Source organism: Dipteris shenzhenensis, chromosome 14 (assembly GCF_047967505.1).
Source record: "Dipteris shenzhenensis isolate YYH24624 ecotype China chromosome 14, Dip_SZ_1.0, whole genome shotgun sequence".
Lineage (NCBI taxonomy): Eukaryota > Viridiplantae > Streptophyta > Polypodiopsida > Gleicheniales > Dipteridaceae > Dipteris > Dipteris shenzhenensis.
The window spans coordinates 29,719,885-29,791,973 of NC_141609.1; the positions used below are offsets into that span (position 1 = coordinate 29,719,885).

Sequence of the window (72,089 nt, forward strand, 5' to 3'; positions counted from 1 at the left end):
GGTTCTTTGACCATACAAGCACCTTCAAGACCTTCAGGATCGCATTGAAAATTTGGGTACAAGCTTTTGTGGGCTTAATTAAGTACAATTCAACCACTTTGGTCTGCATTCTTTCAAATTCGTTGAAGTGCTCTATCTTGGCCTTTTGGCACTATACACCCTCTTTTTTTTTCTTAGACTGATTGCTTTTGGATTGTGATGGAGGGTCGATCTTGGGGTATTTAGTGGCCATGAGTGCCTGTAGGATTGCCAAGTCATTGTCAAATACTTGGACTTCCAAGGATGCATTATCAGCTTCTGTTTCCAGATCCCACTCTATGTCAGCACCATAGCCTTCTATCATGGACTCTTCAAGGTCACTGTCCCATTCGACGCTTGTCATGAAGATTGGCATTTCCACTACTTTGATTCATCGTCCCAAATTGGTGTTTCTAGTTGTATCGCTTGGGCATCCACATCTGGCAACATTAGATGTGTTGTTTTACAATTATCTATTATAGCCAACGTCTGTATCCAATTGTTGATGTCACTTAGTGTATCCCCTTCTATGGGCTTTAGCTCATTGGTAGGTAGAGGGGTTGTGGCTGTAGTGGAAGAAGTGTCTTCAACATTTCTAGGAATAGTGGGTTTGATTTCCCCTGTTCCCAGATTTAGAAAAGAATTGAAAGCATTGCTAATGGAATATAGAGATTGCATGGCTTGGTCCTATGAAGAAATGAAAGGGATTTCCCCAAAAGTTACAGTACATACCATACCAATAAGGGAAGAATCCAAACCAAAGGTATGTGGACCTTACAGGACAAATCCCAAGTATGGCACCCATGTCTATGGAGAACTATAAAAGTTACTAGAGGCTGGTTTCATTTATGAGATCGAGCATACTGATTGGGTGTCACCAATTGTGATTGTTCCTAAGAAAAACAAGAAGCTTAGAATATGTGTGAATATCAAGAACGTCAATGCAGCAACAATTAGAGATCATTATCCCCTACCATTAACTGAGACAGTTTTAGAAAGTATAACAGGATTCGAAGTGTATATCTTCTTAATAGGATGGGTTCATCGGGTACAACGAAGTACAAATTGCACCTCAAGATCAGGCAAAGACAACATTTGACACAGAATGGGACATTTTTGCATACAATGGCATGCCATTTGGCTTATGCAATGCCCCATCTACTTGTCAAAGGGTAATGTACACCGCCTTCAAGGAATTTCTCAACAAGTTCCTACAAGTCTTCCTCAATGACTTGTGCATACACTCAATAAAAAAGGATCACTTGAAATGCCTTAAAGAAGTGCTTTAAAAATGCAAGGACTATGGCATCTCTTTGAATCCTCTAAAATGCCAATTCTTGGTCACACATGGAGTAGTCTTGGGACACATAGTCCCTCAACATGGGATTGCAACTGACATGGACAAAATAAAGATCATCATGGAACTTCCCTCCCCGCTAAATGCCAAGGGAAGTTGTGATGTATGCCAACGAACTTCTAAACCACAACACAAAGACTTTAATCCCCTAACAATAGTCATTGCACAAAAACCCTTTGAAAAATAGGGGATTGATCTTGTGGGTCCCATCCATCCAGTAGCAAAAGGAACATAGACACGCTACATCATTATGGCCACTGATTACTTTACTAAATGGGCTGAAGCTAAAGCCATTAGAAAGGTAGATGCCAAAAGCACAGCATGGTTCTTGCACAAGAATGTAATTACTCAATTTGGATGTCCCATTGAAATTGTGTCAGATAGAGGCACACATTTTGTCAATGAGGTCATTCAAGAACTCTTGTCTGGCCTTATGGTGATTCATAGAAAGAGCACACCTTACTACCCCCAAGGGAATGGACAAGCCAAATCCACCAACAAAATTCTATGTATTGTCCTCACCAAGGACCTATGCTACACTTGTGGACACCTATGCTACAACAAGCAATGACACGACTGTAGGTGACCAACACCTTAGAACCTGCACTTGGGTAAAGCAGATATAGTCGTGTCATTGCTCATTGTAGCATAGGTGTTCACAAGTGTAGCATAGGTCGTCGGGTCATGTTCCAGTGAGAGGTGTAGGCTAAAGCATGGAAAGATCTCATGCACATGTGAATGAGAAAGAGGGCTTGACTATAACGATTGATGGAGGCTCTCGCATCCATGGGAGTTCAAGGGTTTAGAAGGGGATTTCAGGTTTAGAAGGCAGGACAGAGTTGAGAGAACTAACTAGGAGTTCTAGGGTTCAGAGGGGGTTCCAGGGTTTAGGAGGAGTCCAAGGTTGAGGAGTGGAGAGCTAGTCTCCTTCGCAAGTTTGAGGGGTAAGGGTTGAGGAGGAGGGAGGAGGAGGAGGAGGGAGGAGGAGGAGGAGGGAGGAAGAGGAGGAAGGAGGAGGAGGAGGAGGAGAAGGAGGAGGAGGAGGAGGAGGAGGAGGAGGAGGAGGAGGCAGAGGAGATGGAGGAGAAGGATAAAGGAGGGAGGAGAAGGAGGAGGAGAAGGGAGGAGGAGGAGGAGGAGGGAGGAAGGAGGAGGAAGGAGAAGGAGATGGGAGGAGGAGGAGGAAGGAGGAGGAGGAGGGGGGAGGAGGAGGAGGAGGGAGGAGGAGATGGAGGAGAAGGAGGGAGGAAGAGTGAGGAGAAGGATGGGGGAGGAGGAGGAGGAGGAGGAGGAGGGAGGAGGAGATGGAGGAGAAGGATGAGGGAGGAGGAGGAGGGAGGAAGAGTGAGGAAGGAGGAGGAGGAGGGAGTATAAGGGTAGAGAGTGCAAGGGTAAGGGCATGCTAGAACACGACAATGTAAGAGAGCATGGACGCAATGGAGATCAATCTAATGAACACAATAGTGAGCTTGAACACTTAACCCCAAATAGTGGGAGCTTCATTCCATTCAAAGATATTTATACATGTTAGTCTCTACAAATCCATAGGTACCTCCATGGTGGGACCTCTTTTGTAGGAGACCTTTTGGACAAGAATCCCTCCACTTTTGGGGGGGACCTTTCGCATCTCTACACAAAGTGGGGGGACCTTTTGGCAAGAATCCCTCCACTTTTGGGGGGGACCTTTCGGGTCTCTACACAAAGTGGAGGGATTTTTTGGGTCTCTACACAAAGTGGAGGGACCTCTAAAAGTGTAGGTTTTTAGTCTTTCTCTCTCTAGATCTTAATTTTGCAAGTATGATTGGATCTTTTCTAGAGAGGATTTTGGCTATCCTCATCCTTTAAGATTTATCATACCATCTTTCAGGCTCAACATATTACACGTAGAGCTTTGCCGCTACTCTACATACACAATGCTCTCATTGTTGTTGTCCTAGACTGCACTTCTGGCCCTTGTTGCCATAGGGTTAATAGATATTAAGTGTCAACCTTGCTTACAAGCTCTTTGAATTGCTTTAGTAGACTTTTACAAGGCTTTTATATGTCATTGGCATTCTCATACTCATCAAGTGGCAATTTTTGGGCCTATGTATTTGTTTTAAAGGCCTTTCTCTCCAGTGTTATAGGACCTGCCCAGTCTAGGAAGTGAAGAAGAAAGTGGTGATGTTGGTAAAGATATAATTAAAAAAAGAGCATTATGATTTCTTTGCCAGAATGCAATCCATTGTCTTCAATGGCCTTATGGTTTTCTCTTTCTATATAGAAGCACTCTCCCATCATTTCTTTGTTGTGGAAAAGTTAGGCCATGAAGATTTTGGGAAAGAAGTAGACTATAAGGGTTTTAATGCTTACCCTCATAAATAGAGGGAGATAACCCCTCACCTCATAAATAGAGGAACTTCCTAATTAATCACTCTCCTCTTTACCCCTCCTCTTTACCCTTCCTCTTGCCTTTTTAACTTTTCCCCTCCCCTTGCCTTTCCCTCTTTACCCCTTCCCTTGCCTTTCGAGGATTACCAAAAAGTGAGCAAGGAAAAGTGAGCGAACCAAAAAAAGCGAGCAAGAAAAAGTGAGCAAGCCAAAAAAAACAATCAAAACAAAACAATAATAGATTGAAAAATCCTTATTTTAGCAACTGTCTAAGTTCTTCAAAAGTCCATGAGAGAGTTGGACCTATGTCATTGCCAAGGCATCATAGTAAAGATGCACCCTATCTTCACTCACTTTTATACCAACTGCATCTGTAGCTAACAAGTTGGTGACATAAATGCACAATAGTCACCCTAGCATATCACGAGTGGAGCTCGATATCTCAACACTGCCCCTCGAGCTCAATCCCAATTCCTGCACACCAAGTAGGTCTTTGAACTTGCGCAGCTTCTCTGCACCCAATGCCTACGTGAATATGTCAGCTACCTGATCCTCTGTGCTGACATAAATTAGATCAATAAAACCTACTAGAACCTTCTCCCACACATAGTGATAATGCACCTCAATGTGCTTTGTTCTAGCATGATAGACTGGGTTATTTGCCAAGTGTATACTACTCATGTTGTCATAATAAATGACAACTAGCCCATCTATAGACTGATGCATATTATAAAGTAGCTTACGCAACCAAGCTACCTCACATGCAGCCATTGCTGCACCCTTGTACTCATCCTCTATGCTCGACAAGGCAACTGTAGGCTGTTTTTTGCTACTCCAAGTGACTGTAGCACTCCCAAAAGAGAACACATATCCACTAGTAGATCATCTATCAAAAATAGTACCAACCCAATCAGCATCAGTGCATCCATGCAGCTGTATCTGAACCCTAGTCTCATAAAATAGTCCATACTGCAATGTGGACTTCACATACCTTAGTATGCATCTAGCCACATCCAAATGCAGTTTCCTTGGAGCCTGCATAAACTGACTTACCAACCCAACAGCATAGCTCAAATTTGGCCTGGTAATAGTCATTAAATCAAACTTCCTACTGTGCATCTGTACATAGTAGGGTCTTCCAGAAGCTCACCTCCATCTGTGCTCAACTTCATATTCTGCTCCAAAGGAACTGAAATAGGCTTACAGCATGTCATCCCATATTTGGACAGCATGTCCAATCCATATTGCCTCTGCAAGAGCCATATCCCACTTGTGGATCTAATCACCTCAATGCCCAAGAAGTAACGCAGCTGTCCCAAATCCTTCATCTCAAACTTCTACTTCAATAGCATTTTCACAGGAAAGATATCTTCATCACTATCACCTGTGATGATCAAATCATCAACATAAATGACAAGCAGCATAATGCCTATCTTTGTTTTTCTCACATAAAGTGAGAAATCTGCCTTGGAAATCTAAGAGCCAATAGTGACAAGATACTGTCCTATCTTGTCAAACCATGCTCTGCTTGCTTCAAGCCATACAAGGCTTCTTCAACCTGCAAACATAGCATGAACATAACCTAGTGGCTGCTCCATATAGACCTCTTCTTGCAAATCATCATGCAAGAAAGCATTCTTTACATCCATCTGATGTAAAGACATCCCTTTGATGTAGCCATAGCAATGACTGCTCTTATGGTTGCCATCCTTGCAACCGAACTGAATGTTTCTTCATAATCAATGCCATATGTCTGTGCATACCCCTTGACAACTAATCTTGCCTTGTATCTACTCACAGAACCATCTGCATTGTGCTTCACCTTATAAACCGACTTGCAGCCAATTGCATTCTTGTCTTTAGGCAAAGGCACCAATTCCCATGTAGCATTTGCTTCCAAGGCATCCATGGCTTTCTCCATTTTTCTTTTCCCATGGCTTGCTCAAAAGAAGTGGGTTCTGGTTCATGTATCTCTTTGACCATATAAGCATAGTGAATGGCTATAAATCCATCATATTTCAACCTATCCACAAGATACCTAGCTCTGGTAGACCGAGGGTAGACCTATGCAAAATAGGCTCACTACAAGGTGCTCTCAAAACATCCCTTTGTGGACACTTTGTGTAGTTTCATTGTGAGAGAATTCTAAAATGGGACTTGGGAGATCCCAAAACTCCCAAACATAAACTAGAGTACTAAAACAATCAATTTCTTTCCACATCTTATGGTTTTAATGGAGAAAAGTAGTGCATTTAAGTAGCTTACACGCAAAAATTGGTGTTTAGAAAAAGTTCAAGTCCCACAATTCATGCCTGATAGATGTCACATCTATTCATAATCTTTACAATAGGAAAGAATTGTAGGAATGATCCTTCTTGTCAAAATCAGTGACAACATTTAAATTTTAATTAAAACTTATAGTTTGCAAATAGTTCCTTCCCTGCATCAATATCACAAGTTGTTTGTAAAGTAATGTTTGCATATGCAACATCATTGTTAAACTCACAAGAATAACATGGTTCTAGGGTGGGTGAGTACACATAGCATACGTTTTCATAGTCCATGCAATCTCTATAACTATATATGTAGTCTCCCACATTACCATCATGTACATCACCAACAATGTACACTTGATTCTCTTCACCATCAACTCGTGGATCCTTAAGAATAGAGTATTTTAGTGCTTAGGGTGATTTAATGAGCATAGAGTCTTCCAATCATAATATTTATACTTTGATCCTCCATAGAGTAGAATAGTTTTTCCAATTTTGATGGGTTTGAGAGCAAATAAGCCAAGGCCAGCTCCAATAATTGTTGAGTCAGCAATTATGACAGGAATCAGCTCTAGTAATGGTTGAATCAGCAATCAAGAGGGAATTCCCCTCACATAGAATTTCTCATGAACTTGGAGTGGTAAGGTAGACGGTTTGAACTCATCGTGATCAATAGTATATTTGCATAGCACATAGACTTCTCCTTTTTCTATCTTCCAATCTAGTAAGAATCACAAATGCAAGAATGAAATCAAAAGTATAGAGACTAACACAATACAATATATTATTTCATTAAAATGATACATTATACATCACACTTGAATATATTCCATGAATCATTTTTGTGAATAAAAGCTTTCAAGTTGTCCTATATATCGCTCTGCTACAGCATGGTTTGTCATATCCCAATTGTTATGCAATGTGCATGGCCTCCATGTCTTTTAAATTAGACACACGAGTAATTCCTCTCAACTTAGATGCTACTAATGTACTTAAGTAAATTGGTGGATTTTGAGAAATACCTAAAAACTTTGTTTGCGTATTGGATGGGGCTTAGGGATTGTACGTCACACCCTTTTCATCCTCAACACCTCTGAGGTTGGAGTTGGTTAAAGAACTATCTTGCTCTCCCTCATTGTTGTTTGTATTCCATTCATAATTACATCCATGCAATGGGGATACAAAGGGTGTCCAAATTCCATTGGTGATTGACCATATCTCTCAAAGTTTATCACTTCACGCACATTCATTGCTACCCATTTCATCCTCAACACCTCTGATGTTGGAGTTGGTTGAAAAAGTATCTTGCTCTCCCTCATTTTTGTTTGTATTCCATTTTATAATTGCATTCATGCAATGGGATACAAAGGGTGTCCAAATTCCACCAGTGATTGGCCATATCTCTCAAAGTTTATCACTTCACCTGCAGCTACCTCTAGACCAAGAAGGGTAGTAGCTCATCAATCAAAACCGAATCCTTATGATTGCAATTGAATGTTGTTGGGAAAATACAGTTCCCTATAGGGTTTGACACACCCTTTGTATGGACTATCATCTATGAGGATGGTTCTGTTGTGTATATTAGCCCATCATTACCAAACAAGTTTTAAAGGCTTCTACTCTTATCTTATTTGGTATGTATACTTTGTCTCCTGGATATACATAGCATTGTTCCTAGCTCCACACCATATAAAAAGGTAATTTCTTCCCTACATGACGTTGTAGACTCTCAATGATTGCCATCACATTCTTGCGCATAGTTGTTGACCAAATGCCCACGTGAAAGTTCTAAAAAAAAGTGTCAAGAAACTGCATACAGCCCAGCCAAAGTACCAACCATTGTTTGCCCATGCGTATACTTTCACAATTTGTTGACTTTGAGAAGCAACATTGTACAAGAAGTCCATTGATGAGATCCAATCCAACAAACAATCTGGTCAAGTTTCTGATCGGTGATATATTGGGTATATCGACTTCTTCAATTTGATCTGTTACACACCCACATGTAGACATTCTTTAGTATCAATATCGATGACTCATAGAATTGGGCATGTTTAATATTTTTTCATTGCAATGTCAAATCACATGACAAAGTCAAAAAACAAAAATCATGTACACTAGACATAACATCATTGTTTGTGATTTTTGTTTTACTTAACTATGACATGGATAACAACTGGGGAGATGTGTTCTAACCCTCCTTCCTAATATGTAACATATATCATTCTAACAAAATGTTATGTTGGATGGTGGTAGGTTTGTATCTCTCCTTCTATTAATACAATAAATTTCACAAACCTTGAAAGTTGACAAGTATACTAGGGTATCTATATCATCAGTATTATTTCAATTGATATATAGATTTTTGTTCAATTAAAGTTCAACAATGTAGAGAATTGGTTTGCATATATGTTGTAAACACACAAACAAAGCTTACAGACTTCATAAAGGTATCCTCTACTAGTCATAAGATAAATTATTTTTTTGAAAAAATCACAAATAAACCATCATAAGATAAGTGATTTTTTTGAAAAAATCATAAATAAAACATCAAACTAAAATAAATGCACATGTATGTAGAATTATGGTTGGCATGCGGATTTCATGTCTTTGGGATGTGATACACCTTTATCAGTCCCTTTCCCAGTTGCCCAAGCACTCTTACTCATCATATCAGACCTAGAGTTTCATAAGAAAGTCCAAGAGCTTGACTTAAATATTTTCAAAAATGACTCTGAATGTCCTCTACTACTGCTAGCTCACCTTGCAGTAGAAGATTGGTGCAAAGTATGGCACTTGAATCGCATTGACAAAAAGCTTCTCTCATAAAGCTGATGTAGATTCAAAATCAACTTGAAGATTTGATAATCCAAGAGGAGAAACAACAATAACATTTTATGATTACAACTCCCCAATTAATGAAAAGGTTTTTCAAAATCCATGGCATAAAGTACATGTCTTCTACATATTCAATGAAAGAGAGACTATTTGGAGACACATCTCCTTGCCCAATGGGCACACATAGCTTAATAGCTATTCGATCTCTTGTGATAAAAATAATTTAGATATTTATGTGTTTGAAATTTGTTTGTGGGAGTTTTAGGATGTCCTTATTGAGTTCCTTAGATCTCTTGTGAGATAAATTTTTTTGTGAGAGTTTGAGGATCTCCTTGTTGAGTTCCTTAGATCTCTTGTGAGAAATATGTTTGTTTTTGTGTCTATGAAATTTGTTTGTGGGAGTTTTAAGATCTCCTTGTTGAGTTTCTTAGATCTCATGTGAATAGATTTTTGTACGTGGGAATTCTAGGATCTCTTTGGTGAGTTCCTTAGATCTCTTGTGATAAATGGGCTTGTTTTTGTGTCTATGAAATTTGTTTATGGGAGTTTTAAGGTCTCCTTGGGATCTCTTTGGTAAGGTCCTTAGATAGAGTCAAACAAACTGTGGCAGATTGTAATAAAATGTGTACCGATCATCTTGATAGAGTCAAACAAACTGTGGCAGATTGCTTGAAAAAAAAGATATTGGACTTTATTCCTATATATGGGTGCATTCTTGCATTTGATGGATGGACTAGCAAGCACGCTAGACCCTTGATAAATGTAATGTGCATTACTCCCAAGGGAACTATGTTTTTGGAGAGTATTGATACGTCTCTAAAAGAAAAAACTTTGGCATATATACCAAAGAGCAATCTGCAAAGTTGGTGGTAGTGAGAATGTTACTGCAGTAGTAACAGATAATGCATCAAATTACAAGACCGCAGGTGAGATGGTCATGGTAAAGTATCGCACTCTGACATGGGTGCCATGTGGCGCTCATACTCTCAGCTTATTGTTGAAGGATATTGGACAATTGCCATTTGTGCAACCAGTACTACAAGATGCTAACGTCGTAGTGAGTTTTATAAAGAGTCATCAATACTTGCATGCAGTATTTAGAGAGCACTCTGTGAAGCAACTCAGGCAATTTTGTCAAACTAGAGTCGCCACTTCTTTTCTAGTTCTTTCTAGATTGTTGGAAGTGTGTCAAGCTTTAGTCGAGACTGTTGCTGATACACGATGGGAGAATTGGCTAGAAAAAAAGATGCAGTACGCAATACCAGGATCTAAATGTGTACATCTTGTACAATCATCTCTATTTTGGAAAAATGTTGAAAGAATAAAAGAAGGTGTAGAACCATTTGTAATAATATTAAGAAAATTTGATGTTGATGCCTTTGTTATGGGCAAAGTGTATCGGAAGATGTCAGAAGCAATACGACAAGTTAAAGAATTTGTGGCGCTTTGCTCCTAGGGAGAAGCAACAAGTGGTATATTTGGCCGATAAGAGATGGAGGCAAATGCACACCCCTTTGCATGGAGGTGCATTTGCAGTACATCCACAATATCAAATGCATACTCAATCACAGAATCCTGAAGTCATAAGTAGCTTTCGAGAGGTTTGTAAAAAGTTACTTCGTGGAGATCAAGGAAAACTAGCCTACCAGCAATGAGTGAGATATACGAATCGTGAATGCTCTTTTGGAGATCCTTGGAATCTGATGCTATTAAGATGATCATTGCACCTAGTTGGTGGAAGAAATATGGTGGAGAGACATTGGAGTTACAGCATGTTGCAACTCATGTGCTCTCTGTTGTTGCATCATCGGGTGCATGTGAGCGAAATCGGAGTGCATACAATTTTATTAATTCTAAGAGACGCAATTGCTTAAAGCCATCAAGAGCTGTAGATTTGGTATTTTGCTTCGGAAATCTATGATTGTTGAAAGGATTTAATATTGCAGCTAGGGTAGCAAGCAAAGCCGTTGTAATGAGAATTGCTGGACAACAATTAACTACAGAATTACTTGATGTGCATTCAATGAAGAGGAAGACGAGCTTGAGCTACTCAGTAACAACAGCGAAGTCGAAGAGATAGATGATATTGTACCTATGTTGAATGCAATATAGAGTGATATAAGAATATGATAGGTGATAGAAGCGGTGGATGAAGCTCTAATTATATCGGATATAATGTTGTATGCGAGGGGATGGATGGGAGAATATGTCAAGCGATGGGAGAGCGCATATGCTCGTATCCATCTCGTCTCCTTTTGTATTGAAATCTGGAACCTTGTGGGCTACAAGCGATGTTGTGTTGTAATTATTGAGATTGTGGATGATTTTGGTATACATAATAGTTAGAGACACCATTTGACTTGCAAATACTTTCAAGGCAACATCGAAGGGAACATCAGAAAGTTGGAAAGAATAATCGAATATGCGCAATCAAAGTTTATATTTTCAATTCTCAAGGGTTGATCTAGCTATTATGTGCACTAATTGACGTCAATATATTTTAATATTTCTGTATTAACTTTACAAGTCCACCTAATCCATTGAAAACCATGTAAATTACTTATACCACTTAGTTCACTTAAATCACTTCGTCCACTTAAATCACTTAAATCACTTAGTCCACTTAAATCACTTATACCACTTAATTCACTTAGATCACTTAAATCCATAGAAAATTACTTAAATCAATTATACCACTTACTTCACTTAGATCACTTTAATCACTTAAGTCACTTAAATCACCTAGTCCACTTAGATCACTTATACCACTTAAATCACTTAATCCACTTAAATCACTTAGTCCACTTAATTCACTTAGATCACTTAAATCACTTAGTCCACTTAAATCACTAAGTCACTTAAATCATCTAGTCTACTTAGATCACTTATACCACTTAAATCACTTAGTCCACTTAACTCACTTATATCACTTGAATCATCATTGCAGAAGAAGAGTGTTATAAAGTTATATATGAAGTTTACAATGTACATAATTATGCAGTAGGATCCACATCTACCATTCCCTGAGTGCTTGGGGTCTTGTACCCTATGAATCTATATTAGTGGGGTCCTCAAAATCAAAAATATCGGTATCCTCAGCTGCATCCAAATCTCCAAAGGACTATCTGTAGCGTGCAAGCTCAAACTGCAACGTCTGTACATGTGCTTGTAGGTCCTCGATCTCTTTGGCTTGTGATGCAACGTGATCTTGTAACTCCTCAGTAGTAACACCTTGTTGACGGAGAGGTATGGCAGATGTGGCCAAGTCAACAAGATCACTGTGTGCCTGGGGAGTTAGCACACGAAGTCTCTGAGACACGGGCTCTCTGTTCTTTGTCCTTGCTTGCTTGCACTCTGCAGAACATCCCTTTCCTATTCCTAACAAGTGATGCTTGTCATTCCAATCCACGCGTCGATGCAAGATGTCATAGACATACACCTGTTGGATGAAATACATGGGTATTTGATGGTTATTGGGGATGCTTCCTTCCACCTCTATGAATTGTTGGAGAAGGATGTAAGCTAGGGTTTTGTGCCACAAGTCTGACAAATTGGGCTGTGCATATTTATTCATAGCACTTCCTGAACGAAGAAACAAGGTGTTTCTTATGAACTCTGATGGGCATAGTCTCTATACTTGCCGAAGAGAGACCGGGTCGCCTTACATGGTATCGTCATCCACTAGACCAGCAGCAAAAATGCCTAGTCCCTCTCTGCCCAGCATTTCTCTTTACGCTTGTAAGATAGCTTGAGCCTCGGCGTGATTTAGCTGGTCTGCTAAATCAGCCTCTTAAGGCACAAAAGCACCTTGTGGGCCCTCTTGGACTGGAGGTTGCTCTGGTTGGGGAGGATCTTATGAGAGAATGCTCTCTAAGTTCTCTCCCTCCATGCTCATACTTAGCTTAAAAAATGACAACAAGATAAAATTAATTTGTAACCACAAATAATATTAAATAATTAAATAATATTAAATCTATACAAACAATATTTAAATATCTATTATCGCATCATTTATCATATTTTAAAATTGGACCATCATTTTTATCACAACATTCAGTTATACAAATAATATTTAAACTGTAATTATTGCATCATTTATCATATTTGACAATTGGATCATCATTTTTATTGCATCATTTACTTATACAAACAATATTTAAACATTACTTATCGCATCATTTATCATGTCACTGTAAATATACAAACTGTTTGAACAATGGAGTGGATCCAATCTTAGATGATATTTAAAACAAAAAATGTTACAAGTTCCATCATCGGTTAATGTTACATCCTGGCGTCCAAGAAAGACTCAGTCATTAGCTGGTCTAAGTCCTTGGTTTGGAATGAGCTATCTACCACATCTTGGAGCAATGTCAAAAATCCCAAAAATCTAGTGGCAGGCAAGCAAGCAGGTGGCTCAAGAATACAGCTGGATGTATTCGTACGAATACCAAAAATAACAATTGTTTTAAATTTATACTACGTTTATTCGTATGAATATGTTTATTTGTACGAATAAAGGTTTATTCGTATGAATAACCTATTTGTATGAATAAATTAGGAAAAATCATTGGATTCGTTTTAATTCAAGAAAATCGCGATTTTTTGCATTTTTTTAAATCGAAAAAAAAATTCAAGCAAATTAATGCAACTTAGCCATAAACCCCCTCCCTACCCTCACTCACCTTGCCTCCCCTACCTTGCCTCCCTCCCTTCTTTTTCCCCTCTCCCCTGTCTAGTTTTGTCCTTTTTTTGTTTACAAGGCTTATAAAATTCATTGTGTATCAGGTTGCATGCATGAGTTTTGTATCATCTTGCATCCATGCATTTTGCATATTTTGTTTCATGTTGCATGCATGCATTATATATCATGCATGCTTTGTATGTCATGCATGCGTGCATGTTCTATTGCAATTCATTTGTAAGTTATAACTTCAAACTTAAATCATTCGTGGGTAATTCATATGAATATGCAATCATGTGTTAAAGGTAGTTTGTCTAGTGAATGCAAATTGTATATGCACATAGGATACGTTAGCTAAGAATGATGCAAAATGTCCCATTGATAAACATCTATACACCACAAGTTGGACTAACACATGGATCTTGTGATGGCTTGCCATATGTCAACATTGCATGCAATTTGCAAACTTCTGCATGCACAATTTTCCTGTGAGATGGAGTTTAGTCAAGTTTATGCTAGCTTTAAGGCAAGTGTGCTATGTTAACAAAGGAATAACACAAGCTAGATAACTATGTGCTTCCAGAGAAATTTCTAGAGCAAATAAATAACAATTTTGGTAGAGAGATGGAAGCCAAAATAGAGAGCATTGAAGAGAAAGGTTGTAAAGAACATGAGGAGGTTGTCAGAAGTATATGCCCTAAATCCTTGAGTTTCTCAACATCATGAAATGGGATTATAACGCATTGCTTTGGATTGAATCCCTCACTAGAAATATCTACACATGGTTTGGGAATCATGTATTGCAAGACCATCATTTACCAATGATGCCAGTGCCTCATAGATGGAGCGATGGGATACAATATGGCTTTGCATGCAGTAGAGTCCTATGATCTAACAAGAAGACCATCATGATTGAGAGTTGGGAGAAGAAGGTAGCATTAATCTTTGGGATAGAAAAAGAGCAAGCTAAGTACTGGAGGAAAGAGGCACTGTCATCTTGAAAAGGAAGGTGCAAGGAGGTAACATACAAGAGCTAAAGCAGTGAGCCCATTATAGAGAAAGAGATCAGGTTTGGTGGAAAGGTTGGATTTCAAACCTATGAGACTATTTATCAGGTCTATCTAATAGGCTATCCTAGCCTATTATAACACATATGATTTGTTGGCAGGTAATACAAGGGCACTTCTAGGACTCATAGATGAGAAGCATGAAACAAAAGCACCTCTAGGACTCATAGATGAGAATCATGAAGATAGGTGTCCATGCAAATCCCCACATTAGTGGACTTGATTATTCACATGGTTTATTGCATAAGGGTATTCATGCAAGCATGCAAGGTTGACCTGCATCGGTGTATCGACTTGAGTAGTGATTTCATGGCAAGGGCTCCCAAGTGCCCAAAGGTATTCATGCATGTAAGAACACATATCTCTCCATATGAATGACATTTTGTCATGGTAATGATGTAGTGGTCTTCTCCAATATTTTGTCATGGTAATGATGCAGTGGTCTTCTCCAATATATTCTAAGTTCAATGTTAATTTGCCAACTTGGATGCTAGAATGGCATGCCCATGCATGATTGTGTGAATAAGCTATGCATGATTGTATGGTTTTGCCACCACTCCCCAATAAAAATAGGTGGCCGAGTTTACAACCTTCCATCTCCATTTTTGCCCGTATTCTATTATCTAATGAGCCTTAGATATCTCCCCATAGTTTTGGATATCAGCTCCTAGGGTCAAGTTTGAATTGTATCATGGTAGAAAAATATTACCAAGTGTATGGATACCCTTCATATTCTCATGAAGTGGTGATGAAATTTACTTGCCAAATTCCCCTATCTATTATCATAAAAAATGTTTCATCATGATCATAGTATGTCATCCATGGAACAAGTATAGTTCTTGGTATAAATATAGCGTCTCAAATAATTTCATCATATTCATGGAGCACATTGTATTAGTGTCTTTGGAACAGTTTCAAGATCATATCCACATAAAGATCATATAGCTCAATCTGGAACATTTGTAGCATACATGATTGTGGAAGACTTTTCCTACCGAGCACATGCCATAATCATCTTTGTATTTAAATCATTGTACGACTCAAAGGTATAAATATTTCACATCAGGTGTACCTTCTTTGGAACATATATAGCACATGTGAGTATGCATGTACCAATCATCACACAATGTTAACACAAACTTGTGCGTGTGTGTGTGTTTTAGACTCGACATGACCCCTTTCCATAGTGAAATGAAAACAATGTAGCTCAAAAGAGACAGCAATTGTCATTAATGAAAAATATTGAATGCTAATGTTTTGTCAAAAGGTCAAAAAATTGTAGAATGCACAATTGTTCAAAAGGTTGCGCTTTGATAAGTCGTGGCAAGCATCCCTTTTATTGAAGAGGGGAGTCTACATAGCTACCACCATCCAACAAGCAAAATAGTGAGAACTAGTTCAACTTTGGTTGGGAAGACAGGTGTCATCAACACCCCTCCCTTGTTATTGGAGTCACAATAAAAATCGATGCTTAGGCCAAAAACTTATCAAGCTAAAGTAATGAAGATAATGAACCTTTGTAGAAAGAAGGGTTTGGTTTAATATAGAGTAATGTTAGCACGATCAATCTAAGTTTAAGAAGTAAAAATAATGCACCAGTGAAAAAAAGGGGCGCTAATAAATAAGTGATGGGGGGAAAAAAGGTTTTAATTAAGAAGGAGAGAGAGAGAGAAAGAGGGGGGGTTAATGGAAGAGGTCTTATGAAGGACCATAGATTTAAAAAGCCAAAGAAATTAAAGAGAAATAGGGTGCCATAGATTGAAGTAGAGAAGAACAAGGTAAGGAGATTTTAATTGTACTGTGAGGGGAGATAATGCAAAATAGGGAGGGAAAAACAAAGAAGGGGGAGTTGTGTGGGAGATAACATATACAAAGAGACAGGGGGGGGGGGGATTAGTGTATAAAGGGAAGGGGGAAGATAAGAAAAGGAAAAGAATAGGAAAAAAGGGGGGGGAAGCAAATAAACAATTGGACATCATCTGTGAGACAATTGGACTGCACCCGTGAGTTAAAGGAGCTTCGAAGGCCATGTGAATCCGTAGCCATGTAGCAGGACCGGGCTATAGCGTAGTAGTCGAGGCCATGTGAAGGGAAAACGAGAAGTAGGACAGGCCAGTAGCACAGTAGTCAAGGCCAGGGGTTTGGAGATAGGAGTACTAGAGGTCAAAGCAGGGGAGCAATGGCGCAATTGATGCACAGTCTTTTGGGGAAGAAGCAGCGCGGACAACATGGAAGGGGATTGTAGGTCTTGGTGCAAGATTGTAGGTGCAGAAAGCTGACACAAGCGAGCTAAAGACCCTTATGCAAGGTGCAACAAGGGGCAGTGAGCGGCAAAGAGTAGTAGTGGATGAGCAAGCTAGGAAGCGGGGGGGTTGGCAGTGACTAGGAGGGAATGGTTAGAGGTGAGGTACTTAATAGGCAAGGAAGTCATGCAGTCAGGGAAGGGAGAGGTGGAGGATGTAAGGAGTAGGGAGGATTGCAGAGACTAGGAAGCGAGGTAGTCACGGGGGGGGGGGGGGGGGGGGGGGTTGGTTTAGGAGTAGTTTGGGGAGGCTAACATAGTTGTGTTAGGGAGACAGGTTAGGCTAGGAGGTTTGTTTAAAAAGGAGGAAAAAATCAAAGGGAATGGTTAGGCATAAAAAATTTAATAATTGCAAAAAAAAGAGGAAAAGGTAGGGGCAAGAGTTTAATGAGGGAGAAACTAAGAAAAGATTGAGGGTAAAAACAAAGAAATAAGGAAAAATTAAAGAGAATAACAAGAAGGATGAAAAAATAGAGATTAAGGAAAATTTAAGGAAAACAAGGAAAAATAAAGAAAAGAAGGAAAATTTTAAGGAAAGTTAAGGAAAAAGAGAACAAATAAGGAAGGAATAAGGAAATAAAGGAAAAATAAGAGACAGTTAAGGAAAACAATAAATAATTAGGAAAAATAAGGAAAAATAAAGGGGGATAAAGGAAAAAAGGTAATAGGAGAGATGATAAGAAAAAATTGAAAAAGGGGGATATATTAGGAAAATAATGGGGAAAATAAATTAGAAAAATATATTTGAATTTTAAGCAAAAATTAGAGGGAAATAAAGGAGAAACTAGGGAAAAATTAGAGAGGGGGTGGGGGGAAGGAAGGGAAAAGGAAGGTGGAGGGGGGGGGGGGGGGGGGGGGGAGAATTAAACATGGAAATAAATAGTGGGAAGGGATAAAAAGTAAATTGAATGTAAAGTGGGAAAGGGATAGTAAGTGTGTGTGTGTGTGTGTGTGTGTGTACCCAACTTAACCCCATTAGGATACAACACACCAGGTGAGACACTAGGTCATCACCTAGTGTGATGACCTACTGTCTACCCAAAAAGGAATAGAAGTGTTGTTTAAGTAGTGGAAATGATGTAATAGAGTATGGTGAGTTTGAAATTCGACAAGCGAAGGCAATTGTTTAAGAAGAGGTTTGCGGTAGGTAGAAAGTTAAGCAATACTAGGGTGGGAGAGGGAGGTGGGCTAATTTGGGACAGAAGATTTTATTGGGGCTACTATGGGAATTGTTTAGGCGAAGAGCAAGATGAAAAAGGTAAGTGTGGAAGAGAGAATTGCTAAGCGAGCAAAAAATTGAGTCAGGAGGCAAGAACGCCTTAATGACTTAAATGCACTATGTGCAACCATCCAAAGTTACACGGGAAACATTATGTGTCTGTTTTGGACTCGACATGACCCCTTTCCATAGTGAAATGAAAACAATGTAGCTCAAAAGAGAGAGCAATTGTCATTAATGAAAAATATTGAACACTAATGTTTTATCAAAAGGTCAAACAATTGTAGAATGCACAATTGTTCAAAAGGTTGCGCTTTGATAAGTCATGGCAAGTCCCTTGTTATTGGAGTCACAATAAAAATCGATGCTTAGACCAAACACTTATCAAGCTAAAGTAGCAAAGATAATGAACCTTTGTAGAAAGAAGGGATTTGTTTAATACAAAGTAATGTTAGCACGATCAATCTAAGTTTAAGAAGTAAAAATAATGCACCTTTGTAGTGAAAAAAAGGGGGGCTAATAAAATTTGAAATAAGTGATGGGGGGGAAAAGGTTTTAATTAAGAAAGAGAGAGAGAGAGAGAGAGAGAGAGAGAGAGAGAGAGAAGGGGGGGGGGGTAATGCAAGGGGTCTTATGAAGGACCATAGATTTAAAAAGCCAAAGAAATTAAAGAGAAATAAGGTGCCATAGATTAAAGTAGAGAAGAACAAGGTAAGGAGATTTTAATAGGGAAATATTAGAGAGGGGGTGGGGGGAAGGAAGGGAAAAGGAAGGCGGGGGGGATTAAAAAAGGAAATAAATAGGGGGAAGGGATAAAAAATAAATTGAATGTAAAGTGGGAAAGGGATAGTAAGTGTGTGTGTGTGGAGAGAGAGAGAGAGAGAGAGAGAGAGAGAGAGAGAGAGAGAGAGAGAGAGAGACGTAAAGGGGAGCCAAAAATGTCAAAGATGCTCAACCCATTGAGAAGCATTGCAGATGGCAGATCATTAATAGTCGTCCCCCAAAGATTTGAACTTGTACACAAGACAATACATTGATGTATATGGAAAACATACCCATCATAGTTTTGTGCCTTTATACTTCATGAAGATGTTATATCTACATTTGTGAAAGGCTCCTAGTAGACTCCTCATATATTGACAAATGCATGAAGCCTTGGACAAATGTTGCAGTAACACAAGGTTTTCTCTTAGATGGTGGGAGCACAAGAGATAATTAAAGAGCAAGTGGAGAAGCTTCATGATGAAAATGAAGCTTGTTTGGGGGAGATCTAGCACTTGCAAAATGTAATGATATCTATTCTATTCTTACTGGTGACTAATCCCAAACCTGAGAGGATGGAGGGTCGCGGGAGGTCTGGCATCAAAAGGAGGTTCGCGGGATGTTCAACACCATGTGGCGAGAGAGGAGGAGGTTTAGGGGAGGGGGAGGGAGCTTCTGGGAGAGAGGAGCCTAGAGCAGCACTGCAGGGGGGAGAGGAGCAGAGTGTGCAGACTATGAAGGTGAAGATGGGCGGCCACATGGGACCACATCAGCGATGACAACGTGGAGGATTGCAGTGCACTGGCAGATTAGGGCAAACTTAACGACATGGTGCATGTGCATACTATACAATAGAGCCAGCGCAGATATTCACCGGGTGTTTGAATTTGCTAGTGTGGCATGCACAAACCCAATGATGTGGCAATAGGAGTAGTACTGCTCGGTGCTCAGACATTGCAGGTGTGTCATTGGGATGTTTCAATCACATTTCATGTTTGGCAATGCATATTAAATATTATTTTGCTGCTTGAGTTGAAGAGTGGTCGTGAGCAGTAATTTCCAATAACTCATTTAGTGGGTGAGATAAAATAGAATATTGACACTAGTTGAAAGAACATGTATAGCTGGGATGAAGAGTCTGCAGACTAATTTTGGATAAGGTTCTTTGTAACAGCTATCGTTTGTCATGATTTAATTTACCCTCTATCTCTGGAACCTTGACAAAACTCTAATACGAAAGACATAAGTCTGCAATTGCCAAACCATATGCTTATACAATGAGCAACACCTACTATGTACAATTTGTAGTCAAACTGTACACTCTGTACTTGGTCATGATGACTTTGGCAATTGACCTAGATAGATACACGCCTACTTAATGTTCCTGCAGTAATCTGCAATAGTTTGTTAGAAAGTGGTACCAGCCAGTATCATGAGAGTGGATCTGCTCTACCCTTTCATTTGTGTCACCAAATTTCCTGTACTTACATACTATTGGAGGGTACAAGCAGGAGTCAGTTCATAAATTAAAGTGTGCTGAGTGTCCTGTAATGTAAACTTTCTATCTTGTGATTGCAGGGAATTTATATGGAAGCTTCAGTGGATAGGCACTTGAGATTATACCACTTCACCATCATATTTGGAGCATCTTCTCTTCTTCTAACGCAGCTGCCATCCTTCCACTCCCTTCGCCATTTCAACCTTTTGTCAATGTTGCTGTGCCTTGGGTTCAGCCTTTGTGCTATCATTGGATCTGTCATATCAGGTGTTGCACAGAACATTCTGATGTTCTTATTTCAACTTAAGAAGCACTTAAGTCTCCTATTGTATTTATTCGCCCTCTTTGTATTTAAGATTTCTTGCTAGCATGACATTCAAGAGCGCTCAAGACCAGAGGCACTATAGGGTTATTGGAAAGCTTATATCTCTATAACTCGAGTTCAAAATTAACATTGCCCCCTCTCTAGATTTATGCAATGAAAGTGTCCTCCACATCGGCTCATGTAAACTATTCCTAGAATGGCTGTCTTGTGTGGATGTGGCATAAGAACTTCAAATTTGTAGGATATGGGCCTAATATAGCTTGTGTATTGCCTCATGTTGCTGAGTATTCTCTTTTGGGTTTGTCATCTTGTTTTGACAGCTATGTAGATTTACAATCCACTAAAAGTATACATTTGCTAAATAAACCCCTTTTGCATAGATTAAAGCTCAAATATAGTTATTATCTGAATGTATGAAAAATCTTAGTATGTAGTAAGTGCACTCCTTGAGTTTTAAAGTGATGTCTAGCATATGACCAAAGGAGGACAGAAGGGGCCGGAGAGGAGAAAGAAAGAAAGAAAGAAAGAAATTTTATCAGAGTCTTCGGAAGACCGATGGGTCTATGAGACTGAAGGAAAACTTGATACAAATCACAGTAAGGATGGAGCTACTGAAACGAGCATCATCACTCATGCTGAATCCTAAGTCTGATCATACATAATCAAATCAAATACATCTAGATGTAACAATGAAAAGAAAGGGACTGGAGCGGAGCAGAATCTTGCGTATGTCATGTCGCCCTAGCTGGTGCATAGCCGGTGATGGGATGCTGGTGCCCATCAAGGGGTGCTGTACGTCTCGGTCTCTTGGATGAGACTCGACGCAAGACCAGAGCCACCATGACTCCCATGGGACGTATCCCGGGTCTAAACAATGACGGGAGATCCCCCAGAGTGATCTGTGTGTCCCCTCGATGTCTCGTGTATCGTGCTACGGTTGTCGGGTCGGGGTCTCTGTCACGTCTATGGCTAGAGACTAGACGATCAATGCCACTCGATGGAAAGAACTCTGTGATCCTGCTCTGAGAGGTGTCTGATGATGTGGCCAAGCCCCGTCGCCTAGGTAAGTACTCTCTATGTCGGACCCCCTCGTGAATGAAGGCTGCGAGGCATCTCTGATCTGGGTAGGCGAGGAATTTGGAAAGGAGCCCGGAGCTATCTTTGAAGAGGCAGTGGTAGCGACCTCGGATCTCGTAGTATATTGGGCACCTGAAAATAAAATGCTCCTCCGACTCGACCTCTTGACAGTCGCACAATATGCATAAGTGATGCTCCCTAGGAATCCCCTCTGCTCTGCTGCTCCCTATGCGGAGGCGGTGTGATGATACCTGAAACTGTCCAATGGAGATCCGTAGTGAGTGAGGCATATGAAGCTCAGTGTACCCCGGTGGTGTGATGAATCCCTCCTCCGAAATACGGAGACAGTAATCTCTGTAGAAACTCAGCTTCATTGGAAGCTCCCTCGGCTCCAACTAGGTCCTAAAGGTGTGTAGCTGCAGCAGATCCTCACGAATGACCTGGTTTGATCGGGATGGTGGGTGGGAGTACCGAAGGGGCATCTAAACTCTACTGAAAAGGAGGTATCCTATCGATGTGGAACCCTAGTCTCACAAACCATCTGTGAGTTTGTGCATACCCATATGATCTAACCTGGTGTAGATATATAATGGTCTGAAAGGTTGCATCTAGCCGGAGTGGAAAAGCACCAAACTCGGCCTGAATGATGTGATGTGGTACAGACGGTTTCCCCAGGATCATCCGTGAGAGCATGAGGATCTGCAGGCGCTCCACCCGTGTCCACTCTATCTCTGACATGTCAGGCCCCCAACAAGGGCTGCCATACATACCGGCTGGTCGGACCGAGGAGTCGAAGAGAAGAGCCTTGGTCCGAGGGTCCTGGAAGTGGGAGTGGAAGCATTGTCTCTCTAGCCGAGCTAGTGAGGTATATCCCATCGCTAGTCTCATGTTGAAGATCGGGCCGGAGAAGATGACCCCCAAGTAAGTGTATGAGGATACGATCTCAACTAGTCCCACCGAAAGTAAAAGTAAATTGCTTTTGTTGCATGTTTGCTCGAGAGGTGTTAAAGATCATGACCTTGGTCTTGCCAAGGTTGACCTCCAAATCATGGGATAAACGAAAAGCCTGTAGTGCATCCAGGTGTCGCTGGAGCCCCTCGGGTGTGGACGACAAGAGTGCCACATCATGTGCATAAAGAAGAATCCTGATGATGATCCCGGCAAGTGAGCAACCGGTCCCTCCGAACGCCCACATGAAAGTCTCAAGCTCATTGATATAGAGGCCAAACAGGGTCGGTGATAAGGGACAACCCTGTTTGACTCCTATGGTACTCAAGATCTCATCTGTCCAACCTGCGCCTGTCCGAACTCGGCCCGAGACTCTCTCATACAGTGCCATGACTGCCCAGATGATCTCCTGATCAAATCCCAGTGTCTATAGGCGTGTGATGAGATGAGCTCGAGGTACTTTGTCAAAGGCTTTGCAGAAATCCACAAAGCAGCAATATACCCTCTCGTTCCGTGATTTGGCCTCCTTAATGACACTCTGAGTGTGAGTGTGTGATCCATAGTCCCATGGTCTCGCCTGAAACCGGCCTGACCTTCTGCTCTGAGCCCTCTCATCTCTGCGAACAGGCTGACCGACGCATCCAATACAGCTGCATAGATCTTGGACATCACATGTCCAATCATGATAGTCTTGTAGTTACTCGGGTCCATGGGATCCCTTGCCTTGTGGATGGGGGTGATGGTGTTGAGTGTCTAGGTGCGGGGGAAGCCACGGCAAACAGCATCATTGAATAGCTTTGCTAGGATTGGGGTTGACGTGTCGATCCCATATGCGATAAGCTCAGTGCATAGCCCCTCGTGATCCTTAGCTCGGCCATTGTGTATATTCAATGTCGCGTCCTTGACTCCCCCTCTGGTGAACAATGAGCAAGTGGTGGGGTGACGTGTGTGTATGAGATCTGGAGTGGGCTGGTGTGGGACATCATAAAGATGGTGTGCATACGTGTGCTAGACTCTCGTGTCGGTGAGGGGTGATGGAGATCTACGCTCAAGGAATCTCCGCCAAAAATCCTTTTGTTGCTGTACAAGATGTGCAACAGCTCCTCCTCATTTCGACGAAGAAATGCCTGCTTCTTCCGATGTACGAGATGTCGGTATTTGCGTACCGTGTTTGGTGTGTTCAGGAGGTGACATTTGGTTTCAAGTCGGAGCTGTCCGTGATAAGCCTTGCACCTCGCAACTCATGAATTAGAGTTGTATGCTGTTGTCCATGCTTTGAAAACATGGAGACATTATTTATATGGATCAGAGTTTTATGTGGATGTTGATCATGATACTCTGAAACATTTTAGTAAACAACCTGACTTGAGAGACCGCCAAGCTAGGTAGGCAGAACTCATGCAGGAGTTTAATTTGACGATTCGGTACCAAAGAGGGAAGGATAATAAAGTTGCTAATGCGTTGTCACGCATTATGCATAACATGAGTTTCACGGTGTTAGAGAGTGCTCTAATGGACGGATTAGAGAAACTCAAAAGGTGGACGAGTTTGTCCAGAGCCTATGGCCTAAGGCTCATGTGTTAAAACCTGGGGAAAAGGATGACCTGGCATCCAAAAAAGGCCAAACTTATGCAAGATATGTGCCATGATAGCCCATGTGCGGGACATCCAGGAGTCGAGAAGACATATGATCTCGTGAAGCGAGACTTCTTTTGGCCAAAGATGAAAAAGCATATTCATGAATATGTGACGTTGTTTTTCGTGTCAGGTAAGTAAGGCAGAGCAGGTGAAGCCACCCGGACTTTTACAGCCCTTGGAGATACCACTAAGTAAGTGGGAGAGCATTTCCATGGACTTTATTGTAGGTCTGCCTACGACATAAGGTGGATATGATTCTATCCTTGTGGTGCATAGTTTCCACGCGTTTCGGAAACGGGGGTGCGGAGCACGGCGGGAAACGACGTTTCGGAGTTTCGGCCTCCGGGAGGAAATGGGAAAACGGAGTTTCGGTTTTAGGGTTTAATACATACATATATAATTAATAAAAACATTACAAAAGCTTGAAAAATAGTAAATACATCTTTGCTCAAGTTCAATATAAATCTATGATTTATCACATCAATCATTCAAATTTCAATGTTAAAGACTCAAATGATAGATCAAAATTCAGAAATGACAATTGTAGGCTCAAGGCTCAAGCCTCAAAAGAGTCAATACAAAACAAGATCCATCATCCATAATCCATATGTAATAGACTACAGTAAATACAAAACATGAATATCTATGTGGCTGACAGCAGCTGCTCAATGTTGGAGCCTGGCATGACAAAATCCTAGACCTAAGTGCTCCAAAAATCACTCATCAAGATCATCCATGGAGGAGTCACGTGTCTCCTCCAACTCATGAGAGTCAGCCTCAGATGAAGAAAGGGTAGGATCGTGGTCCTCTGCCTCTACTGAAGTGGAAACGATGGATCCCCCCCTCTGCCTTTGAGAGCGGGTGGTGCAGCGGGTGTTGTGGCTCGGCACTGTCAGCTCCTCATAAAGCAAGGTGTACATATCACGCTCATTCCGAGGGATCTCTGGGATGAACCTTCTCGCTCCTGATGTCGATCTCATCCACATTCACCTGCGAAGGCTCCGGATGTCGGGCATTCCTCTCAAGGAGCTGGAGGTTGCAATGACAAAACACCAACCGCTCTAGCTGAGCGGTACTCAGCCTATTCCTCTTCTTTGTATGGAAGAGGGCCCAAGTGCTCCAATTCCTCTCACATGGATCCAAACTGCAATCTTGTGAGAGCACTCGAATGGCGATGCGTTTCTGTTATTGAAATGCACATACAATTAGAAATTAGAAGTTAGAACTAAGTGGAAAGTTGAAACAAGAAAGATGCACATTGTACTATGTAGACTGTAGTTAAGGGTAGTGAATTACCAGCGTGGGAGCACAATTTCCATACTTCTCCCACCATGAGACAGGCTGTAGCTGAGTCTCTCGACCAAAGCTTCCCGTCTGGTTGCGAAAGGCCAAGAGATCATCCTCTATACATTTCAGCATGTGCACATTACCACCTGTCAAGTTCCTGATGTATGTCATGAAGCCTTCGTCTAGCTCCTCGTTCTCGTATTGCTCCTCATCTCGCCACAAAGGATGCAATACATGTGCTACTGCATGAATCAGCCTGTGAAACCAATCCCGTCGCCGATTCCACACAGCCTTGATTTCATCAACCCTTTAGAGATCAAACCATAAGATAAAAATGGACAAAAAACAAGAGTCAAGAGTCGACAAGCAATCTTGTCCATGTACTCGTATAAAAGGCCTATAGTACTGCCCTCCATGTCTGTAATGCGTAACAGTGTGTAGATGGGGTTGAGAATTTGGACCAACCCCTCAACCTCTACCCACCACTCCTCTCTCATGACATCACGCACAAAAGCTCTTGCCTTGGGGCTCTCTCTCTCATCCCACTCTAGCCATTCATTTGAGTAGACAGTGCGTACCAACTCTCTGCGGACTCGCAGGAGTCTCTCAAGCACAATGAACATGTATGCAAATCTGGTGGCTGCAGGCTGCAATAGCTCAAGAGTGTTGTAGGCCCGATACATGCTCAAGACTTTTGGCCTCTTCTTCACAAACCTCACCATGCTTCGTCCTGTGCGAAAGATGGCTTCAACCCATTGTATTTGACCTATGTCCTCAATCAATAAGTCGAGGCTATGTGATGCACAAGGGGTCCACACAATGGCTGGAAATTCATCCTCTAGCATAGAGCCCATAGACTTACAATTACTTCCATTATCTGTCACCACCTGCACAACATTCCGAGGCCCAATTTGCTCTATAGCCTCCCTTATATGTGTCCAAATAAATGCACCTGTAACTGTGAGACCTGGGAGGGAGGCATCAATGGCTTTCAAAAACATAGTGCCTTTGCAGCATGACACCAAAACATTGTATACATTTCTCCTGTGTACATCTGACCACCCATCACACAATACAGTGCAGCCATACTTTTTCCATGTTTCCTTCAAGGGCTCTAGCTGCACTTCTATGCATGAATTTTCCTGCTTTAGCTCCCGTGTCCGCAGAGCCTCAAATGTAGGGCCATCCCACTCGCATCCAATGCGGCTGATGGCCCTCATGGTCTTCCTCCATTGATTTGTCTTGGCCACATGAAAAGGAATGGCACACCGTATGAACATCCGGGTGAGCTCCCTAGCTGCCTCTGCAATTGCTTGCTTTTGAAATCCTGCTTGGATGCTAGCCCTTTGTACAGTATCTATTGTAGGGGTGTCTTGTGAATGTGATACATCACCTGGCAAAGGAGTCCTCCTTGCGTGCACACCCGACACTGAGGTAGAGGAGAAATCTGATCCTGTGTCTCTGCCTCTGGCCCTCTTTGCTACTGCTGCTTGACTTGATACAGCTTTCTTTTGACCACCCATTGCTGTAGATACTTCCTCTTCGGGAACGGCCAAATGCTTACGCCTCCACCTTTCAAGGCTTTCGCGAACATCTAGAGGAATAGAGGGGCATGTCCCTACATCTTTGTTGGAACTTGAGCAAGATGGTCCTTCACACGGGTGACACTCCCCGTTTTGACCAACCCACAGTACTTACATCTCCATTTCCTGGAGCCACCAGATCCTGCATAACCCCCCACTTGCTCCACATGCTGCCAAAAAGGATCTGGAGTCCGAGCCATGTTACCTGTGCGGTTCGAGGTCGGGAGACTCGAAGAGATTCGAGAAGTGGAGGCTGTTTTTTTGGTCCTGCAGGCTGCAGCCCCTTCTTGCTTCAGCTTGGTAGAGCTACGAGGGGCCAGGGCAAAGGTGGAGGCCGGCGAGGTAGAGGGCTGAGGTGGAGGTAGATGGGTAGAAAAAGGAAAGTAGAGCAGCTCCAAACGGATGAAGACACTGGCGAAACACAGCGGGCAGAAACAGGTCGCGGTCGGGTTTTTAGAAACCCTTGGAAAAAACATAAAACGGAAACGCCGTTTCCGGGGATGGAAACATTTTCGAAACGTTTTGGCGTTTCGCCCTGGCCGAAGCGGCGTTTCTGGAAACTATGTTGTGGTGGTTGATCCTCTTACCAAGATGGCTCACTTCATTCCAACTAGAGAATCTGTTAGTGCCCCGTAATTGGCATATATTTCGTCTGCATGGATTACCCAAATCCATAGTGTCAGACAGAGATGTCAAATTTACCGGTCATTTTTGGACTGCGGTATTTGAAACACTAAGGACTGAGTTGGGAATGAGTAGTGGGGATCATCCAGAAACGGATGGTCAGACAGAAAGAATCAACCAAATTTTAGAGGATATGCTTACAGCATATGTGTCATTGAGGAAACATGCATGGAACAAGTGGTTGCCATTGTTAGAGTTTGCCTACAATGATAGAAAGGTGTGCATGCAATCCATGAGAGAGGTTGGGAGGATATTCGGGATGCCATCGCCTGTGATTTTACCTCGCCTGTGATTCGACGAATGAAAGTGAAAAAAAGGAAAGAGTGTATCATTCGCCATCACTTCTTGAGCATTTGGCGGAAGTATATCTTGTTGGTAGTCTTTCTCCTCTTCAAAGTCTTCGCGGTTGAAATCTTTTCCTGACCCTTTCATGGCGCTTGATTGTGTGTCCTTTCCAGATTTCAGCACAACCATACACTTGCGGTAGTCAAGCTGGATACACACCAAAGCTCTGATACCAATGTAGCATGCAACGGTTATCTGCTCGTGTAATTCACAGCAAGACCTTCTTTAAACCTTTAGCGAGGAATGAGCGTTCTTTACCATAGAGAGAGAAAGGAGATGAGGGTAGAGAGAGAGTAGAGTCGACAACCGATTGGGTCCTTGTACCCACTGAGGGCCCCTTCCCCCAATCAGGGGAGAATTTGCTTTATACTTGGAGAAGTGAGAAATACAAAGAACACTCTTCAAGAGAGCACGGAACACGCTTTTGAAGAGCTCACTGTCTACACGTATAGTAGACCCAAAGACCTGAGAGGCAACACTGACCAATACCGAGACCTTGCTGCTGTCCACACTGACGATGTAGGACGCTTCTGCACGGCAAGGAAGAGGCTTGTGCTGTCTACTAGAATGCAGGGTTACTGTGTGAGTGAGAGAGTGAAAACTAGAAGTGATAGATCCTATGAGAGAACTGAGAGATGACTGAAATATAGAGCTGAGAGTGAGCTGTGTAAACTGTAAAAGAGAGCTGAGAAAGCTGAGGAAACAGTGTCCAAACCTCTCTCCGTTTGCTGGTCCAAACCTCCAACTGTTGTGCTGCGTGGTTACCTTCAGATAAAGCTGAACTGATGGCGCAGGGACTGAGGCTAGAGCAGGGCCAGATATGAGGATCTTAGGGGCTGCACAGGAGGCTGAAGTGGAGCTGTAGGAGAACTGAAGGCAGGAGCAAACTGAATGAGAAAACAGGGCAGCCAAGGGGCCCTTTTATTATTAAAATGGCAGCGGAAGATGCAAACGAACTGAAATTATAGAGCCACACAGAGAACACTAGAGATAACAAAATGTACCACCACTGATCTGCTGTAAATCAGCCCTTAAACCAGGGCAGCAACTGAAATACAAGATATCTTGAATAAGATAGAAAACAGGAGCTGCTGGAGAGGCTGAACTGAAGCAGAGAAAAAGGGGGAACACAAGAAAGCTGAAGCCTGAGAGCACGGAGGCAGGAGAAGCCTGAAACAAAGAGGCAGAGGCCTGGAGTGGGGAGGCAAGAGCCCTGAAGAGGCAAGATCTGCTGCGGGAGTGTGGGCAGCCAACTGAGCAGCTGAGAGGGGGCTCTGAGGGGATGGTCAGGAGCAGGCTGTATGCTGGAGCCTTGAGGAGCTGCAAGAAGTGTTGTAGGAAATGAAGGGAAGGAGGCCCTTTTATAGGGCAGGCCAAGGGGGGAAGTCGGCCAGTTTGACTGGACCGACCAGCCTGGTCGGTCAGGCCAACTGGGCCGACCAGCTGGTCGGCCAGCCTACCCCCTCTGGCCCCCCTTGCTGCATGGGGGCTGGTCGGTTGGCCACGCCTGGAGATGCGGAATCTCAACACCCCCTCTCAGCTCCAGGGTGTGGCACAAGACCCAGAGAGCTGGTATGACGTTGGAGAAGGGGAGGAGAAACAGATTTGGTAAATATGTCGGCGACGTTGTCGGAAGTGGTGCTGAAGAGGAGCACAATGGTACCGTCAAGAACCTTCTCTCGCGTATAGTGGTACTGAATTTCAATGTGTTTTGTCCGAGCATGAAAAACCGGATTGCGAGCAAGGGCAATACAGCTTTGATTGTCACAAAAAAGTGTGGTAGAAGTGGATTGCTGAAAACCACAATCGAGAAGAAGGCGCCGAAGCCACACAGCCTCACAGGTGGCACTACACATAGCCCGATACTCAGCCTCGGTGGAAGATAGGGCGACCGTGGGTTGGCGTTTACTGGACCAGGAGATAGCCGCAGAGCCAAAGGAGAAAACATAGCCCGTGGTAGAGCGGCGAGAATCGGGGTCGCCAGCCCAATCGGAGTCACTCCAACCTCGGAGAGTGAGCGGGGAAGGAGAGGAACCACCGGCAGCATAAAAGAGCCCGAAAGTAGAGGTCCCCTGAAGATAGCGGAGGAGACGTCGAGCAGCTTGCCAATGAGAAAGCGAAGGGGTTTGCATGAAGGTACTGAGGGTGCCGACAGAGAAGCCGAGATCCAGTCGAGTGTTAAGTAGCCAAAGAAGAGATCCAACAAGCTGGCGGTAGAGGGAGGCATCAGGATAAGCAGTGGACCCAGAAGCAGAGAGTTTAGCGTTGGGATCCATGGGAGAGGTGATGGGCCGACAGTCAGCCATGTGGAAAGTTTCGAGGAGCTCTTGAACATAGCGTTGCTGAGAGACAAAATACCCCCTCTTAGTCTGCCAAATCTCAAGACCCAAGAAAAAATGGAGAAGGCCCATATCCGTCATCTCAAATTCAGTTTGAAGAGCAACTTTAATGGCAAGGATATGATTGGTATGACTCCCGGTGAGGATTAAATCATCCACATAAAGAATGATGAAGGTATGAAGCTGTCCTTCATGAAAAAGATAAAGATTGGGATCAGCCAGAGAGCGAAGAAGTCCTTGGCGGCAGAAGAAGGTATCAATACGCTGATTCCAGGCCCGAGGAGCTTGCTTGAGACCGTAGAGAGCCTTGCGAAGGCGACAGACCATGAAAGGAGAACGAGAATCAATGAAGCCGGGCGGCTGATCCACATATACCTCTTCATGAAGATCACCATTCAAAAATGCAGATTTGACGTCCATTTGAAAGATGGGCCACTGATGGTGGGCGGCAAGAGCGAGGATCGTGCGGATGGTGCTCATCCGGGCGGTAGGTGCAAAGGTCTCCCCATAGTCGATGCCGGGTCGTTGGGCATAGCCTTTAGCCACCAGCCGAGCTTTATACTTGTCGACAGAACCATCAGAGGCGTATTTTGTTTTGAAAATCCACCGGACACCAATGACGGAACGATGTGAGGGACGAGGGACAAGGTCCCAGGTGTGGTTCCGAAGAAGAGCATGAATTTCCGCTTCCATAGCCTGTTTCCAATGAGGCTGGTCCAGAGCCTGAGGAACGGTAGTGGGCTCACGAGTGGCGAGGATGCGAGACATAAGGGCATAATTGACATGAAGGGGATCAGAAGAGGACGGTGGGAGATGGCGATGAGAGCGACGAGGCCCATCATCAGGGGGTGGTTCGGAGTAGGGATCCTCAAGACCGGAGGAGCGGAGAGTATCAATGAGCCATCGCGGAACACGTACCGAGCGGGGTTCCAAAGGAGGAGCAGACAAGGGTGGAGCCGGAGAAGGAGGCGGAGGAGAGAGAATAGGAGGTGATGTACCAGAGGACGAGGCAGGTGGAGGGAGAGAGAGCTCCGGGGCATCGGACGGATCTCCAAGAACAGGAGGAGAGTCGGAGGATGTCGGAAGGACCTGCTCGTCGAAAAGAACATCCCTGCTCACGGAGATAATGCGGCGGCGAGGATCATAGAGGCGATAGCCAGTGGAGACGGAGTTGTAGCCTACGAACAAGAGCTTGTGGGACTTAGGATCAAGCTTTCCACGATCAGATTTAGGAATATGAACATAAGCATCACAGCCAAATACTCGAAAATGGGAAACATCGGGCTTAGATCCATAGTAAGCCTGATAAGGGGTCATGCCTGGGACTGCTGATGTCGGAGAGCGGTTAAGAGTATGAATGGCGGTCATCATGGCCTCGGCCCAAAGAGACTGAGGGAGTTGACTGTGAGTGAGCATGGTCCGAGCCATTTCAACACCGGTACGATGTTTACGTTCAACCACACCATTATCAGAAGGGGTACCTGTGTTGGCAAATTCCCGTTTGACACCATGACTACTCAAGAACCGATCAAACTCGAGAGAGGTGAATTCACCACCTTTATCAGCACGAAGAATTTTGAGGGAGTGATTGGATTCTTTTTCCACCATGGCTAGCCAGGTCTGGAAACGACTGAAAGCCAGATCCTTGTGGGAAAGAAAATAGATCCAAGAGTAGCGACTGAAATCATCAACAAGGAGCATGTAGTACGAGGCTCCCCCAAGGGACATAATCTGCATAGGGCCACATAGGTCGAGGTGAACAAGACCAAGCGGAACAGTGGCACGGCGAGAGGCATGATGAGCGAACGGCTCGCGATGTTGTTTGCCCAATATGCAAGAGGGACAGAGACCTTGGCGAGTGCCGACGTTAGGGAGGCCGAGGACAAGCTGATCACGGAAAGCACGATGAAGAGCATCAATGTGTAAATGACAAAACCGATAATGCCAAAGGTCGCCAAGAGAGGTTCCTGTAAGGGAGGGAAGGGCAACAAGCTTGTAGATACCATTAGTAGAATGGCCGGTCCAAACCGGCTGTCCGGTGGCACGATCGCGGATGGTGACAGAGGCTGCTTCAAACTCAACTTTCATATTGTTTTGACAAATCTGATGAACCGAAAGGAGATGAAAGCCGAGAGACGGAACATAAAGAACACGAGAAGAGTGTTTACCCCCTTTGCCATCAGGAATAATATCAAGAGAGCCCTCTGAATGAACAGGAATAGAGTGCTTATCGCCGATGCAGACACGACCAGAATGAGGAGTGAGATCCTGGAGCAGTGAGGAGGAGGGGGTCATATGCCGAGAGGCCCCACTATCAACAATCCATTCACGAGCATCGGAGCTATGGAGAGCCAATGACTCTGCTGCAGGAAGGGGGACCGAATTCAAGAGCTCAAGGTGAACAAAGGCAGGAGTAGGGGTAAGGGAAGCATCAGCCGCAGCGGCCAGAGGTGCGTCAGCTCGTTTGTGTTTGCGGTATGGACAATTGCGCCAATAATGGCCAGGAGTGCCACAGTGATTGCAATTACCTTTGGGAGCAGGACGGTCACTGGAGGGATCTGAAGGAGATGAGTTATTGGCAGAGGACGGGGCATTCTTGGATCGTGATTTGGGACGATGGGCCACAAGAGCCTCAGAAGAACCATCAGAGGTTTTAGTGAACTGTTCCTCCTGATCCATCATCATGGGGACAAGTTCCTCCCAAGTGATGGTGCTGAGGCGGCCAGAGGTAATAAGAGAAGAATAGAATGCTGCATATCGACTGTCAGTAATAACATGAGATAGGAGAGTAATAGCCATATCTTCGGAGGAGATAGCCTTGCCTGCATGGAGGATGTCTTGATGCATGCTCTGCATTTTGTTGATGTGGTCCCGTATGGAAGGAGAAGTAGTTGGATCGAGGCGACGAAGCTGAACTTCCAAGGAAATACGTTTCATGGGAGTGACGCGAAGATACATGCCATCAAGAAATTCCCAAATAGCACGTGCAGAAGTAAGATGCTTGATATGATTGAGAACCCCTGGTTGACAATTGAGAAAGATGAACGAGCGTACACGAGCATTCAATTTATCCCAGATAAGAGAAGCATGTGGCTCCTCCTCAGGTGACGGACGAGGGATCCCGGGATCAACAAACTCAGCAAGATCATAAGATTCCAATACAGACGCCATCTGAATTTTCCAAAGAGAATAATTGGTCCCATCTAACTGCCGAGCATCTGGAAATGTAGGAAGAGTGGGAATACGTACAGGCTTGTCAGACTCTTGAAAGAAACTGGACATAGGGGATACGCGAAGATCCGGAGTAGAATCCTTTGTTTCATCAGCCATAACTGAAAACAGGGAATGGACAGCAACAAGGGGCTGAAGAGAAGATCAAGGTCTAGAACAGGGCCAATCTCAACAATCGAACCCAAAGATCAAGAGCCAATAAGTTCTGCCAGAAACCCCTGAATAAAGTCGTACGGGTGAAGACGGGAGCCGACCCGATGCGCGATGAAGGAAGGGGGGGAGAGGCTCTTGATGAAGCAGTAGGCTGCTATTGATAGCCCGGGGTTCAGGAGGAAAATAGCTGCTATTGATAGGGAGGGGAGAAGGGACGGGAGAAGAAAGCTCTGTAGTCAGTGGGAAGGAGAGTTGCTGACGAGGACAACATAGAAGTTCCCAGATCAGAGAGTAACCTGGTGCTCTGATACCATATTAAAATGGCAGCGGAAGATGCAAACGAACTGAAATTATAGAGCCACACAGAGAACACTAGAGATAACAAAATGTACCACCACTGATCTGCTGTAAATCAGCCCTTAAACCAGGGCAGCAACTGAAATACAAGATATCTTGAATAAGATAGAAAACAGGAGCTGCTGGAGAGGCTGAACTGAAGCAGAGAAAAAGGGGGAACACAAGAAAGCTGAAGCCTGAGAGCACGGAGGCAGGAGAAGCCTGAAACAAAGAGGCAGAGGCCTGGAGTGGGGAGGCAAGAGCCCTGAAGAGGCAAGATCTGCTGCGGGAGTGTGGGCAGCCAACTGAGCAGCTGAGAGGGGGCTCTGAGGGGATGGTCAGGAGCAGGCTGTATGCTGGAGCCTTGAGGAGCTGCAAGAAGTGTTGTAGGAAATGAAGGGAAGGAGGCCCTTTTATAGGGCAGGCCAAGGGGGGAAGTCGGCCAGTTTGACTGGACCGACCAGCCTGGTCGGTCAGGCCAACTGGGCCGACCAGCTGGTCGGCCAGCCTACCCCCTCTGGCCCCCCTTGCTGCATGGGGGCTGGTCGGTTGGCCACGCCTGGAGATGCGGAATCTCAACATTTATAGGGCTGGACTGAGCCAACCCAGTCTGTAAACAGACCGACTCAGTCTGTTTTACAGACTGGTTGGCCTACAACCAGCCTATAAAAAGCCCTCCCTGGCTCATTTGCCAGGGGAGTTTTTGGGCAACCTTTGCAGGCTGCCTTCCCTGCTTACCTGTCCAGCCTTTGGGCACCCTAAAGGGACTCCTAACCTAGGCTAAGACCTAAACTATAAGATAGAAACACTTAACCTACTGTTCTCTAGTGGGTACTAGTGAACAAGAACTGACTACTGACTTGACCTAAGGCTGAGAGACTGACCTACGTAGCTTGTGCCTGACTATCCTTGGACAAGGGCTCACAAAGGGGTCACAGCGTACGACAAAATCTCCTATCTGGGAACTATAATGCACTTGTCGATGTAGCCAGTGTGTCACCTTGCACCCAAGTGCAGGGGTGCATGTGACAAAAAAGCAGCCTCCAATTGCTACCTCTAGCTGTGAAGCTGAGTATAGGACAGCTTTTATGTATCTGGCTTCGGACACTATGTGTACATCTTGAGGTTGGTCAGAGATCTCCCACCACTATTTAACTCACAGCCAGAGTGCTTTAGTCATTGTGTTCAATCCAATGTTTCATGCACACACTAAGCACATTGAGATTTATTATCATGATGTTAGAGAGAGTGTCACTAGGGGATGTTCACTTGTCTTATGTTCGATGCAACACTATTTGACATACATCTTCTCCACTACTCAAGTTTGAAGCTTTTTGGTAAGATTTATACTGATACGGCCATCCCTGTACTTCCATGGGTTGCTTTAACCTTTTGGATGAACATGTGCAACCATGGCATTAGTTCCAGGTATCTATGAGATGTTTGCAGAGCACTTCATCCATACCATGGAGGCGGGTTTGTTGGATGTAGCTCCCTTGGTATGGCCTTGTAGGCCTAGTACTTCTAGTTCTAGATATTTTGGACACTTAGTCCACTTAGTCTGCACATGACTTCTAGGACTACCAGTTCTACCTTAGTCCTGCACTAGGGTTAGTCATTATTATGACTTGTACTTTTCATTTTGTTTTATTTATGCAATCTATGTACATTCAGATCTTGCTATGGTCATCCGCTTCACTAATTTTTATCAGTTAGGAGGCCTTATAGAGCTAAAAAGTTAAAAGAACTATGATCTCATTTGAAAATTTGGAGGTAGGTGCCTACTAGCTGGTACAATGAAAGACTTGTTAGAAAGACCCGGAGCTGTAAGGATCTCTCTTTCTAAAGCCTGGAGCATAGGGATCTCCGTACTTTCCAAGAAGTAAACTTTTACATGATCTTCGAACAGTAGGGAACATTGACTGGTATTGCAAAATTCTCTACTTTCTCCATCATTATGTACTGGAGTTTTTCAGTCAGCTTGTAGGCCAGCATGATCCTCTGTGTACATCCAAGATTTACCCTGCCCCCTTCGGACACCCCAAAGATCAACATACATGATCTTAAATACTTGCCGCCCACTACATTAAAGCCTATGCTGCTAATCTCCATGGGCCACCAAGTCTACAATGCAATGCTTGTGCAGCCTAGTAGTAAAAGTACTTAACGTCAAATTGGGAAGGTAATGCAGAAACTTTGCAGGGGTTCACATGGTCTTCAAAAGTTTGCCCTAGGAGATGTCTCTCTGATTTAAAATCCCAATGAGAGTTTCAGCGCCAATCAACAAAAAAGCTGCCAACAAACATGTTATTGGTCGCTCACTTAAACCAAAGCAAGAAATCACATTTCGACCCTTCTCAGGCAGCTGGAATCAATGCCAATGGTTCCCGCTTAGTGAAGTTAAAAGGACAAGCCTATCGAATCAAAATTGTATTGACTGAACCAGAATATTTTTAATGCAAGTTCTGCCTGAAAAATGCTCAATGTGTGTACGTAACATGGCTGTCATAGCGGAAGCTGTGGCTAAAGGGAATCCTAAAGGGACTGGCATCCCTCCTTTAACTGTACAAACGTGCACACTACTTGGGAGAAAACATAGGTGGTGGTGAAAAAACTCAAAGATACAGCCCCACTGACTCCATGCTGCAGAAAGGCACCACAAAAGGGGCGGGCGGGGTGGGCGGGGGGGTTATTTTGAAATGACCAGGCATAAAAAGGTACATAGGCAATGAAGCAGGTTAAAATTCAAGGTCTTGAAAAGTCTGTTTAGGCTTCTTCCTTAGTGTAGATGAAGTGATCGAAAGGTTCTGGGAAGTGGCATATGCAATTGATCCAGCTGGGGTCTTGAGAACAAGAATTGAAGCTTTCTATTAACTGCCATAGGCGGTTGACATTTGCATCTTCAAAATTGAAATATATTTTAATGTTAAAGGTTTAGTAAAGTTTATTGTTCTCAGTAAATAGATGTTCATTATAATCCAAGCGGTTTGTATATAGGCCCTGAATATAATTTAAGTTCCTTCATTGAAAATGCACTTCGACATAGGGATTGTACCAGATCAGGTAGTTTGTGACTGGAGATGGTGCTTGTTTTGAACTCTCTTGAAATTGATATGTTCTCTGAATAGTAAATTTTCAAATTTGCAGGGCTGTCTTCCCGTGCAGCTCCAAAGGATTATTCTGTCCAAGGCTCTCCCACCAATATAATGTTTGGGGTGTTCAATTCAATATCGATCATGATGACTACCTATGCAAATCCAGTAATTGTGGAAATTCAGGTATACTGAATGGGACAAGGAATGCCAAAACTGGTCAACCTTTAGAGCTACTTAATTCACATATCATGCATTTTGGGTGGAGTGAAGCGTTCAGTCAAGGTTGATTTATATGAATTCCTATTGTGTAGGCAACACTGGTGCCCCCTGTAACAGGCAAGATGCTGAAGGGATTATTGATTTGTTACTCAGTGGCAATATCCACCTTCTTCTCAGTCGCCATTTCTGGCTACTGGGCCTTTGGGAATTCGTCTCAGGGAATTGTCTTTAGCAATATGGAATCACTTGTTCCACGGTGGCTTTACATTTTAGGCAATGCCTTTGCATGTCTGCAACTTGTTATAGCTTCTGTGGTATACACTCTATACGTATAAAGTGTTGAAGTGGGATTTCAATAGATAATCTTTGATTCATTACAAGCTCTGGACTGCTACTGACAGCATGTTTACTTTGAACAGCTCTACCTTCAACCCCTGTTTGCAAAATATGAAGGAATGGTAGCAGACGTTGATGAAAAACAATGTTCGCTGCGCAATTTTCTCCCTCGCATCTTAGGGCGTTCCCTGTTCGTGGCTGTTGCAGTTCTTCTAGCTGCCATGCTGCCATATTTTGCAGATTTTAGTGCTCTGATAGGTGCAGTGGGATGTGTGCCCTTGTGCATCATCTTGCCATTGATGTTCTACAACTTGGTTTTTAAAAGCAAAATTAAGTCGCAACTAAGAAACATGGTGAATTATGTAATTATAGGACTGTCTGCAATTGTGGTGGCCCTAGGCAGTGTCGCTTCTGTTCGTCAAATTGCACTAGACGTGCATACGTACACACTTTTTCCCAACTTGTAGTTTACTAAATCTTGCTTTGAAAAGCAATAATCCATTTGAACATATTTATAAAAATGGGCCACTCTCCTTTCTTGCCAATACAAGCTTTAGGATTTCAAAACAAGGTTAGCTCTATTGCATCACAGATGGTGGTTTTGACACTTACTATACATAATAGTGCAAAACATAGGAGTCTCCGAGTAGCATGACCAGATGAAACCTCAGAATGTATGAGTGATAACTGCTCAGAATGTGAAATTTTGCAAATTTTACATTTCTTTATTGATTCGACGTATGCCGTCGACAATCAACGGAGATCAAGTAAATAGATATCGTTATCCAGCTTGCTTCGCTGTTTATGCTGAAGTACGGAGGTTTGTTTTTTTCATTTTTTCTGTTGTCCTGAAGAAAGAGGTTCTTTTCACTTCCTTTATTTGGTGTCAGCTGAGAGGAAATTGAAAACAAAAAAATAGATTCATAGAGCTATTGTGAAGAAGGTCAACAACAAACTAGTGAGCACCAAACCAAATGGAAGGATAGGGTCAATGATGAATCTGCATTTGTGTGTAAACCAGCCAGTGTTTCAATCTTCCTTTCTCCCTCCCGTCCACACCCAATAAAAAGCAGCTTCCATACTTGAAAAGGATACAAAATTAGGTATCCATAAGATGTCAATAAGAATAGGAAAAGCGAGCTGCCTTGAAGCCTGCTCTATTGGATCGTGGCTCACTGCTGACGGCAACTTGAGAGTAGGTGCCAACAACTATTGCAAGGGACTATACAGGCAAGGAATATCTCGATTTGTGACAATCTAAAAGATGCCTACATGCAGAAGCACTGATGCCACACAATGTTCTTGGAACCTTGTATACCTTGCTCCCGGCTCAAGCGTAAGGTATATAAATTGTCCTCCCATATGTTGATGAGAGGGGGAAAAGGTCGGATTGCTGCTGCCCAATCACTAGGCTGTAGTTAGTATGATTCGACCTTTGATTTTATAATTCACAAATTGATAAGCTCCTTAACATTATATTCAACCAAAAACTGCTCTTTGAAACTTCTTTACAAGAAAAAACTAGACTATGCTACTAGAGCTCCCAGGGTATTATTATTATTATTTCCCCAGGTATTATCCATAATAGCATGTTAATACTAGCATTTTATAATAGTATGGTCAATACTAACATATGATTCATAATATCATGTTCAACAACTCTAAGACCCTAATATATATTTAGTAACAAGAATTATGCATTGAATATGCCAACTATAAATAATTTTTATTTTAGGAAGAAAATAGGCGTCTCAAAGGCATCATATATGTTAGCAATAAGTATATGCTAAGTGTTGCATACTTTTGAGCTACAAAAACTTCATGTTATCAAAGGTTTCCTCCTTTATCAACATTCCACTATCTCTAGTCTATGTTGGGAACCAATGTAGTTCTAGTCTCTAACTTGCAAACATTAGAATGAAAACGTGAAAGTAGAGAAATAAAAGAGAAAAAGAAACAAAAGTTGGCTAACTACAAGGGGCATACTACCTGTAGCCTACGCTGTGTAGCAGCTTGAGTGATAAACTCATTCACTACTATCTCTTGTAAGAGAGTGATAGGCATAGGTAGACAGCCTGTTGTCCACCACTGATGTGTTGCATATTAAGTATATCATTATCGACCTTGCGTATGTGCTTTTTTACAAGGGCATTGGTTTGTAGGCTTGCCACAAGAGCATCCCTACTAGCTGCGTTAGTCTCCTTATCAATTTTAGTCATGTATGACGTGCAATAAGATGCTGCTCCATGCGAGTTTAGGACAGGCTATATGTTGGTATTGGCACCCCAGAGTTTGGGTTGAAGTTGGTGGTGTATAAGTCCTTTGGATCCCTTCTTAAGAAAATTGTAGGTTGGGAGATACTGCTTGGTAATGTCAGCATGTATTCATCATTTGACATTCCAATTTGCTTGAAGAATGTATCAAAATCAATTGTCAATGTAGTTTATTGTGCTAAGATGTCTAAAATGCACTTTAACTTCACTTTGTGCACTCTAGAATCTAAACAATCTCTAAGGGGAAGTAAAATACATGTCTTTACCATGGGAGGACGCGGGAAGCCAAACTTGTAGGATTTGGCTCATTTTGTAAATGTTTTGTGATGTTTATGAGTCTATAAGTCCTTCTATGGAAGGTCAAGGAGCTGGAGGTCCATTGTGATGTATTTGCCAATGTAATCCTCTATATCCTCATTGTTGGAGACACCATACATTGGTGCTCCCATGCTCCATAGCAGCCCATGGCCATGTTGATTGCCTTTGTTGTGGAACTTCCGTCATGAAGAAGAAGTCGATGATTGAGCCTAATATAGTACTGCCTTGTTTCAGTAGAGGCATTTCATAGCCTAGAACTTGTGAACATAGTACTAAGTTGTCGTGATGGGGTATGAGCGAATCATGTTATGAAGCTCATTCAGTGTGTGTGTGTGTGTGTGGAGGTGAAGTGTCTTAATCTCCTAGTAACTTGTTTGTTCGGGAATGTTGTATGTATGTGGTTGCCCATAAAATAATGTTGGGAATGCTAGCTCTTCACAATAGTTCTCTTTAAATATGCTCAGTGCTAGGAATCCTTCCAACGAAGCCCACGATAATTGGTCTGTCTTGGAAGTGTGCAACCTACTGGCTTGTGTATAGGTAAAGTATCTATTTAAATGTCGTTCTTTGAGTTTGGGTTGCTTTGTACATGTCGGTTAGTTTCATCAATTGTTGCATGTTTTTGTAGGTTTGATATGTGTTCCATCCATAGGGGATTGATCTTGACATTGTTTTGTACGTGAAGTGGAGTCTGAAGAAGCTCGTCCACATTGCACACATTGTCATGGTTGTGGACGAAGCAGACCGATGATGTTATGTGCATATTGTAGCTTTCATCTGATGGCTACCATGACCATTGGTTTCAGATAAGGATCATGGCAATACGCATTGTGCTCTGCAAATACATCCACAACCCTTTCATGTAGACCGAATCGGCCCTCGTATGTTAGTTCTCGTATCTATGCAAAGGGGTTTCTTATTGCCACCCAACGTTCTTCAATTCTGTTTAGGTTTTATGTGAACTTGTTTTTGTTGGCATGACCATATTGGTTGAGCAAAATTTTGGTTCTCCCTACCTCTTTAATTGGTTTAAGTAGCTTCACCAGATGCAACATTCACATGATGCTGTATGACTAAGTGTAACATTTTGTTCGAGTAGGATCAATTTATCAGCCAATCTTAATTTGTTCAACTTGTAGTAAAATGTCAAAGTATTGCAACATGCACATGAGAATCTTGGAGTGTCATTTATTTATTTATTATTAGATTTATGGGGGTTGCTTATAAATCACTTTTGTTTGCGACACCTTGTAAAGTGCCCAACATGGTCAGTGGGCTCCCTTTCTATTTGGTGACTTGCCTTGGGAGAGGTAGTAAGTTTCCCGCTCAGCAATGAGGCAACTGATGCATGGTGAGTCTTTGTGAGAAGCCATTCTCTTCATCGTGTAAATCTTGCTGCAAATGGCTTGCATGGAATATTGGCCATGGTCATGTGGCTCGTTGTAAAGGAACACCAACCCACTCACAGATAAAGTAGGCAAGCTATGTAGTAATTCAATGAGTTCCACCTCGTGGTCTATTGTCCAATTGGTGTAGGGTCTCTTCTTGTTAAACGGAAGGAGTCGAGTGATTGGGGGGGGGGCCAATCATTTAGTAGTATTGCGTGGTTTCCACCTTTGTTAGACAGCCCAAACTTGTTTGTTTTTATTAGCTCGACCTCTTGCAGAAAAACAAAGTGAATCTACTAGCAAATTTTTCAAAGGAACGTTCCAAACAATCAGTACACATCAAACTAGATGATTTTGAAGAAGTTGAGATGTCATTCTTTGTGCGGATCCTTGTTGCAAGATGGGAAGAGCTTGTGCCAAGGTGTTCTATTTGTACAAGCCATTGTTGAAATCTCAACTGTAAGATATCTTGCAATGACTCATAAGTATGTGCTTGGACCAATCATACAATGCAATCCAGTATAGGGTTCTCTTGGATGAATTCATTATCCCACCTGAGCATGTGCATACTGAGGTCAAATTCCTTTTCCATTTCCGTGGGTTGAATGTGTGTGTGAATGTATCGAACTCATGATTAATAGGCACCTATCGAAAGTATACTTGTGTGAACACTCCTTCCAAATAGTAGTGTGTAGGCTTGTTTAAAGGGTGAACTTAGAAGCAAAGGAAAAGGTAAAGTGCTATTTGATTTTTGTGGGTCAACTCATTATATGAAGAACAAAGCCAACAAGAATTGAAGATCCATTTCATATTGATGGGACCACTAATTACTACATGTAAATGTTGTCACGATAGCTGAAAATCAAGTAGAAGCTCATGTGAATTCATACAACTTGTTACTGAATGCAAAGCTTTTTATTGTAGTTGAAAAACTAAGTATAAACTTCCGTAGGTTGGGATAAACAAAGCAAAGCAACTAGCTCATTTTATTGTAGTTCAAGACTATGTAAAACCTTGCGTGAGTATGAACGATGGAACGCAACTTGGTGAAATTAAAGGGCCTATGTACACCAATTGAAATCCAAGTAGCTAGTGCCTCTAAGCCTTTTGCACAAACCCTCTGATGAAACCGGAGCTATTTATGATGAATTGCCCAGAGGGCCTATGATCCATGAGCAAGTTGCATGTAGCCACAACACATCGAGTGTAGTAATCCATGTAGTGGCAATGCAAGCCCAATATCTCCTCCACATAAGCTTAATAAACCTTACTGTTGCTTCTGAACCATCACGGAGCACAACATGCTCTTTCAATGAAGGAATACAATGTCATGTCATGTTTTGGGGGCTAGTGCACATGTAACAAAAGGGGCGGCAAGGGTCATGGCTAACATGGGTCCTTGTACATGCACACATTGTAGTTATTGTAGTTCAACAAGACCGCTATTTAGGTCAATGAATTGTAGCACTCCATTCACCTATGCATTTGAAAATATAGTGAGTTACACTTGCAAATTTGCGACCCTATTGTAAATCAATAGCCCAACCAAGGTACCTTTTGGTCATAACCAAGATTAGATGTTGTGGAAATAAATCCTGTAAAGTGCTGTGGGGCCGGAGCCAATGCAGCAGCAACAATAGTAAAGTCAAAGATGGCCAACATATGTCGGGCACGCATGATGGAGACATTTTTCACCATGTACATCACAATATCCTCATCAATTATTAACAATTTGTGGTGAGATTGAGTGGAAGCTTTGTGGTTCAAAAAGGATGGACAGTTAATGTTGCATGATCTTCGTAGTTGGAGTAAACTCTTAGCACACAGCATATCGTTTTTGGCCTTCATATTGACTAGTCCAATTACTCCTTCCTCTTTAGGGGTCACTAATCGCCCAAAGTTGTGCCATCTGTCTTCCTAGATCATCTCGGCAATGCGTCTGTCCACATTCTTTAAGCAGGCGCTTAAAAAGGGAAGAACGGAGAGAAGAAATCTTCATGCTATGCATCTCAGGGCAACAAAAGGCGTGTTGTTGAGAGACAAGTTTAATTGGGAGTTCCAGAAACTGAGCGCCAAACTGGACAAATGGCAAGGAAAACCTCAGTAGCAAAACATGTGCTCGAGTGAGTCGGTCCTATCATCCAAACGTTTATAACTTTATGGGCACTTAATATATGGGTGGTAGTTTAAACCTTGCTAACTGTAATTAAAACTTGGCAACAGGTAAATAATCAAAAAGCTATAGACAAGCGCGAGAGTGTTATAGACACAATTGCGACTGAGAATTGAAAAGTTTATAGACTCCTAGCACCCCCCCTAAGGTGAAATGCCGCATAATGCTTCACTGCAAACGGTCAACCAAGAAGACCGTTTCTGAGGACATTCCGAATTCCGAAACTGTCCTTGTCCTCCAATATTTTGCGCACTGGATATTGGAGGGATATTAATCAAATGCTCTTCCAGTCCGCTAAGACACAGCTATGGGAAATAACCACAAACACGAAGCCGATATTGCCACTAGGCGACACCATCTACTTCCTAAGCGCTGTTCAAAACAAAAAACATGACATATATACTCACCTTCTGCGTACGCCTGAGAGGCGACAGTCTTGAACCCCTTCTTCAAAGAGTGCTTCGAATTCTTCCTGATCGCAGAAGTCTTGAGTAAACCCCTGTCTCTCTTCCACCCCTTCTTCTAGTGAGCGCCATTGGCACAAATATGGTCGAACGAGGTGAAGATGTCCTGATATAGCATGTCGTAGAGCACGAAACGCCAACTACAGGAACAAGGAAATGCGAATAACGTACATGCAGTGCATCAATTGCTTGAGGTCGATTGCAGAAGATTTCTGAACGTGGTACGTGGTTTAGCATTGGTTGCTCACCGCCTTTCTTAGAGCTATTGTCATCGGCTGAAGGATCATACTCCCAAATTTTAGAAGGCAAATCAAATCATTCTAGTTGAGCCACATTTTCACACAAAACATCTTTAAAACACTTGCGAGGTACCTCTAATGGCTGTTCTTCTTGCATCATTTGCTTGTCCGAAACAAGATCCCATTGACTTGGAGCTACCAAACCTGTATCTCACTCCTTAATCCCTAAGAAAAACATATAATTATTAGCAATGGAGAGAAAATATGCATGCACACAACATTCCCAAACAATGATTCGTGTCACATAGTGCTGTTGACCCCCTCCCCATAGTGTTTAAAAATACACCTGATGTGATGATTGCATGATGCATCCAAAAGACCCCATTTGGTGTTTTTTAAAAGACACCAAGGTTAAACCTCTTACAATACCACCACATGATTACATTCAAGCCAAATTAAATTGTGATATTTCTAATGCATACTCTAAAGTGGTAAAACTAGATATCCATAACTATCAAGAGCATCAAAGGCAAGCCAAATGGCTCATTCTCCCTCTCTAATGGATCAATATCCCCCCCCGCCCCCCACCCCCTTGATAGATTAATCTCCCCTACCTATGGATATGGCTCAACCACCCACAACAAACCAACCAGAGAAACCCACCTTCACTCACAAGCAATCCTCCAAAGATACTAAGGTGGAAGAATTGGTTGGAAAAACAACCAGTTTTACTTTGACCCAAAAGCCCTCAACCACAACTAAATGCAAAAGGCTTCAAATATACTCAGCCAAAAAGGGGCAAAGTGTGCGAAAACGTTGTAGTACAAATCAAAACATTGGGAACTGCCCCAATTTTTCTGACATAATAAGCACAAAGTAGAGCTATGAGAGGGATAGATAGAAACTAGGAACAATGAGCTTGATCTTAACAAGGTTGTGCTACAAAATAGGATCGTTGAGTTGGCATAGTAGCTTCACAAGATCTAGGAGGAACATGATGCACTATGGGTAGCCCATGATGCATTATGAGCCCAACAGGAGTAGGAGACAACCATCCAAATGGCTGTCAAGGAGAGAAAACACAAATTGAGGTCCTGTGGGTTGCACCTTATCTGAGTTTGCAAAGGGCTAGTGGAGAGGTGGACCAAAAGTCAGGCAACCCAAAAGAGATAAAAGTACAAGTTTGCCCACTTTAGCATGATCGACCTGCATGTGGTGCGTGTCATTGAGAGGTGAAAGATATACCTAGATCAAGTCCTGATAGGCATCAATGCAATAGACCCTTGGCTCCTAAGATCACCACCATGGACCCAGGCCCGATCATTCTCTTCATCCTCCATGATCCTAACACAACACTCAGGTTGATTCATAGCTCAGTTATTCCAAGCAACAACCTGGAAAAAGGGGGATTGTAGCATTGAGGCAACCACTATGGGAGTGTTCATCTATACCCCCAAGTTTTGAAGCACGTTTTGTGCCTACCAGCCCCCTACCCAAGTTTTGGGGTTTGGACCACGAGGACCTGATTAAAGATAAGTTTGGGTGAGTGTTGACTCCCCACAACCACAAAGACTAGACTTGGCCTAGGTGGCAACCAAGTGGCAAGGTGGATAGTCAAGAACAAGATGGTAGTTAGTGAGAGTGGTGTAGGATGTGAGGAACAAAAAGCGAGCGATGGGCATTGTTAACTAGCTAGCAAGAAGCAATACCTTTAAAAGGCATGACAATGACAAAGGAAGGACTAGAAGCAAATGCTATAGCTAGAAGCTTAACAAGAGCAAGAGCTAGGGAGTCCACCTTATTGTATTATGCATTTTCATGCCACTCAGTAGTGCATACACATCACCACACCATGCAGCTTTGACTACTTGTAACGGAGCCATGAGCCCCATTTCTTAATGAGAGTATGTTTTTCCATAGTTATTGGATCTATTATCATGTGTTCATTCTAGGTGTCTTTAGATGCTTTTGTTCACCTTACGTCCACCATTATCTTAGCCACAATTAGTTTCCCTGACAACCTGGTGCATTGATAGCAACATGATGTAAGGAAAGCTTCATAGGACTTCAAGAGAGGGAATCTTAGTGAGTGAATGAGAAGCAAGCATGTGAGTGTTAGTCAATAGAGTAATGAGGGAAAAAGAACATCAACATTTTCACATCTAGTTGGTACATATTCCATCTACTATTGGTTGTTAGTGATGCAAAAAATCTTATGAAATCCATAGTGGAGCACTAGTTTCTTCACAACCTTCCCTATATTGTTGTGAAAATCCCTTTGCAACTAGTCCAACGTTGTATCGTTCATAGTTCTATCTTGATTGTCCTTTACCTTGTAAAACCATTTGTTTGCAATGGCTTTCTTTCCTATTGGGTAAGTCACATAGCTCCCATGTATTGTTTTTGTACAAATTGCCCATTTCTTTGTTTATAGTTTAGTTGGACTACATCTTCAAAGTATGCATGCTCCTTTATTTGCATGATTATTGTCATTAGTGCATAATTATTTTTTTCAACCTAAATAGCTTTTTCTTTTGGAGTACATGTCTAGTTTTAACTTTTGTGGTTGCTTTATATCTTGTGTAAAGGTTTCATAGGGTGTAATATCTTGAAATGCTTCATAAGGTGTAACATCTTAACTGGCTTAGTTGGCATCTTGTGTAATAAATAGTTGGTGGTGCTTATTATTGCTGTCTAAGACTGATTTGTTTAATGTTTTTCATTTGCCATACCCTAGAAAATTCAACCAATGTTAATGAAGGAGACAAAATACAAGGCCTTGTTTAATGGTTGATTTGAGTCATAACCCCAAATGTCTAAATGTATGATCTAGAGTATGTTAGTGTTTTAGGCTATCAAGTGGAAAAAGGCAAATGTGATTCACAAATATCATTTTGAAAATAGTCCTATCAAATGCCTTCAAACATAAAAATAGACCAAAGGAAGGCCTTGAAAATAGACCTATGGAAGTCCTTAAATATAGACTTATGGAAAGCCTTGACTTGTGTGGTAGTCTACTTGAGTGAAACCAAAATTTCAAAATTGAGGCATGCGAATCTTGTGTCATAATGTGCTTAGTAAGCGTTTTGGTTTTGATGAGAAGCTGTCAAATGTCTCTAAATAGGCACTAATGAAGAAACTTTAAACATTCTTTAGATCTTGGAGCATTTTGCAATGATTCTATTTGAATTCCACAACTCTTGCTCTATGCAACCAGACTTCATGAAGATTAAATTGATATCTATGTCAATCATCTAACCAACTAATAACATATTTTTTAACAATGTTGGAACAAAGAAAGCATCTGCTATGCTTTGTGCATTCCTTCATCATTGAGAAGAGGAATTGAGCTGATTCTTACTATCTTGTGCAGATAGCTATCTCCATGATTACATTCTCCTTTGCATTCTTGTTTTGATGTAGTCTCAAAAACCATTCTTCCTCATGAGACGTGTGATTACCTACTCAAAAATCAAATCACAAAATAATTTCATCATTTTCGAATCACTTTGGACTTATTGCATTTGTGTAGGGCTTAACACTAGACTTTGTTATCTTGGGGATGATTATAATTTTCTTCATTGGAAAATTGTTGTTCGCATTCCATTATCCATTTGCAATATCTCTCTACTTTTTCATGCATTTGAGTTCCAAATGACTTGAGAGTGCTCTCAACGGAAGCAAGAATGGAAGAAGGAGAGAGAGACAGAGAGCCACACAAGTTTGGTGGGTGCAGAACCACCCTAATCTTCTTTTTCATTCATTTATATATGTGTTTGAGTATTGTACATAACTGGGGTTAAGGCACAGTGACCTTTAACCCCACAACCTCCCACTTAAAGGACAATGTGCCTTTAAGGGAGAACAACCAGTGACCATACTATCCAATGCCCATCAATACACGACAATACTCAAACCGCTGACTAGGTAGACTCTTCGTCAGCATATTTGCAGGGTTATCATCTGTATGAACCTTGACAAGCTCTATGCGCTTGTCCTCAAGTACCTCCCTGATGAAATGGTACCTGACCTCAATGTGTTTGGTCTTTGCATGAATAGCACTCATGGAATCACTATGCAATGTCGGTACACTTGTATGAATCCCCAAATCTCCCACTAGCCGATCAAGCCATATAGCCTCCTTGCAACCCTCTGTGGCTGCAACATACTCAGCCTCTGTGGTAGACAAAGCAACGCACTTCTATGCGCGAGACATCCACGACACTGCACCACCTGCAAAGGTGAACACATAACCAAAAGTGGATCTCCTACTATCCACATGCCCTGCATAGTCTGAATCTGTGTACCCAAGTACACACATGTCTCCTTTACCAAAGCAAATGCACATCTCCTTGGTACCCTTCATGTACCTCATGATGCACTTAACTGCCTCCCAATGCCTCTTTCCTGGATTAGCCATATATCGGCTAACAACTCCCACTGCAAATGCAATGTCTGGTCTAGTAGCTATCATAGCATACATAAGACTCCCAACCGCTGATGCATAAGGAACCTTGGCCATCATGGCCCTCTCCTCTTCTGATTTGGGACTATTTGTATGACTCGGTTTCACATATGGAGGCAATGGAGTACTCACTGCCTTCCCCCCCTCCATATTGAAATGCTGTAATACTTTTGTAACATACTCTTTTTGTGAAATCCAAAGGAGTTTCCTACTCCGATCACGCGTGATGCGCATACCAAGAATATGACCTGCAAGTCCCAAATCCTTCATATCAAAGGCCTCATGCAACTTGGCCTTTAATGCATCTAGCTCATAAGTATTCTTGCTAGCCAATAGCATATCATCCACATATAGTGCCAAGATTATCAGGCTATTATCCTTAGCCCTTTTAGTGTAGAGGCAGTGATCAATTTCACTCCTTCTAAAACCTTGGGACCGAATGAAAGCATCAAACTTCTAATACCATTCTCTAGGTGCTTGCTTAAGACCATAGAGACTCTTCTTCAGTTTGCAAACTAAATGCTCTTTTCCCTTTTCTTCAAAGCCTTCCGGCTGCACCATGTAAATTTCCTCATGCAAATCCCCATGCAAGAAAGCTGTCTTGACATCCATTTGCATAAGCTCCATATCCTTTGATGCCACTAGTCCAAGCATGCATCTAAGTGTGGTCATCTTCACAACCGGAGATAATATCTCATCAAAGTCCACACCCTTCTCTTGCTTGAACCCTTTAGCAACCAAACGGGCCTTGTACCTAGGCACATCATCACCTGCATTTTGTAGACCCATTTACATGGCAATGCTTTCTTTCCATGTGGCAAAGAAACCAAGTCCCAAGTCTTATTCTTCATAAGTGAACTCATGTCTGATTGCATAGCATACTCCCACTTGCGTTTATCCTCACGCATCATAGCCTCTCTGTAGCAAGAAGGCTCCCCGCAATCAGTAAGCATCACATAGTCTACCCCTGGAACAAACCTATCACGCGGTCTAGACACTCTAGATGATCTTCTCAAGGGCATTTCAGCGTGCTGTCCCACCTGCATATCAGCCACATTTGGCTCATCATTTCCACCAATAGATGATCCATCATCTACCCTTGATTGTATACCTGTGGGAGTACTTGGTGGTACCATTTCTTGCACATTTGGTGCATGGACAGCCTGCTGTCTATCAACATATGCAGGTGGATTCACATCCTTGAAAGTGATTTTCCTCATTTCCACATCCCTCATGGGTGCCTTATGCATCTTCTTCTCATTGAAGACTACATCATGGCTACGTATGATCTTCTTTGCTTCTGGATCCCAGAGACGATATCCCATCTCTCCACTTTCACCATAACCCAGAAAGATGCATTTCCTAGACTTAGGATCTAGCTTCTTTCGAAGCTCTTTTGGCACATGTGCATATGCCTCACACCCGAATATACGCAAATGAGAGTAAGAAAGCTTCTTGCCACTCCATGCCTCTTCAAGAATACCACCATCCAAACTCTTACTAGGTGATCTATTGATCACATGCACTGCAGTCTTCATTGCCTCAGCCCAAAAACCACTAGAAAGACTTGCATTGGAAAGCATGCATTGCAACCTTTCTTGAATGGTATGGTTCATCTTTTTTGCAACTGGATTTTGCTCTGGAGTACGAGGGGATGTGAGCTCCCTTTTAATCCCACGTGTATCACAGAAATACTGAAAGTCATGAGAGAGATACTCTCCGCCATTGTCAGTCCGTAGGCATTTGAGCATTCTACCTGACTGATTCTCAACCAAGGCCAGCCATTTTTGAAATACCTGGAACACATCACTCTTCCGAGCTATAGCATAAGCCCACACTTTCCTAGTTGCATCATCAATGAATGTCACATAGTATTCAGCCCCGCCTAATGACCGTGTAGGCATGGGACCACATACGTTTGAATGCACCAAATCAAGCATTTTAAACTCTTTCTTTCCCCTTCTTTTATGGGCTGATTTAGTCTGCTTCCCATAGAGACAGTGCTCACAAAATTCAAAATCAGAGAAAGTCAAACAGCTTAGGCACATGTCTCACATGTTTCAAAACAAATGTAGACCCATTTGCAAAAGAAAACTTTATGTCACCTGCTCCCACTATGTCACATGCATAGTCATTTCCAAGATGCACACAACCTGTCTTTCCACTATCATAAGTGGAGAACCATTCCCTATGGGGAGTAACATGGAATGAAGCACCAGAATCCAAAATCCAATCCTGGGAATATGCATCATTTGAAGTGGTAAGCAACTCTGCAGATAAAGTAGACATGAAGAGAACGTCATTGTCACTATCATGTGTGACTGCATTGATCTCCTCGATCTTCACTTTTCCTTTGTCCTCCCTTGGACTCTCTTCCTTTTTATTTGCACCCCAATTTGCATTCTTTTTCTTATCCTTTTGCTCTCTTTTCAGCTTGTAGCAATCCTTTTTCATATGGCCCTTCTTGCCACAGTGGTAACACTCAATGTTTCGTGCCCTGGATTTGCTACGAGACTTCCCTCTTTCTTGGGACTTCCCCTTGAACTGTGATCTACCCCTTTGAACATTTAAGGCTGCATCCTGCTTGTTGCCATCCATAGACTTCCGTCTAATCTCCTCGGCCAACAAGCTACCCACAACATCATCAAATTTCAGTACTCCACCAGGTGCAGAGTTACTGACAGCTGTACGTAAGGTATCCCATGAGGATGGCAATGAACATAAGAGAAATATTGCCCTAGTCTCCGCATCAAAATTCATCTTTTGAGCTTGAAGCTGGCTGAAAATAATATTGAATTCATTCAAGTGAGAAGGAATGGAGACCCCTTCCTTCATGTGTAGCTCAAACAACCTCTTCATGAGGTAAACTTTATTAGAGGTAGTTTCCTTCTCATAAGTGGCACACAGTTTCTTCCACAAATCTTCAATAGTCTGCTCATTTACTACTGTGAAATAAACTGACTCTGCAAGATGAAGTCTAATAGTAGACTTTGCTAATGCATCCAACTCATTCCAATCATCCTCAGACATATTTGCAGGCTTAGCTTCAATCCCTGCCAAGGGTTTAATCTGCTTCTTTTGAATAAGCACATCCCTTATTTGTTCTTTCCACAAAGAAAAGTTTGTCCCATCAAACTTTTTAATGTTGAAAAACTCCTTTTCAGACATGGAAGAGGATGCCATGATGCAAATAAAGCAAAATCCCAAATGCTAGTGCCTCAAGAGAGAATCACACCAAATACCAGGTGCACCCAAATGTGTATGCCACAATAGACTGAAATATCACAAAAAACTCAAAGCTCAAAGCATCTGACTCATGTGCATATACTATGCATCCATATGAGCAAATCTGGCCCAAAAGAAAATGCCAATAAGTGCCAAATGACTCAAGCATAAACACCGTCCACTGGCATATGCATCAATTATATCTCATCCAAGAGAGCATAGCACTATTAGTGCATCACCAACAATGTGTCAAAGCTGTCCCTCAGCATAAAATAGCATCCATGTGCAAAGCGTCCATAAAAAATAGCATCCCACAAGGCAATTTGGGCCTATCAGCGCATCCAACAAGGACCGCAATGCATCCAAATGGCCTATAAATCATCCATTGCAACCCAATGCATACCACGAATGAGCGCACACTACTCAAACTACAACCAGAGTGATCTGCATAAGATATGCTCAAGAAATCATAGTCCCACGGTAATGAGCGCTACTGAAAATAGAACCTGAGATGCTTCAAAACATGGGCGCCATTGCATAATCGGACTCAGCAAGAAAATCTGCAAATATCTCTCTTGTGCCAGAACTCCAAAATCCCAACCGATGAGTGAGAAATGGGAGTCAACACTTATCGACTGCCATGTGGCATAAATCTAAGGTTTCAAAACCTTAGTATGAAAAATGCATAACAGAGAGACACAGAGATTTATAACTCTGAAAATCCTCCACTGAATCACGCAAGAACTGATAGGTAGGGGTTTTTGGGCATCCAGAATGCAATGGGACAGACAGTTTTGGAAACCGTGGTCTCAATCACTGGGTCCAACACACGGACTGAAAAACGTTTTTTGAAACAGAGCTGTTTGTAAACTCCACCAGAGTGCGAATGATGAGTAATATAGAAGTTTTAGGACCTCCTGAGTCCACCGGAACTGACAGATCTGCAAATGGTTGCTCCAAACTTGAGTTCCAACACCTGGGCAAAAAACGCAAGAACTGACACAGTGACCCAGAAATCCAATGAAATGATCCCAGATTCAAGAATGAAGGTGTTTCCAAGCTCCTGAAATAATGTGGACACCAAAAGCAAGCAATAGTTGCTTCTACAAGTCAATACGGAGTCTCTGTCATCGAACGGAACAGGGAAAAGCTCAAAAAAACGACTTTTTCTTTCAAACCACTTAACAGGCTCTCAAAACCACTTCGTAAAGCCAAAGTGACTTTTCTAAAGGTTCCTCCAAGGTCTCTGCACACTCGGATGCAAGTAAAGTCACCCACAAAGCTTCCCACAAAGCTTCTCCTTCCTCCCACAAAGCTGCTAAGCTTCAAGCATTCACGCACGCTCAGCTAGATCACCCGGACTCTGATACCAGTTGAGAGTGCTCTCAACGGAAGCAAGAATGGAAGAAGGAGAGAGAGACAGAGAGCCACACAAGTTTGGTGGGTGCAGAACCACCCTAATCTTCTTTTTCATTCATTTATATATGTGTTTGAGTATTGTACATAACTGGGGTTAAGGCACAGTGACCTTTAACCCCACATGACTTGGAATTAGCAATTGCCAATTCTCGTTGGAGCATAGGGTTGATGACCCCTTTTGTTCTTGGACTACATGTCCTCCAATGATTGGAAGGAATATGATGCTACTTGGTAATTATGAGAATGATTCTATTCTCGTTGATGCATAAGGTTGATGGCCTCTTTTGTTCTTGGACTCCATGTCCCCCTATGATTGGAAGGAATATGATGATGCTACTTGGTAATTATGAGAATGTTTTCAGGATCTAGGTGAATAAGTATATCTCCCTTTGTGATTTTTTCTACTTAAGTTGTATTGATTTCTTGCCTCTGCCTCTTTGAGAACCTGTACTATTTGTTCATGATTCTTTGAATCTATTGTGAACTTTCATTATAAAAGTTTTGGACTAAAAAAGGGGCCTTATAGAGAATTACTAAAGTAATAGAGAGGTAGATAATGACCCTCCAATGGATTTAGGCATGTGTAGACCTCTATAATAGGGGCTCCCAAGTTCTAAGGAAAATTTAAGTGTATTCAAGAAAATCTTTTGGTCCTCCATAGTATTAAAAACTACCATTAACAAAGGCCTTAACTTTTCTTATCAAGACTCCTTATTTTCCTCACATCCAAACCAATGATGAACTAGTAACATGCTCATATTTTCCTTCTAGTTGGACTATTTGGCTCATAACATTAAATCTAACCAAATCTCTCTGAGTTTCCCTCTTGTTCAAAAGTTTTTCATCGCTTACACATAGAATACGTGTGTTCCTATCGCTTCATTGCAACTCCTTTTGAAATCACCTCACTCCGCTTTTGATGAACATTAATTTTCCTCTTCTTTCTTCATGTTTTCAACCCTAAGATGTTACATCCTTACATTTTGTATTGAGTCTCTTTATCTTAAAGATTAGGGCTATGACTCATCCTTTTATCATACAACAAAGAGGACGTAGACAACAAACAACACTAGAAGATCCAAGGATCGTTGACTCATCTATGCCTTGTTAGAGTAGTTATAGTAAGGTTTTTAATTCAATTCTCTTTTAATGTGAACAACCATAGCATTTTGTTAAGAGCTAAGAAGAGGAGAGAGAGAGAGAGAGAGAGAGAGAGATGTAGCTCTTGCATTCATTTCACTCTGAGCTTGTTTCTTTGCCTCTTAGAATAATGTGTTCAATTCATATTTCTAGAAAGAGTGCATGAAATCACACTTACAAAATATTGTGAGCTAAAATAGCTATTTTGGCTTGATTCTTTTTGTTAGAAGATGATTGTGAGTGATATTAACCTCAATATGTGTATGGAGTTTCATCCAATCATAGTTTAATACTTGCTATAACTTGACATACCTATTTTACATGATTTTTAATGTATTTCTTCGAATAGGAATGCTACTTCTAGTGGCTTGAGAGGTACATATGACTGTAGGCCCTCAAACGTACAAATTGCAAGGCAATGCAAATTATTTTTCACAAATTTGGTGAGTAATGAACTTAGATTTTTATTTTGGCATGCCCTCGTGGAAGGGAGGTCTTAACGATCCTTTTGTGGCCCCAAGAAACTAAGCCCTTATTTGATAAGCATGATCGTGGCCTGCTACGTCAAATGGGGGACTCGTTGCTGCTGGAGCCGGAGAGTGGCTCTCAAGTTCTATGTTCCGCTTATTGCAATGGTTGATACAAGCTCTGGGAATCTCGAGAAACATTTGTGATAATTCTTGACTTCTTAATTTGGATTTAATTCCCATTGTATTCCATATTTCTTCCAACCCTCGCAAGTGCTAACCTTTGTAAAACAAACTTTCCAACTATCAATGAGAGCACTTTGCTCCTTATAAGAATGGGCATTGATGATGCAGAATACATTGCATTGTTTTTAACGGGGCACCTCAAAAAGTGTAGGTTTATCTTTCTCTCTCTAGACCCTAATTTTGTGAGTATGATCAAATATCTTCTAGAGAGGATTTTTTCTATCCTCATCCTTTTAGATTCGTCATGCCATATTTTCAAACTCGAGATATTACAAGCAAATTTTGTAGCTACTATGCACACACAATGATCTCATCTTCATTGCTCTAGATTATGCTTCTAGCTATTGCCACAGGGTTAATATAGTACATTGGGCTGAAAAGGAGCATCAGCAATGTCCCAAGGTCCTTTGTAGCCAAGGTAATCACTTTGTATGAGCATCGATTTGAGGTGGGTTGGCACACAATATTCTACATTAACTTTTTGTCCCAACTTTGAGCATGTGTGAAGAGCCAAGTACACTACAAATTAGGAGCACACATTTGTGCTCAAGCATAAACTTACCATGCGATAGGTACCTTGCCCAAATCTTTGTAGCACCTCCATCGTCAATAGGCCAACAAACCAAGAAGACACCAGGAATTCCCATGTCCGAATCTAGCAATGCCACCAATGAACGAACAAGCTAAGCAAACACAACAATAGGAAATGCCACCATTTGATGACAAAGTAACAAAGTTTGAGTAGCGCAAAAAAAAGGGCCTAAGAAGTGAGAGCCCAAGGCAAAAAAAAACAATGGACCAATGAATCAACCCATAAGTGTGGAAATCGCACCACACCTTTGAAGAATTGGAAGTATGAGAGGAACATCGACATGAATAGTCCATGGAGGGGGGAGAAATCTCATCCAAGAGGTCTCCTACAAAAGAGGTCCCACCCTTGAGATTCCTCACAAAAAGTGTAGAGAATCTTACACAAGAGGTCTCCTACAAAAAGGGTAGAGACTCTTACCCGAGAGGTCTCCTACAAAAGAGGTCTCAATTGTATAGAGACTTTCATATATCAAGGTCTATCAATTGAAAGAAGGTCCACTCCTTAGGGCTCGGTGTTTAGTTCACTTTTGTGCTCATGATCTTGTAGTATCCATGCTTCCTTACACTATCGTGTTCCAGCATTCTCTTACCCTTGCACTCTCTCCTCCCATCTCTTCCTCCCCTCCTTTCTCCTCCTCCTCCTCTCTCCTCTCTTCTCCCTCCTTCTTAGTCTCCTCCCTCCTCTGCCTTCCTCCCCCTCAATCTTGTTCCTCCTCCTTAACCCTTTACCCCTTGAAATCATGAAGGAGACTAGCTCTCCACTCATCAACTTGAACTCCTCCTAGAACCTACAACCCTCAATAAACCCTGGAACTCCTAGCTTTATCAATCCTATCCCCCTTCTAAACCCTTTAACCCCCTTCTAAACCCTACAACCCTCTTCTAGACCCTTGAACTCCCATGGAGGTGAGAGCCTCCATTAATCATCATAGTAAAGCTCCCATGAAGGTGAGAGACTCCATCAATCATCATAGTAAAACTGATGTCCATGTTTTTGCTTACACCACTTATTGGAATACGACCCGAGGATCTATGCTACATTTGTGAACAACTATGCTACAATAAGAAACGACACACACCCTTGGACTTGGAAATGAGAGAAATAGTGACAACATTGTGGCACTATTGTTGGGGAGATTGGCACCAAAGCAAAAGTAGAGCATGTGTTTGCATGTGTGAAAAATTATGACCTACAAAAAACCATCCAAGATACATCCCTCAAGGCAAAGGAGGGAAAAAATGTTTCCAATTTCTAAGAAATTATGAGACATTCATTCTAAATAATGGTGACTTGCATCAGCATATTAATCTGATAATCACAAAAATTAGCCTTTATACCCCCAATACCCTATAGAAGCAACACCCCTTCCCCTCATTTCATCCCCCCCACTTTTGCAAGCCCTCCTCCACCTCTAAGTTCCATCAATACTCCATATTTTTTTCCATTACTTCACGTTGTTTCTTCATCCTCCACCACCACCACCACTTTGTCTACTCATCCTCCATTAATCCTGTCCATTATCACCATCCCCTCCACCACCATTTATTATGTTGATCTCCTCCCCTTCACCCCCACTTTCCGTCTACCATCTCCTCCACCTTCTGTCCACCATCTCTACCACCTCCACCACCACCATTTTTTCCATCTCATCGACTGTGCCAACCTCCCTTCTTCAGCCCCGCCATTGCACCCATCATTCTCACTGCACCAACGCACCTGCTACTAGTGCCTCCATCCTTGTGCCACAAAAGTTGTGCACCCCCATGGGCCCTCTAGCACCACACCACCACCATCGTGTTAAGGTGCAATCGTATCCTTAGTCCACTCCACCTAATTGTCTCTACTATGCCAAACTCACCACGCCATCGTAGCACCCGGTCACGATGCACCCGATCACGATGCACCACTCATTGTTGCCATATCTTATCCATCATTGTCGAGCCCCTCAATCATGCATCCCACGGTTGTGCTGTTGTCACTGGCATGACTTCCATTGCCACTGTGGAAAAACTCTATCATCGCCAACTCGACTAGCCCACCATAACTTCTCATGGTGTTGTTGGGTGAGCTGTTACCTCAGCAAGTGCACACACCCACCATAACTCCCCATCATGCTGCCAAGGACATTGCCACCTCGATTAGTGCTCCCTCGAGCACTATTTTGCTAGCCATCACATTCATTTAGCGGTCACTTCCCTCGCTACCCCCACTATCGTCGATGGTGCTTCTTTATTGTGCACCCTTTCTTTGCCTTTGCCAACCATATCAGGCGTTGTATTACCCCAATAGGCATCATGCCCGCATCATAGCCCTTGCACCAATCCATTCTGCCTCTCCACGCAGGCCTCCCAAGTCCCATCTGCCATTTTGCCATAACTCCCCATGTCCCATAGCGGCCATTTCCCTTACTAGTTGCTCCCTCATTACTCGCTCCCCTTGCCATTATTCCTCCACTTGCATTTGGACTCATGCCCTCCATAAACTCCCACAATCGCTTTGTCCACACGTAGTCCTAATGACATAGAGACACACACGCACTCCCCATCCACACACAGGCAATACTCCATAATACAAACACACACAATCCACACAAAGCTTACACACACCCCAAAGCACTTAGACCAAGGCAAACAGACACATCATACCTATGTAGAGAACGATCCCCCCCACGCACATGCACGCATGCATGCACACACTCACAAAGAGAGAGAGAGAGAGAGAGAGAGAGAGAGAGGGAGAGAGAGAGATCTTCCCACAAGGAAGAATAAGAGATAATCCTGTGGATTGACCTTAGGCAAAGCTATCCTTGGGTTGAAACTAATTTTAGGTCATGAATATCTAACCATACTTACTCTAGCCTAATAATAAGAGTTAGTCTAAAGTAATCATGGTAGTTAGTTTAACCAAAATTGCTATTACTAACCACAGTAGGTTAGGATAGATTAACTTAATCTTTTCTCTCCCACCTGAATTAAAAAAAAACACAAAAAACAGAGGGGAAAAAAAGAAAAAAGAAAAAAGAGAAAAAGAACGCACCTTTTTGAAAAATTGTACATATTTGCCTCTGTTCTCAAGGCTCTTATCTTGGCCATTCGGAAGCCAAATTGCAACTCAATCGAGCCCAAGTTTCACAGATGCAAAGTTGTACTTTAAAGGATATTTTTTTGGAAAATTTTCCACCAATTGAATCTCCACTAGATGTCTCCACATAGGCACTAATTTTGACTCATCGATCACACATTTTTGGCCATTCTCGAGCCTACAAAGGTCGACATAAAAAATGGACTTCACAGTCATATGCACCCATGTGAAGGCCACAAATAAGCATTGTGTATGCATTTGAGATTAGGAATAAGGCTAGAACTTGCCTACTTCAGAGAACTTTCTTGTAGCCTCAACGGTCTCCAAGAATTCAACCTCTCTCCTATGTGACAAGCAGCATGGCAGAATGATGGTGCAATGAAGGAATAGTAAATGGTGATGCACATGCTGAAAACTTCTTCAATCAATGAAAAAATAACCACCACAACAAAAAAAAAAAGGGAGAAGACACTTTGGCAAATTGGAAATTCCAAAGTACATTGGATGAGGAGATCTCATAAGATTCCTTCAACTCTTCGATGCAGAAGTTTATGCTGGTGGGGACCAATCAGATGAAACAAAAGCAGTCTGGTTTTGCATGGCTTTGATTGACGAGGCCTCTAAATGGTATCTAGACCTTCTTGTAGATGAAAGAACCAAATGGGAGCTTCTATTTGAGCAATTCACAAGGAGGTTCCAAACCAAGAGGTTACAAGATGATCATGCTCTCCAACTCAGGAATATATAGATGCACAAAAAAGAGAGTTGAAATGTGCTTGGGAAGAATGAAGAGATTGATAGCGAAGTATGTTGCCCATCTTGACTACAAGTACTTAATGGAATGGTTCATCAATGTGGCTCTTTGCTCCATGCACTCGTGTCTTAAGCATGCATTCATGTTGTTGAAGCTTCTCAACTGTACTAAGTACTTGTACAGCCATGATAGTGTCCCTAAAGCTTCTCAACTCACTTGTAGAGCCATGATAGTGTTCTGTGAAACTCCATATGTCATTACATTTTGCAAGTGCTAGATCTCCCCCAAACAATCTTCGTTTTTATCATGAAGCTTCTCCACTTGCTCTTCAATTATCTCTTGTGCTCCCACCATCTAAGAGCAAACCTTCTATTACCGCAACATTTGTCCAAGACTTCATGCATTTGTCAATACGAGGAGTCTACTAGGAGCCTTTCACAAATGTAGATATAACATCTTCATGAAGTATAAAGGACGCTCAGTAGTTGACAGCATCACGGAGCTATTTGTACACGCTCATCATTTGAGCTTTTGTCTGCCCCCATGATTGTGGAAGAATATATCTGAGTTTTGGCTATCTCTTTCTCCATCTCTCTGAGTATTGTATGACCTAGATCGGGAGTGAGGAGTGAGTGATTCTATCCTCTATTTCCAACATGGTATCAGCAGAGCTAGGTTCACAGCTCTAGATCAAAGTACCTCAGCAAGTAGTAGGCGACTCCAATCGACACTCAGGTTTGCTGCTTTGTCAAGTTCTCCGCTGTAAATATAGTTTACTATTCTTTATTACAGCAAGGATGGAGGACAAAGATTCTAATGTTGCCTCTTCAGCCCCTTCTCTTTCTTCCTCCTACTCCAGATGCCTCACATTCACCATCCCAAACTTTAGAGAGTCAGGGAAGCTAAACGGGATGACCCATTAGGAAAAAAGGGAGCTCATTTTGGGGCCCTGTAAGAAATTCACTATTTTCTATTTTCTCTCTCTACAAAAGCAAGAAAATATGGATAATTGCGTGAGAAATGTCAGTGTGAAAAGGAATAAATATATTCTTTCATATGCTTTATATTCAATGTTCATATAAGAGCAACACTTTTCTGTGAAGAATTTGGTGATTCTGACACCGCAGACGCGTCTGGAACGGCCCAAAACCCTAAGAATGGCACTGGAAATGCTAGAATCGGACATCAGGAGGCCCAAAAACGGCCAAAAAAGGCCAAAAAGTGAGAAAAAGCGATTTGGTACCTTTCTCAGGGGAGAAAAACGTGATTTGGTACCTTTCTCCCCTGAGAAAGGTACCAAATCGCGTTTTTCTGCAATTTTTGGCCATTTTCGGGCCTCTGGATGTTCGATTCCAGCATTCTCAGTGCCGTTCTTAGGATTTATGGCCATTTCGAATGCGTCTGCAGTGTCAGAATCATCAAATTCTGCACAGAAAATAAATTTTTTAAAGATTCAAATTAGAATGTGACATGCTTCTACGAACATATAGTACTATTTCTTTTTCTTATTTTCATCTTCTTTTGTTGAATTTTCAACGTTACGTTGGCCCACTCCTGATTGGTTTAGAGCCTATTTTCTCTCTCTTCTAAAAGGCCCCAAAATGAGCTTCCTTTTTTTCTAATGTACCCGATCTGGAAGATGAAAATCCGGAGCCATCTAGTGGCCCGGAAGTTGTGGAAGCTAACAATGGGGGTGGAGGCAAAACCGGAAGACTTGCTGTGGACAGCAAGGGAAAGATTGTCATTCTAGTGGATGGTAAAGAGCTTGAGAATTGGGAAGAGAGAGATGCCCACTCCCTAGCATTAATCATTGGGACCATGGTGGACTCCATTCTTTCACACATCTAGATAGCTGAGTCATCTGTAGAAGCGTGGGTTATGCTAAAGGATTTGTATGAACCTGACAATACATCTTGAATTTTGATGCTCCAACATCAACTGTACAATCTAGACATGACTGAGGCAGACAATGTTCATGACCATATGATAAAAGTCAAGGTGGTAAGAGACTTGCTTGTGACAGTTGGCGTTGGTTGAATTGGTCCATTGCGAGTGCTTTTTAGCCATCATGGTGGTTGGAATGATTGGTTTTGAGCCTGTCTCTTCCACTAAGAATCATGTTCATGGCTTCAGAGATGTGTGTGCACTGCCACATGTTTTGAATTAGGAACCAATATGATGGTTGTAGTAGATTAACCATAACCTCCAAGTCCATGTGGCACACCACCACTACACATTAGATTTGATGACCCTAGCAATGTTAGTGTAATTGAGAATCTACAATGAGATGGCAGCATAGCAAAAACTTAGTCCTTTTGAAGATTGGGGACCTTCCATATGATGATGGTCATGTTGCAAAGAAAAAGCACCAGGGATGTTTTTATCGAAGCTATACTTATATATTAATATAAAATCTTTGTAAAAGTTTATCGAGCTAGTTTTTTTATTTTCACAATATTTGTATAACATATTACAATTATATATATATATATGTTGAATTTAAAAAAAAGTTGTAAATCCTGGCGAAACTTTAATTTTTTTCTCATAAACATTTCAAATCTTGGCAAATTTTTCAAAGCTTTATTTTTATTAGGACATACAAACTTTCTACACCAATTCAAAATTTTCTCTTCTTAATGAAACTAATAGAAAAAAATTATCCATGAAAAGCATCGAGCACATGGGCTATTCCACATCATCATGAGCTACTACCAATTTTGTAAATCTCACCCATCATGTCACAACATATCACAAAAGTTAGCTACTCTTGCTCTACTCTTGGTTTGCCTCTTTTCTAAATCCAATATCAACAACTCAACATGTCTATTTTTATTTATTTATGGTGATAGAAAACATGTGTTTTGTAGCATGATAAGGATGGGAATTTATAGGTTGTCATATTGGATTTGCTGAATTTAGCTTGGTCCTTGTGCCCAAAAATCCTCATGACAAATTTCTTCATTGACCACATGTGTTTATATCTGATAATAAAATAAGCATTTTTCTATTAATTCTCCAAAATAAATGCTTGTTTTGGGGGATTTTCCAAAGCAAGCTTCTTTGCTGTTTTCATGTAGTGTAATGGTTTTGAAGTTTGGAGCTTGTATAGCTCATGCTTGTGGTGGAATTATCAAGATTATCTTCACAAATTAGCATGGGTTGTAAGGAACACATTTTTTTCTACATGCACATGCATGTGTATTTGCAAAGGATGTTTTGCCAAAGCCTCTAAGCAAGGTATTTTGTAGCTATAGTAGCATGTTTATAAGAAATGGACTTCTTGAAGTGTGTAAATGATATGCACGTATAAACTTGCATAAGTTTAGCATGTCATACACTTATGCTACATCTAATGTACAAATTTTAATGCTGATGCCTTTTTAAAGGTGTTTATTTGGTAGGAAAATGAAGAAATTAAAATCGAAATTTGCAGAAGTATGACCTCCAAGCCTAGATGAAAGGTGACCCATTAGGAATAATTGCGAAATAACTATTTTATTATTTCTATGAGGTCTCTATATTGTAATAAATTGGAAAATAACCTCTAAGAAAAGTAGCAATCCGAATTCTTGAAGTGTAAAACTATAAGTTTACAAGGTCACTAGTTTGGGCAATCTCTCATGTCCTGCACTTGTGCTACGAGGCCTAAAGTACAAATTTAATGCACATAATTTTTAAATTACTCTTCATTGAAAAACAAAGATATCATTAAAAATAGCATACAGCTCAGGAAACCTACCCAGGCATACATGGAATGAGAAGTCAACAAAGGGAAGTCCCAAACAATCTTTGGACAGAAATGCAATTTCAAATGGTTGGGTTTATGTCTCTTTAAGTATGATACAAAACCAAAGGCAAGGTCAAAATAAGACTTTTGCAATAAGAGAACTCAAGTTACCAACTTATGACAACCAAGAATGCCCATGTGACATTCAGTAGATCATCACTTAACCATAGAGTAAGTGCATCTACAACCCTAAAGGATGACCTTAAAGGGACTAAAATGCTCGATTAGTATCCCCTCTAGGATAGTGCGAGCGATTAGCGATTGCCATAAAAGTGTGGCCCTTTCATAACCTACGCTTTGCCTTTGGCTTAGCCTCTGCTCAGGGAGGGGGGGGGGAGGGGGACATTATCTTAAAAACCCATATAGCACGGGCAATCAAAGGGTATTAAAAAAACTCCCTACTTATGGATTTTTATAACCTATATACACCCCTTCTATAAATTTTAAGAAAATTAAAGTATCCCTTTTCATAAACATATAAAACCTCTTCCGTTGAGCGCATGTGTTATTCTACATATTTCTTAGTGAACCCCCTTGTTTGACCCCTAGAGAGTCTCTGTCATTCAACCCTCGGCCTTTGCTACTTGGGAAGAATACCCCAAAATCTAATATAATAGAAAATGGGAGAACTTATCATATCAATAAGTTTGACCTTAGCGGGAAATTGTAGGAGTTTGAGGTACTCGTAAAGGTTCAAATTTAGTTGAGAGAAAGGTTCACCATCGGATGGAGCCATTTTCTTAAAACGAATGTGGCCCTCAATCAACTAGCGCTTCGTAAAAAGATGTCATCATGTAAGTAAAAATTCAAGATCAAGTAGTAAAGCTCATGAGTCACCATCAATTTAATCATCCCAAAAGCTGCCACTCTCCCGGGAATGGCCTAGGCCTGTAGTGTTCACAGGAAACCTGCAAACCATATACAATGAACGTGTAACATTTTCATTTTCACCCATGAAAAATATTTTCTCAATTTTGTAAAATCTGCAAAATTTTAGGCAATTTAGTTACATTTTAGCTTAAAAATTGGCAAATTCTCACGAAAAACCAAATTTTGTGATTTGTTGAGAAAAATGTTTCCTAGTAACACTCGGCCATGGTCGTTTTGGTTGAAAAGTCTATCAAAAATGGCTTGTGGCATTCCCACTGGTCTTGATTACCTTGGACTTTCGTGACAAGTCTTTCCCAGTCCATTCTGCCTAGAGGGAATGCGGCCCATTCCGCAAGTAAATTCTCTCCCGTCCTTAACTGTGCGGGCTCCTTAGGACCATATGGGTTCGTTGAAGAGTCTAGGTAAATGCTTGGAGCTCCCAAGAAAGTTCTCCCCCTGGCCTATTGCGGACGGCTCGATGTGAGGAGCCTTGTGGAGGTTTATTTCGTCGTGATGCTAGGCCGGCGGACAAAGACTGCGTTGTCTTCAAGATTGTGCCTGTCCGTATGTATGTGTGCGAGCTTGTTGTAGGTGGGAGAGACAAAGAAAGAGAGAGAGAGAGAGAGGGGGGGGGAAGGGGGGACAAAAACTTCTGTCCTCCGTAGAAAGAGTGTTCTAATTGTAGCAGAAAGAGTTACGCCTGCTTAGAAAAGTGTAGGCAGGATCAGATCGTAGCATCAGAACTGTTTAAGAGTTGGTTATCGAGTGACTGTGAGGATTGAGAGAGAGAGAGAGACAGAGAGAGAGGCATCGGTAGTTGCCCTCCCTTAGATAATAGCTGGAACAGACAAGGCTGAAGTAGGTTGCGTTAGAGTTTTGCCATTGAAGTAGTTTTCAAGGCGCTGGATTTTGAGACAAGTAATAGACATTGAGGTAGAGGAGTAATTGAGATTTGCACGCAGACGATCCTTGCAGGTGCGCCATATAAGCTGCAACCATGGAACCCCTTGGCTTCTTCGGCATCTTCAAAGTCACCACCCGAACGCTCCTCAACAACCTGAAGCACTTTCTCTACCTTTCAGCGCTTCTGCTTCTCCCCATCACCGCACTCTACTTCGCCGTCGTTACCAAGCCCAACTATGAGCAAGTTTTAAGTACACTCTCCTCACGGATGTCTGGCCTCTACAACTCCACTCTTAACGGCACGCAAACGCAACCATTTGATGAAAACGATCCTGGGTTACAAGCGCAGCTTGCCTCATCTCATCTCCGCACACTGCTGACCCTCATCTATTTGCTCTTTGTCACTTTCGTATCGCTTCCTCCGCTGATCGTCAGCTTGTGCAGAGGCTACCTCAACCAGCATGTCAACGTCCTAGACTCCTTGGATGCGATCCTCAGATCATTCAGAGGTCTCATCCTCACTTGTATTTGTCTTTTTGGCGCCTTCTTCGCTGAGATTGTAGTAATCGTCATCTTGTGTGTGGTTATTGGTCTCGTACTGGCTGCTATCAAGGTCAACGTGATCATTCCTGTGTTTCTTGTTCTGGTCATCGGAGTTGCGGCATTCATCTACTTGTTGATTGTATGGAGCCTGGCTTTGACGGTGACAATCCTAGAGGAGGAGTGGGGCTGGGACGCTATGCAGAGAAGCGCCTATTTATTGAACGGACGCAAGGGGGTGGCCTTCTTTCTCAAGCTTTTCTTCGTTGTCATCTCAAGTTTTGTTCAGATCTATGTCTCCGAAGGGACTTCTCTACGTGCGAGGCTGGGCATAGCTTCGCTCGATGGAGTCTTGGGCACAATAGTGCTACTCTACAACGTCGCCACGACCCTTGTTTTGTACATGTCGTGCAAGAAATATCACAACGAGTCTGTGGACAATTTACCAGGAGCAATGAAAAGCAGGGATGACCATGGCTCTTCGAAGCATGTGGGCTTCGAAACCATGGCCTTGAGCAGTATGGAAGTTTACGGGGACGACGTTTGAAAGCATACTATGGAGAATTGTCGTTGGTAAGGTAACATACTCAAGTCCGAGCAATATTACCATTTTCAAATTGTTAATATGGAGGAACCTTATTCACTTATGCCCTTAACTCCTCAATATATTCTACCTTCATGTTTTGGTTGTGCCACTCCTTAGATTTCTTCCTCTATGCAAGTCACTTTTTACTCCAATTGTTATTCTTCTATGCAAGTTATATGCCCGTTTTATGAGTATATATGCATTAAGTATAATCATAGTGTCTTACCCCACTTATGTACTATTCTTAACACAATGGTCCTACAACACCAATAAGGAATTATTTCTCAATCAAATAGTGTCATACAAGGTAATCCCTCAAATGATTCATGCAAGAGATATAAAGTCTTTAGGCAAATGTAAATCAACGACACTCTTGTTATTCCCCATTGTATGTATGTTTAGAAGGCTTGGGAAAAAAGCTACCCAAAGCATATTCTAAAGTTGGTTTGGCCTGACAGAGAAGTCTCAATATACAAAGACATTGTGAGAAAGATAAATGACCAGTCTAAAAAGATTCTTATTGAGGAGGATATGTCTACCACTGAAAAGTAATTGCCAAAGAGGAATTCAGTGCAACTTGGCCTAAAGTAATCTCTAAGTTTGATTAAGCTTTCTTGGACAAACCCATTATAGTGGATGAACTAAAGGAAATTGCCTCCTCTATGGCCTCAATGAAGACCCTAAAAGAGGATGGGCTCCCTGTGGTATGGTATCTCTATTTTTAGTTGAGCTTCTTGGAAGAGTCTTCTACCTAGAGTTCTTTAGATGTGAGAGTTCACATTGGTATGATTAAACTTTATTCCTAAAGGAGGTCAGAAGGAGTTAATATCTTTAAATTAGCATTTGCTCACGATTCTGAATAGGAGCTACAAAATAATAGCCAAGGCTCTTACTTTGAGACTTAGCATGAAGATGTGAAAATGGACAAGGGAGGATGAAGAAGGGATTTATAAAAGGAGTAAATATTTTGGAAGTTATAATAACATTGTGTGAAGGTATGGAGTTGGTTGAGGAATAGAATTAAGACATTTGTTTCATAAAAGTTGACTTTGACAAGCCTTATAATAGGATGGAATGAGGATTCATCCTCTAATCCTTGAAGGACATGGGACCTTACATCAAGATTTAGAAGAGTTATTGAATCTCTACTCTCCAAGCTAGTCCATGGACACTTGATTGACGTAAATGGTGTAGGCTAACCTCTTCTCTTTATGCCTTGAAAAATGCCCTTCGTCTCCTGTTTTTTTCTATTGCAAGTGATGCCTTAAGGTGGAACTAATCCAAGACAAGCCGAATGTGATTTGTCAGCAACTTGATGAAGATACAAACATCACTCCTTTAATCAATAGAGGTTGGTTGATGAAATTTCGGACTATCCAAATAATTTTTTTAAGCCTCAAGTTGTCGCACGGGGGGGGGGGGGTCACTTAGTGTAATATGTCTATATCACGTGCGTTCAACGCTTCTTTTCTAAATCCCTATGTAGCCTATTTCTAGCATTTCCTTGTATCCCCTCTGTAAATTTTGGGAAATTTTATAAATCCCATTATGTAATTATATTTATTTTCCTATAGGAAATTTAAAAGTCCTTATGTGAGTCATACACTACTACTTTTGGAGTCACTTTAGGTAGGATGAGGTATCTGGAATGCAAGATGTCTACATCACTTGCATTATTTGAATCTACACACAAAAAGGTAAGGTATCGACTGCAACAATGGGCAATGCATAAGTTCAAGCTGGGTTTGTGTCTTCATGATGCCATAAGGCAAGAGAAACAAAGAATAAAGACATATGTGCAAAAATTAAGAGGAATGAAGATCAAACAAGACAAATCATGTGTGCCATACACCAAGAGAAAAGAATTGTGCAAAGTCACTTGAAACACGTACAGAGCTCAAGAAACAATCTTTATAAAAACACTACATGAAAGATTGGGAGGTTTTATAAATGTTATATATCTTTCAATTTTTTACAAAACCATACTATATGGGTGTTTCAACTAGGGGAAGGGATGATAGATTAGCCAATTTTACAAAGCATTCAATGACATTTATATTTATTTCTTGCCAAATACAAACATCTAGAGCTTTCTTATGTCAAAGATTGGAATTTTTTTAAAACGATGTATATCTAAGACTTATTTATTTCTTCCATGTCTTTATTGTTAGAGAAGAGAAAACTGAAACACCTTGCTTTCGGCCACATTCACGATAGGCCTTGCCACTTTTTCTCTGTCTTAATTGTTAGAGAAGCAAAAGATGGAAATATCATTCTACTCTGCCACATTTATAGAGACCTTTCCACTTTTTCCTTTCATGAAAACCCTTACTAAGTCATATCAAACCATGGCATTAAAACCATAGAGGCTACATTTATACAAGATCTTCTTGTATCCGATGCCAAAATCACTTTTTCAAACTTGCTTTATGGCATTCATATAAACAAAAGTACCCAGGTGGTTGCAAATCATCCATTTGTGTGATTCAAGGTCTTGCAAAATAATTATTTAAAAATCCATCAAGACAAATCATACTAAACTCAATGCATAGTATTAGTATAAATGTAGCTTCTCATATTAGAAAAACTTCCAAGAAGAAGCCCCTACCATGTGCTTTTAATGCCCCTTTACAAAGTCATTGAATACATTCCAATCATTCTTATCTAAAGTATACTTATTTCTATTACACTCATAGGTGAGGTTTACCAATGCAAGTATGCTCTCAATATTTATCATTGCAAGGTTTGTAAGGTCATATGTGAAGCATCTTCAACCTTTTGCCTGTTGATACCACCCAAGCTGGACTTCTACTCCAAAAGTCTATCTGAGAGGTGAACCCTCTCTTATATTCCATATCCCCCCCACCAACCTTTCTCCTCATTTTTGGAACTCGTCCAAAGTACCATATAGCTTGTGTTTTCTTTCTTTGCAAAGATCTTGGATTGCATTTCTTTTTGCTTTTCCTTGTTTTGTCTTCTTCTTAAAAGAATATGGCACAATCAGAACCTATTCCAAATAGGTTTTTCTTTGATGTAGCAAGGGGTATATCTTCCTTAGAGTAGCATACTCCCTTGGCGAACCCTTGTGAGTCTATCTTTAGAGAGTGTGAGATTTCCATTAAGTTGGCTTACCAATGTGTACTTGAAGAGAGTTTTACCATCAATGGTAATGACTGGGCTCACTGCTTCTTGTTCATCTAGGAGAGAATCCACCACATGTTGGATTTCACTTACAGAGGCATCATTGTCATTATCATCTATTTTTGACACATGAGCTACTTGTTGGTCTTCTTCTTCAGAATTAGATTCTTGTGAATATGCATCTGCAAATCCATTTGACCAAGGTTCTATCCACCACTTCATATTATCAACCTTTGGCTTCATATGCAAACTTTCACACCTTTCTTGAGCACTTTTCAATCCCTTATCCAATGCTTCAATGATTTTGTCATCAATTAACACACACTCATAGTCTCCTAGATTAGCTTCTGGCATGTTGTCTTTGAGATTCAATTCCCTCCAGACATGTTTTTGCTTCTTATGTGCCCTTGTAAATAGAGGATTATCCTCTTTGCATTCAAAGTGTGCAAGCCTATTCATACTACCTCAAGTCATAAGCACGTTATTGTCCCACCATGCTTCCAATCTTGCTAAAGAAGATTTCAACTGCATCTGAACCTATAATATGTAAAGGACACCTTAGGCCTAAACAAAATTCTCAAAATTACTTGATCAATAGGACCACACTGAATTGCATGAGAGTTGCAAATCTAAGAAAGCTTCGTTAGTTATGAAGTTTCTATTCAACATATAGTTGGTATGATGAACAATCCAAGACCTCCAAATCTGAAAGAAAAAAGAGACTTTGCCTACAAGATAGACTCAATCCACAAGATTCAAATGTGCAGATAAGAAGATATCGATGTAGTCTCTAGCAATCTCAAGATAAGCTTGTGTTCCTAGCATGCTCCTCTCTTTTCTATGAATTCTGTTGTTTGTCAACTCTCCCAATCACCATGCACTTGTCTACTGCATATTCTTGTAGGTCTAGCCCAATTTTGGCGGTCATCTTGCCTAATGTCTCCCTCCCTTAGCATATGCTTGTCGATAGAAGAAGCATCATACACAATAATGACATGATTTAAGGTGATCCAAACATTGCCAATAGCCAATTGACACTTAGGTATCAATAATTTGATCATATCCTTTTTGTCCTTCTCCCACTTTGATCGTGCATGTAGTCATGCACTCATGATCATCTCTTTTATATCCATCAAAACCCATGAGCATGTCATCCTTTGGATTCCACCTACAAGCAATAATAAGCACAAGTCTATAAGTTCATATGCAATCCTCTTGCATTTAAAAACAAGATTTAGATTATGAAAATAATTTAGATAAAAATGAGGTTGACATGGTTACCTTATCTGCTTCTTTATTGTTGTAGTTTCATCTTCCACTATGATGAAGGGAATCCTTGTTATGATTCCATGTTTTTCTTTTTATTTTTCATAAGTTTCAGTGATTGCATAAAAAATATATCCATGTATACTAGGTACAAATTGAGTAGCAAGTCTTTGCCCTCGCTTTGTCATTGATAAAGAAGGTCGATTGAGGTTGGAACTCAAAAAGTCATGTAACCTTGGGCCTCCCCACATCCTTGCAACCTCTTTGTGTTCTCACTATATCTTCGTCCTGCACTTGACATGATTATGCTTGTGGCAAAATCTTTTAGAAAGTACCATTAGGCAAATTGACCACCAAACTTTTCCAATCTATGGGATTCGATTATATTGTTGCCAAATCTTTTTAGAGACTCTATGAGCACTAGCTTCTCTTAAAGTGCGGACTCTTATTGAAAGAATGGCAACCTGAGACTTTGTCCACTATAGTTGCTTATAAAGGTCTCTTACTTGCCTTTTAGCAAAAAGACTTTCATTTCTAAAATCCTTCTTCCACAACTGGTACCCCTATCTCTGCTCTTGTTCTTAACCTTCTCTTCTCTATACAATCTCATTCTAAAGTTAGCAAGTTTAACTATCCCCTTGCAACAGTGGCATGTAAAACCTTTAAATGGTTGCCCATCTTGTGAAATGCATATGCAACTTATGTGATGAAAGCATCCATCCACATGAATGTCACTACCTCCATTATATAATGCCGCCTTGACATGAT

At 41.7% G+C, this 72,089-nt stretch overlaps 1 protein-coding gene and 1 pseudogene across 1 annotated transcript; one reads left to right on the forward strand and one right to left on the reverse strand.

Annotated features, from left to right (window-relative positions):
• The first annotated feature begins 19,820 nt into the window (after positions 1–19,820).
• Positions 19,821–38,660, forward strand: LOC147894446 (GABA transporter 1-like). Its single transcript, XM_087384511.1, has 5 exons — positions 19,821–19,850; positions 20,469–20,655; positions 37,482–37,612; positions 37,741–37,962; positions 38,068–38,660. Exons 2-5 carry the CDS (start codon positions 20,478–20,480, stop codon positions 38,449–38,451), a joined length of 915 nt encoding a protein of 304 aa, XP_087240637.1. The 5' UTR covers positions 19,821–19,850; positions 20,469–20,477; the 3' UTR covers positions 38,452–38,660.
• LOC147894447 (uncharacterized) lies at positions 25,093–27,446 on the reverse strand (annotated as a pseudogene).
• Positions 38,661–72,089: the final 33,429 nt, after the last annotated feature.

Coding starts and splice junctions, on each gene's coding strand:
- LOC147894446 (XM_087384511.1), top strand. CDS start 20,478: ATGGAAGCTTCAGTGGATAGGCACTTGAGATTATACCACTTCACCATC. Junction 37,613..37,740: donor CAGTAATTGTGGAAATTCAG/GTATACTGAATG, acceptor CCTATTGTGTAG/GCAACACTGGTGCCCCCTGT. Junction 37,963..38,067: donor AACTTGTTATAGCTTCTGTG/GTATACACTCTA, acceptor TACTTTGAACAG/CTCTACCTTCAACCCCTGTT.